This window comes from Corvus moneduloides, chromosome 4, assembly GCF_009650955.1.
Source record: "Corvus moneduloides isolate bCorMon1 chromosome 4, bCorMon1.pri, whole genome shotgun sequence".
Lineage (NCBI taxonomy): Eukaryota > Metazoa > Chordata > Aves > Passeriformes > Corvidae > Corvus > Corvus moneduloides.
The window spans coordinates 24,117,373-24,185,661 of NC_045479.1; the positions used below are offsets into that span (position 1 = coordinate 24,117,373).

Consider the following 68,289-nt stretch of genomic DNA (forward strand, 5'->3'; position numbering starts at 1 on the left):
TGAGATCAGCACCAGGCTCTGGGTCAGAGGCACACACCACTATGATGCTGTGGCAGCAGGGCTTTTCCTCCTCTGTGGGTGCTGGATATGGGCAGCATCAGACACTACAGGGGGTACCCCAGAAGCTTATGGAGGTAAAGATTCATCTGGAGTGAATACAAACAGCAAAGTAAAGCCCCTCCAGATTACAGCCACCAGACAAAAAACACCCCAGCATGCCATTTTCCTTCCTGCCCATGCTGGTAAAGTGACTCTGACACACATCTCAGTCTGCCCAAGCACACAGCTGCTGCTGCACTGGATGGGCCTTTGAAAGAAGGTGTTTCTCAACACATCCCTGTCTTGACTGTGGTTACCGCCTGGGAAAATGCTGGGAGGGAATATGCCCAAAGATACCATGACCGGTGAGTAATTTGACATGTAGGTGCTGGAATTCAGGTCTGGAAGAGGCCCTGCAGTGAGGATTAAGGATGGCAAGGCTGGAGAGAGCATGTGATGGTCTTGTCTTCCCCCTCAGCAACTCCATGGGACCAAGATTTCCTTTTCTAATGGCACAGCTCCATTTTAGAGGATTTGGAAACTATACCCAAGTGGCAAATGAGAAAACCCCCTTTGCTCCTGCTTTCCCCATGGTACTTTTCAGCTCTCCTTTGGGAGCTCCCAGCAGGCCAGAGCTGCAGCAAGGGGGGATAAGAGGAGCATGTGAGATGGGGAGGCAGCAGGCCCAGAGAAGCATGGAGGTGGGTCAGTTTAACCTGAGCCTGGTGTAGTGAGGAGAAACACAGAGTAAGTGTCTGCAAAATTGCGAACTGGGCACTGGAGAGGGGTGACAGGTGATAGCTGGGGGTGCTGTGTGTGCAGAGAGAAATGCAGCTCACTTTTCTCCAGGCTTTTTTCCCCCTCATGTTGTGATAATTATATTTGCAAAAGCAAATTAACACTCTGAAGTGTGAAGAGCAAAATTCAGCCTTGCGAAGGAGGGAAGGAGCAAGAAGAGGTCATCTGCCTCTCCTTGACCGCAGCAACAGCTCCGTGTATCCCCAAAGCACCCAGCCATTCCTTTGGGGTACACACTGCTTCCAGCATGTTCCCAGAATCCTTCCACCCCTGTTGTTGCATCATTCACAGAAATGTGTTCCTTTTGACTTCACCTTCACCTTTGTTTTGTCCAGTTCTGCACACTGGAAAGAAAAAAAAATCCTCTGGCTTATCTGGTTTCCAAGCCAAACGGTGATTACCTGTTGGCTCATGTGTCCATCGCTGGGAGAGCTGGCAGTTACTGACCCCCTGCACTCCAGAGGATGCAGGCTAACCCAAGCTCAAACAGTGAAAAGAGCTAGAGAAATGAAGGCAGACAACATTCTCATTTTCTGTTTGCTGTTGCTCCTGAGGGGAAGACACCAGAAAACACCCAGCCAGGCAGCATTTCTTCCACAAAGAAGGGTTTGCTGTCATACTCGGAGCAGGTGATCCAGAACAGAAGCATGCAGTGACATCAGGATTCTCAGTGCCCTGAGCTGCTTACATGTGATTACTGTTAAAAACCTCCTCTGCCTTGCTGCAGAGTTGCCTCTGAAACCACTTCTTCTTCTGTTTTTTACTGACTGCATGGTGGAGCTTTTTATGAAACTTATGTTGAAACATACTCAGTTGCTGCCAAACCAAATTTTTGCTTCACCTTTCTGACAAGCCACCGCTGACTTGGTATTACTTATATTTCTGTTGTTCTTAGAGGCAGTGGTGGAAGCTCTGATACAACAAGTGGTCTAAAACTCTACCACAAAATATAACTCCATGCTAAGGAGTTTGCAGGCTGGAGAGGCATCAGATGCAGGTACATGTGGTATGAACTGGGCCTGTCAGGAGGCTGGCTGCAGCAGACACCCTTTGCCTCCATTTGTCTTCCCAGCTGCAGAAAGACTGGATTTTTCATGCTGCCCAGAATTGTTCCGTAGTAGGAGATGAAGATGAAACTCAATCTCTTTGCCTTTAAGATCGCAAATTGAAAAATAGCCAAATGCTACTTGCATTTCAGCAAATAATCCAAGGAGCAGGGCTGCCAGAAACCCCTAAATGAGAGCAAACAGTCCTTATCTGGCAAAGTTTTATGTTACTTAACACCAGTGCAAGTTTAAAGGCATTTGTTTGTTTCTGTTGCACACAAGGCATCTTTTCTGGGCGGATCCTGCTATGAGGGTTAGTCCCTGAGTATTTGTACCAGCACTTGTTCATCTTCCCACTTGCTCAACTACAGCCTGATTGCTGGAAATGGTGATTGCCAGTGACTGTAATTTTCTTCAGATACAAGGCCTCAGAGCACTCAAGGAGGAGATAAATATCATTGTCTTATGCTGTTTGCCTTGTGACCGACAGAAATGTCACTTTGTTGTTTCCCTCCCTGCCACCAGCAGTGCAAAGTGAACAAGGGCATCGGATTTCAAGACTGGTTGGCTCAAAGGAGGACTTTGCAGAGTCTAGCTCCAAAGGGCATTAAAAGGACGTTAATTCCAAAGGGGGTGGAAAGACGTGACCTTTTGGTGATCTTCTGGAGAAAGGGCGACAGTGGAAGTTTGGCTCTGCCACCATTACCTCTGCTCTGTAACTCAGTGCAAAGGAGTTAACCACAGGTCAATGACTTGCACACAGAGAGACCAAGAATCGCTTATCAGCATTAACAACAGGGTGAAGACAGCTTACCCAATAGCAGCTGAGCACAGCTCCTTGGGTGCAAACCAGGTTCACCCAGAATTGATGGAGAAGGGCCTTTCCATCCCCTGCCTTTGGCTGGCAGGTTGGAGCTACGAGCTCTGCTGGGTTTGTAAAGCCCTATGTGTGCCTGACACCCTGCCTGGAGGCTCTTGCCCACACCACCCACTTTTGGCACTGCCTAAGAGGAAGGAAATAGGGCACGTCACAAATCGTGGCCACCAAAATGTAAGAAAAAACCCATATAGACCAATATTTTGTTTCAAAGCCTGGCACCTGGCAAGGCAGAAGCATGGAGTGGGGAGGTGCAAATCCTCACAGGACTGAGAGCACCACCTTGGCTTCAGCTGCAAACACGAAAGTGTCTCAGTTAGTAAACAGGCTCAGCTGTGGCTGGCTGGTGTTTTATCTTGCTGCTTCCATCAGAATTCATTTGCATGCAGACGTTTGGATTTTTAGACCATTTAAGGTTAACTCATTGCAATATGTTAATCGGCTGTTTTCCCCGGAGGAGCAGGCGGCAGGGGTTAGGGAGAGTGGAGAGCAGAAGTTGCTCTTGCCAGCGGCAGGATGAACATCCCTGCTACATTCATGCCTGGGGTTGCTGCATGCCCAGGACATCCCTGCAGTGTGCTCAGCTACTTCCTGGCCTCACCAGCCCCACACATCAACCTGACCTCAATCCCTCTCTCTTGCCCGGGGGAGGGGCTGGAAGCATCCCATGCCATGCCAGAAGTGGTGTTTGGACGCTATGCAGCCCACAGGCACACATGAACATTCTCTTCCTTCCTCTCTTCCCTCCCCTCTTGAGCCTCATCACGGAGCTCATCTGAATTGTTTTGCTGTAAAATCCCTTCCTTGCTGCTGGGTTGGGTTGAAATTGGCCAGTGGATTCAAACTGTATCGTGGGCGGCTGATAGACAGGCAGATAGACAACATGATTGTGAGAGATCCATTTCTGTAAGAAATCGGGCTAAAAATGACTCCTTATCCCAAGGGAGCTTGTCCAGCATGCCTCAAACCGAAGTATGCAAAGCAGAGAGAAAACGCGCCACAGCAGCAATGGTTAGGGTGCTAATTCAAGATCCATGCTCAATTTTCTACCCTAGCATAACCTCTCTGTTGGTCCTCCAGCAAATCACATAACTTTTCTAATCCTCTATTTCTTTTATGTAAAACAGTGCCAGAGGTTTGGGGGTTTTACCTTTAGGAGAAGGAATGATGACTGGGTAAATTAGAAATCATGAGGTGCTTGGATACTACATCTAAGACTACAGACTCACTCTGGTGCCATCAAAGCACGTAATACCATTAGTAAAAACATATAAAACCTCCAACTTCTGTGCCTGGACCCACAAACCCAGAACCACATGGCTCTGGAAACCAGGTCCCGCTTGAGAAGAGGTACAGATGCAGCTGCACTGGTGTGAAGGAGACACCAGCATGCTGTTGCATCTGGCAGCGTACTAGCACATACTGAAACAACAGCCTTCTGCATCATTCTGCTCTGGGGTTAGCTCAGGAAAGAAGAGCAAAATCTTGTCTTTCCTCACTCAAAGATTCAGAGGCAAAGCTAAAATCCCACATTCCCCTTCACATTGTTGCATAGTGTGGCAGAGGGGCAGACACCTCAGGGAGGCTGCAGGAGCCTGTCTCTCTAGTTAGGAGTACCGAGCGTGGCAAACGCTGCCACAAGACTGAGGAGCTGTGGTATTGCAGATGCCTCTCTGTGCACAGGATGTTATCCTACCTCTAGGTTTGTGGTCTGATGCTCTTGAACACTAGCAATCTCTGAGTGAGCCCGTAGCCTTCAGTTCTATCACATTAACATGGAAAAGTGTTAGCTGTCCTCACATCACCCCAGGGGTAATATTTGAAGCAAAGGGATAATGTTTTATGAGCAAAGGAGGTCTGAAATAGTGATGTTTTCTTCCTGCTAGTGCCAACCATCCCTTCTGTGATGGGTGTTTGCTGGCTGGGGGAAATGAATTGGTGATGGCTGCCCATCCCTAATAGGATTTATACTCTCAGAGCTGAAATCACCCACACATGCAAGGCTAATGCCATCATTTGCCAGCCACCTCAAAAAAAAAAAAAAAAAAAAGGCAGTCATGGACTCAATGCAAGTTGAATCATGGCTGTCAAATTCTCGCTGGGGATGTAGGAGCTGAGGACTCCCTTCAAGCCCAGTTCTCTGCTAGGGACCCATGACTGTCTTGAAGAGCATAGTCTTGTCAGAGAGCGACTTCATCCTGAATCGACAGAGATGGGGATGTTGTCTTCCCAGAGTGTTCCCACCAATATGATACTGCTGTCATCGAGGTGGAGCCTGTTAGCGTCCTCAAGGATTTATGCTGATGCAGTATCGTGTCTGCCACAAAACGACCTCCCTCATGTCGTGAGAACTTCCCTTGCTGTATCGTTGTCTTCCTCCTCTGTCCTCATTCCTTTCCCTCAATACTTCTACAATACTCTAGAGGCACTTCTGAATCCAGCTGACCTCTGTCTGTCTTTACTCATCCTTCTAGCTGAGTTTGCATCGGGGAAAATTCCCCTTCAATTATGCTGTCTCTTCGCCTGAGCTCTGACACGTTCTCTATCTTGGTCTTAAAACTCAGAATTAAGGCGACCCTTTCCCATGGAAACCCTCTCTGGTGCTGGCCGGGCAGGAGTTCAGAGCATAGGGCAGACTCTTGTGCATCCCTATTGGGATGCCACAAATGCTGCTCAGAAGAGGCAGTGGCAACTTGACAGAGCCATTTCTCACCTTCTCCCCAGCTCGCTGCCCAGCTCGCCCATATGACAAATGGCAAGTTGGGGACATGTTGGCGCCGAGGCTTTGTTTTTAATGTGCTGTTTTTCCAAATTCTCATGAAATGTCGAGGAAGGGTGTACTCTGGTTCTGCTTCCTTTTGACCTTTCGCTCGCTCTTGGCCGCAAGGGATGAGGTCCCACGGTTGTGTTTCGGCATGTTTGGAGCGGTGCCGTTCAGCCAGGGGAGAGGGGGTGGTGGTGTTATGGTTGGGCTTGGCTTTGTTTTCCTTTCCAAAGATGCGTCCAATGTGGAAAAAGGCAGGGAAAAGTTGAATTGAGAAAAGGCAGCTTCTGCGGTTAGGGTGCACGACCGGGAGTCAGCAGACGCAGGTTCTATTTCTGGCACCGCAGCAAAACTTCCTGATGTCGCTGGGCAAGGCAGCTCACGCATCCCCACCTCGCCTCGCCTCCCTCCCGCCAAACAACGAGTGCTCCCGCCCTCGCTCGCCCCCCGGGGCGCGGGGAGAGGTGCTGAGGGGGCGGCTGTGCCGCGGGGCTGCGGGCGACACGGCGGCTCTGCTTCGGCCCCTCAGCATCCTCGGGGGGCACCGCCTGGCCGGGCACTCGCTACCGCAGCCCGCTCGATACCCCACCCGCGGCCCGACGCGCCCCGCCGGCCCCCCATCCGCGGGCTCCTTTGTGCGGGGAGGCGGGGGGCGGCCGGGCTGTGCCCCGGGGGGCGGGCGGCCCGCGGCGGCGGACCGGGGGGGCGGGCGGGCGCGCCGGGGGAGGAGACAGGCGGTGAGGGCGGCACAAAAGGGGCTGCAGCAGCCCTGCCCGCTGCTGCCGGCGAGGCTCGGCTCGCCGTGGCTCTGCAGCGCATCCTTTCCCGCGGCCGGGAGGAGGTGCCGGGCCGCTCCGCGGCGGAGAAGAGGAAGGCGGCGGGGGGCTGCGGGCTCCGGGCTCGCCTCTCGCCTCGCCGCGGCCGGCGCCGAGCCATGCCGGGGGGCGGCGGGCGGGCCGGGGGCGAGCGGCAGCCTCGCCCCGCCGGGGGCCCGGCGGGCACCGACACTGCGCCGGCCGGGGGTGAGTGAGCGAGCGGGAGCGCGGCCGGGGCGGCGGGCAGAGCACGCCCTGGGGGAGCCGCCCTGGGGCCGCGGGCAGCGGCGGCGGGACCCCCATCGCTCCCTCCCCCCCGCCGCTGTCGCCACCTGCAAGTTGTGCCTCGGCCCGGGGGTGCGGCGTCATCCCCTGCGAGAGCTGCCGGAGAGGCTTTCCCCGCCGAGCCCCCACCTTCGCGCTCCTTGTTTATTTATATTAGTGCTATTTTTTTATCTCCCCCCCCCCCCCCCCCCCCACGCCCCCCCATAATCCCGGCATCCCCTGCTAGGGAACATCGGCTGTGGGGAGGAGGGAGATGATGCTGCCAGCCCCCTGCCCGCAGCGGAGGGCTCGCCGGGGATGGAGGCACCCTCCCTCCGGCCGGGGCACTGCAGCGAAGGCCCATCTGCTGCCCGGGCTTGGCTTGCGAGGAGGGCACGGGCTGGGAATGCGTGCCAAGCCTGCAGCAAGCGAGAAGGAGTAACAGGAGTGCGTGCGTGGGAGGGAAAACATCCATACAAATATATGTGTATCATCAAACGTCCCCTCTGCCCTGCTCTGTCTCCATGTCAGATGGCTGCAGTTCCCCCGTTCGGGGCTGGCCGCAGAGGGACGCGGGCACCCGAGTTCTCCCCGCTCGTGCAGGGCTCTGGGGTTGTTCGTGGACTGGAATAGCTGTACGTCCTGCCGGAGTGACACAGGCCGGTGTAGCTCAGTCCTTGCGAGAGTTTTGCTCCCTGGGCGAGCATGACAAGGTTGATGGGGAGCACGGCATCTGCTGCAGCTCTAGACTTCCTCAGACAGCTCAGTAAGGGAGGGAGCGCGGCGCGGGATGGAGAGAAGCCTCTCTCAGTGCCTCAGCTTGTGGTTTTCCTTCGGGGATTTCCACATGCTGCGTTTCCTCGAGCCGCGCCTGAGTCGCAGGGTAACCCTGCCTGTTTCCCAGAAATGAAGCTGGGGTCTTGCACTTCTTCTTTGCACCCTAGGGCAGAGCTTGGGTCAGGAGTGTGCCTCCCCCGTCTCCAGCACGTAGTGTGGGTGCTGAGCACCTCTCCTCCCATAGAACGACCATCCAGATAATTTCTAATCTCTTCTTGAGTGGGAAGTTCAAGCCTGTGAAAAGACTCGGTGGCACCCCTGCTAACAAATACGGCTTGAGTCACCAGGAACCCCCAAGCCTGTGCAAACTGAATTTCAAATTCCTGCCTACTCTTGTCCCTGTATCCCTCACCTTAGCAGGGTGTGAGTCAGCAGGAAGTCTTCAGGTTCCATCCCCAAAGGGTGTCTCTTGTGCTCTATGGGTCCCACCTGCAGCAGTGCTGTTCGAGTCCTTCGGGTGCCTGTGATTTAGGAAGCACTTGCAAGTTCCTGTTGCTGCAGCCTGGTTGCTGCCAGCTTCTCAGAGGAGAGCAGAAATCAAGCAGGACCTACTGTTCATTGCTTGACCCTCAGGCAATGGGGAGACATCCCTGAGGGGAGGGAGGACTGTGGGTGTCCCTACACTCCAGCAAACCCCCAGTTTTTAAAGGCCCCCTAAAGGCAGCTGTAGCACCTGTGCTTGTTTCAGCCCCAGTAGCAGTGCTGGGAACACGTCCTCCAAGCTGGAGTGGGAGAAGAGCAGTTCTTCGAGCTATTCCTGGGGAGGGAGTCTCCAGCCCCCTTGCAGCATTATAAAACAAGCATTGAATGAAAGCCATTGCAAACTGCAGAAGAGGAGTGAAGCTGTGGCTCTTCTATTGCATGTCATAAAAGTCCCTCAAAGATTTATAGCTCCTCTATACCCTCTGGTGATTTTGCAGTAGTGGTAAGACATCGACTGCAAGGTATAGCATTCCTCCCTACAAGAACTCAGTTATACCTGCATAGCTTGTTTATTAATGCCCTGGATATGGCAATTATATCCTTAGGAGAGGGGATGGATTCTGACTAGCTGCACGTGTGTTTTCTTGCCCAGTTCCTAATTTGTTAGCCCAGCTGCTTGCCTTTTGGCTAGTATACCTTTGGTCCTAGGTGCTGCTGAGGCTCACCTCCATTGGAGGTGCCCAGAGTGGGGAGGGCTGTTCCCAAAGCAGGTTTGGGGGCTGAGCTGCCTGCCTGCTTTCCTCCCTCCTTGAAAATGCTGGTAAGTTTGGAAAAAGAGTTGCCTGTGTGACACACAAGGGTTATCCTTAGCAAGAAGGTCAAGAAGAGTGGGTAGAAAATAGTGAGTGTACTTGCAGGAATGTTGGCTTCAGTGGATGCTCACAACTCTGAACTTACCCGGAGTACTTGTGCCCACTGTGAGACAAGGATAGCTGGTCTGGAGGCTTGCTGGGGCTGCACGGTGAGCACAGAGCCCATTGAACCTCAGCCAGGCACATGGCAGGCACAGACACACTCGGTGTGTTTGCCTGAGGAGCGTACCTGTGAGGTTTGTGTGCTTGTGGGCTTCCCATGTGCCTTATGTTTACCTTTCTCCTCCTTCTCCCACGCGCAACTGGCTAAGTGCAGTGTGACGCTGGGGCCTGCCAGGTTGGTGTAACATGCTGGCTGCATGTCTTGAGGGGTGCTTGTGTGACAAACGGGGGTGGTTGTTTGCTGGGTGCGTGTAGCGAGGCACACGGGTTCCGCTGGATGCGCTTACCATGGAACACAGGCACTTCTGTGGAGTTTATGCCTGCAATAAATGTGGAGCATGTAAGCAGCCATGGGTACAGCGGTTGTTCAGGGCAGTGCACATAGATGTTGTTGTGCACGTTCAGTATGTGAAGGGTACCTTAGGACAGACAAGTTTCTCTCTGTCCCTCCCTTGCTTTGACCTGTCAGCAAGCAGAGATGAACTCTTGTCTCGTGGCAGGGTTTCTAGCTGAGTTTTCAGCTTGCTGTGTCTGAGCTTCCTCCTCTCTTGAGAGCAGCATCTTTAAGGTGCACCTGCTATCACAAATTGCCACCTCTACACCCTCCAGCCTCTGCATTGGATCATAAAGGTGGAGGAAGGAAGTGGGGGAGTTTGGTGATGGATAGATGGGGCAAGCTGGGCCAGCATTCATTCCTAAAAGCCAATTAGGTTTTAGGTGGGGTTAGTTGCTCTGAAATGAGCCCTTTGTACATTGTTGGAATCTGTGACCCAATCAGTGGGATGTAGCTGGAGGAGGTGGTGCTAACGAAGACTGGTACAGCTGTCAGTAACTCTGGCAGAGAGGAAGGCGGAGGGCGTACTGACTGGCACAAGAGATGCCTTCATGACTTTAGGTCAGTGGAAGGTGCCTCAAAGGGCTGGTTCATGTTATCAGCCCTGACTACAGAAGCAGAAAAGTGTGGGTAGTTGTGCCCACATGTTTTCTGCCACTGTCACCCATCAGTTCTGCACAAAAAGTCAGGCTGCACTTCACTAGCACAAAATGCCATCAGGACATTGTAGTGGGGATCTGAAATTTGGGGAAGGGAGGCACATGGGGCAGTGCAATCTAAGGGGACATGGGGGGTGTCTTAGGAATGCCTGCTGTTCCCCATCCTGGATGTTCTTGGAAAGGTGGTGAGGTATCTGCATTGCACATGTGGACTGTGCTGTTGGGTCAGTGATGCAGGCTGGCCTTGAGGAGCCATAACACAGCTGCATGGAGGGGCCAAGGCTGGCACTGCGGGTGCCTTTGGGTCAGGTTTGGGGCGCTTTGATAGCATTAGGTGAGCGTCTTGCAAGGACTGGGCTGTGCCACAGCAGCAGTGCTGGGTGGGGTGCCAGGACCCGCTGCTTATCCCGGGGGTCAGGGCAGAGTTGCTGTCACAGAGCTGGTGAGTTCCCCCTTCTCCAGGGTAAGGTGAAGAGAAATGCTGTGTGCTGGAGCAGTGGTGTAGGATTTACAGAAGCACTCTGTGCCTGCTTCCCTGTGGAATAAACTCCAGCTGCATATCTCAGGAAGGCAGAAACATGATTTCTTTACCTTATTTTTTGACTTCTTTGTGTACCTTGACATGCAGACCCTTTACTTCCCAAAGCTCTTCTTAAAGTACAACAGGTACCTCCTGCTCTTCAGACCCCTGAACACCTGTATCAGGGTGGGTGTATTTTTGTGCTCAGAAACTTGCCCGGTAGAGCTGATATGTGAAAGGGAGTGCAGCACTGCATTTCAAGCTTTCATCAGGCAGGCTGAGGGAAGAAGCAGCATGAAGGGAGCTGGCTGCCTTACAAAAAACAAGGGCTTGTTCTAGAATTGTGATTTTGGAAGTGATTATTCCCTGCTTTAGGACAGCAAAAGTTATGTGAGCTGCTCGCTATTGGGGCCTTGGCCTTTTGTACCAAGATAACCTCCCTAGCTGAATAGGCAGCTTGATGACCTCTGCTAAGGTTCCTTGTTTCCCCACCTAGGGGAGTGCCCATGTCTGTGTCTAAATAGGCTTTTTCCAAAACATCAGCTGTGGCTGTGGGGTATGACCACACTGAGCTTTGCCAGCAGTCTTTTTCAGCTTGTAATGCACAAATTGCAAGCAGGAGGAAAGGTGAGGAGAGGTGGATGTGGCTGACTGGAAGGGAGAAAAGCAGAGAGGGCTTCTCCTCTTTCTGAGGATCATCTGTTTCTTTCGTTTTGACAGAATTTCTCTCCAAGGACCTTGAAGCAACCTATTAAGCTTCTTTTAATTAGGTAAGCCCTTACCCAGAGTAGAAAAGTCTCTCACATTTCCCACACAGGGAAACTGAGGCATGGAGCAAGGCTGTGCCGTGCCCAGGGGCAAACACAGGGGCTCGTCAGGAGAGCAGCAACCAAAGTGCCACGCTTCCTGTACTCGCTTTGCTGCTGGCTTTCTCAGAAATCTGGGAGAACAGCTGGGTGTGGGTGCTGAGCCAGGGGTTATCAATAACTTTCTAGTCATTGCTTGGGTTCTGCAGCTCTTGTCACCACAGATATCGCCTCCTTCTTGATCTGCTGCCTAATCTATAATCCCAGCTCCCTGCTGCCCTTCCCTCAGTGTCGTTTTCCCCTCGGTGTATAAATCCATACAGGCTGGGCTAGGGCTAGCAGGCAGAATCAAACTCCAAATCAAACATGCTCTCTTCAAGGCTTTGGGGTAATTTTTATCCTGGGCTATTGCTGCGTGTCTCTCGCATGATGGCAAAGCTGCAGCAAGCAGATTTGGAGCACACCTGAAAGACTAATGCAAATCAGCCCCGCTGCATAGCGGCTTCGCAGCTGTGAAACCTGTGATCTAAGTGCAGCTATCTGCTACGCCGGCTCTATCTGCCTTGGGATCCCCTGTTCTGGCGTGCAGATACTGGAACTGAACAGAAAGCCAGGGAGAGAGCATGGAAAAGAGTCTTGAAAGGGAGTCTCTCTCCTAGATGCTGAGCCCTTTAAGAAAGAAGGGGAAGGTAAGCTAGAGCCCTGAGATTTTAAGTGGGTTGTGCTGAGGCTGAAGAGGGCTACGCTAGTGCTTTCAGTTCCTCTAACACAAATACCTCTAGCTGGGCAGCAGGGAAAAGGAGGAGGATGGAGGCCTGTGCACGCTGAGCATGTTGGGCACGGACAGATCTTGGAGGCTGCAGCAGCTAGGAAAGGTAGGGTTTTGGAAGACTGATTTGTCTGTGTAGGGGCTGAGCGTGCATGGTGCTCACTGTGTGTGAGGAAGTTGTGTGTGAGGAAGTTGTGTTTTCATGGAGCTTGTAGCGTGAGGGCTGGCTCTGAGGCAGAGCAAAGGGCAGGGTAAATGAGGAGAGCGATGCCCTGGAGTGATCAGTGTGAGCTGCACTCCGTTGCTTAATGACCCCATTTCCAAGGGAAACTTTGGAAGCCCTGATATTCAGGGAAGCAGGATCTCCCGAAGGCAGAAGATTGGGGCAGCAGAGCAGACCGTGTTTCTTTCTGCTTTTAGCTCAGCCTTCCCTGTGCATTATTTGTGCTAGCAAAACTGTTCCTTCTTTACCGCTCCAGAGTTTTTTTTTTTGTTCCCTTTTCTCCTTCCCACCTGCTCCAGCAGTCCTTTCTTCCCTGCCTTGCTGTGCCAGTGCTGTCCAGCTGCAGCTTTTGCCAGCTAATCCGATCTATGGAGGCAAGACTGACTGAGCAGCCTTGCTTGAAAGGGACATGATTTTCTACATTTGCTCGTGGGGCCATGTGAGGTCTCTGGAGAAGAGGTGGGTTAAAGGAGCTGCTGTTTCCCCATCAGCCCTGTGTCCCCAAATACCTCCTGTTGTGCCGTGGCTCGGTGCAGGCCTGGCTGTGAGCAAGTGGCCGATGTGCTCTCAGATATGTGCTATTGGCACAAAGCCTCTGTGGCCTCAGAATCCCTATCTAGCAGCAACTTCTGGAGGAAGGGTTGACCACACCTGCATTCAGCTTGGCCGGGGGGGACGATGGGATAGCTTTTGCATAATTTAGCAGTCTCTTGAATTATTTATAGTGCAGTTGTGCTCTGGAACAGAGTCTTCTCGCTTCCCGTGAGCACTGGGGGGGAGGGGGGGGGGGAGGGAAGGGGAGTTTGTCAGGCATCCAGAGTCTATCACTTAGTGATGAGGATGTCCTGTGGGCTTCCTTTCTTCCCGTGTTTGTTTACACATGGCTCTGTGCAGCTGAACTGCCTTGAAAATGCAGTTCTGGTTTCTGCATCACTCAGGTGTGTGATACTGCTGAGCATCTCCCTGGCTTGGGACTGTAGGAGAGGTTCCTGAGTTCAGAGCCTTGTCTTTGTACTCGAGAGGCTGTGTCAAGCTGGAGACAGTGAATCTGGTGCTTGGATTTGGTCCCTGACTCAATTTCAGTGCTGTGTTGTGGGTTGGGGGCAGGGATCTTCTGCACTGTTCTCTAAAATATTTAGATGCATGAAAGCATTTTTTTTCTTTCAAAGGCTCATCTTGTCTCGCCAAAGTGTTTTTTAGATTTGTCATGACATGTCCATTGGACTTTACATAAGATCATCAGGACCTGAGCACTGGATAGATCTGGTGGTTGAGTAGCAAACCGTGCAGCTGAAATTCTCATCACTTCTCAGTGATCAAACCCTGAAGAGAAACCAATGGAGGGCAGAGGGAGTCTGGGGTAGTTTGTCACAGGCTCTTGCAGCAGTGGAACATCATGAAGATGAGCTGGGTAGCCCAGCTATGTATGAGCCTAATGCCCTTTGTCCCTGTGCCTCACTGCATCACGTTGCTGTACCACACAGGTGGGCCATCCTGCTTCTGCCCTGCTTGTCCTGTTGACTTCAGCGTGACCACAGCTCCCCTCTGCACTACACATCCTTCATGTTCAATACCAATTTTCATAATGTGCTTACACATTCGTTCTATCTTTCTCCTTTCCTTCCTTTTTGACCTCTTTGTGGCAGCTGACTTCTCAGAAATACAGTTCAATGTAAATGTTTGTGTTACTGAAGACCTGAAAGGGGAGGAAAATGGCTGAGGGTGGAGAAGGAAAGAAACCTGGCCTGTAATCAAGTGATTGTGGTAGTAAACTGCTCTGTCTGTTGTACAGTTGAGCAGAAATGCTCAGCTTCCCTGTTTTTATTTGCAGTTTCCACTTACGGCTTTTGTATTTGGGGCAGAGTTGAACAGACAATCACTGTATATTCCCTGGACAAGCTGTGCTGTCCCACCTTGTCCTGGCCTGCTTCTTGGGCTCTTCAGCCTGAAAAAACCCCATTCTTTCATCAAATGGTTTTGCCTCTTGTCAGGGGCATCAGCAACTGGTTAAAAACAAAATTCCTCCTCATTCTGCTCAAGAAATAATGCAACCTAAAGCAAGAAGGGGACCACTTGTCTTCACAAAGTCTGTGTGATGTGTGGGATGGCATTTGATGTCAGTGATGAACACAGACTTTCTCCCTCTTTCCCCACAGACCTGGCTCCCAGTTGTTTCTGCTCAGATAATTCTAAAGATCAGGGTACTGTTTTGCTTAGTGAAAGGGAATGTTTGCGCAGAAGTAGTAAACATATTGTTGAGACCCAGGCCTGCTGCAATGCCTGTAAACAAGGTCCAGTTGTCTGTGGGAGGCAGAAGAGAGATTTATGTGACCCTGAGTTAAGTGCATTAGGAGGCTTTTGATTTCATTCTGGGAAACTGCCCCTTTTCATGGCACCATATGCCTGTTACCGGCATAGAGCCGTGACTGCGGAATTGATTCCTGGGGATTTAATCTGAGGGGCTGTGATGCTGCAGTTAGAAGGATAACATAAGCAGGGGGTTTTCTCTGCAAGCCAGAGCCCCTGAGCTCATGCCCTTTGTCCACCCCAGAGGTGGGAGTCTGGGCTGACTTACTCCTGCCTTGGGGCAAGGCATTGAAGAGCTCTCTGCCTATCAGCACTTTCTTTCTGAAAATAATAACAAAGTGAAGTGGCAGCAGGGGATCCAGGCAGCACTGTGTTGAGGTCTTGCCTAAGTCTTGAAAGAGGAAATGAAGAACAAAGGCAGAAGAGACAAATAAATAAGGGTCTGTTCATGGTCCAAGAAAAATTCCCATGGGCTTGTGTAACATTCTCAGAAAGATGTGACTACTCCCTGGGCTGGAGTTAGTTTTTGAGAAATGAAAGGAAAGGGGGGGAAAAAAGGCTGGAGAATGAGCAGCGGGGGGTTGGGGAAGGGGAGGAGAGGAGGGAGAGACACCCTGGAGAAACCTCTCAGCATGGAGTCAGGTTTCTCCGGCTGTTCCTGGTGAAGAGGGGTTAATGCTCTTTGCATGGGATTGGCTGGTCACCAGATATTCAGAGTAGAGGGGGATCTGGGGGCTGCCAAGCAGGACCCCTGTGGCCTGAAAAGGAGGGGAGGAGGGGAAGGAAGAGGCTCTTCCAAACAGTAATAGATCGGCTACTGTGGGAAAGTGAGCACACTGCCAAACCCCAAGTAGTTGGTGATGGATGGGGGAGGGAAGAGGGTGGGGATGGAGGGCCAGCTCTTCTCCTGGCCGCTAGGATCTTGCTGCTATTCCATGGCCTTGCTTTGTTTATTGTCTTCCTGGGGCTTAATTATGCCCCTCCTCAATCCATCTTGGAGAGCTTTTATCCTGGGCGTGCACAAACAACTGCCACCCGCTTCAAAAATAGCTGGAGTTAACGTGGTTTCTCCTGCCTGCGTGGGTCTGTGCACTTCACCCATCACCATGGCATCAAGTGTTTCTTGCCTCCTTCCTCTTTTAAGTGCCTTGCTCCAGGCCCACAGGGCACCCACTTCACCTTCCTCTGAGCTGTACAACCTGCATCTCCCTGTTGCTTGGGCTGTCACGCAGTCCCAGGGATTCTCCTGCTTCCTTTGCACAGGGTTTGTGTGCCTCATCTGGCGTGTCTGCCACGTGCTCTTCACCCATGGACCCGCAGGCCTGAGGATAATCTGGACTGTTCATCTTGGAGCTGTTCTCAGGATTTGTGGCTTGTATTCCACTTGCTTGGCCTACATGGAGTGCCTGCCAGGATCTGCACTGGAAGCAGTTACCTGCTGCTGCTGGTTCTTCCAGTTGCCTCCTTGAGATGTGCTCCTTCTCTGATGCTGCTGGGAAGAATTAGTGAGCTTATGGTGGTTGAAAGGGCACCTTGTTGGAGATTTGGTTAGATGAACAGTGCCTACAGTCCTGTAATTTTGAGTGTCTGAGGATGTATCTACATCTACATGTTCTGATCAGAAGTGAACTGGTGAAATAATTTGAAAGTTTCTGCTGGTCAGCTGCTTGTTCCCATGCCTAGGCATTTTCTTCAACTTTATTTTTAACCCAGTTAGATCTGCTGCTGATACGGCTGTAAAAGCAGACTTTCATGTGATTGACAACTTGAGTTCATACAACTGACAACTGAGGGATGGGTAAGCTGTGATGGTGGTGAGGGAGGGGGGAGAACCTCTGACACAACAGCCTGTGTTGTCACATGCCTTACTTGAAATCTCTAGAAGCATGATTTGATTTTGTCCTGGGACAACATGCTTTTGACCTGTCACTCTCTGCAAGGCATCAAGACAAGCAGGGAGATCTTGCATATTTCTTTGATTACCCCACGGTCTGTCTGAAGATGTAAGTTGCTTTTTTGTGTAGTGTTGTCCCTTTTCCCTTTCCTATTCCTCATGATGGAGCATTCCTTCCCTGTAAGATACCAAAATCAATAAGCAGAAGTCCTAACCAGCTCCGTTTTGCAGTGACTGACTGCTGTGCTGCTGGAGCAGCAGCAGTCCCGTGTTTGTCTGGGAGAAGGGCCTCGCATCCTGGGTGAGTGCAATGAGCAATGCCTCAGCTCACCCTCTGATGTCCAGAGAGGCCCAACCTTGGAGCCAAGTGGTGACGCAATCTCCAGGGCCATCACACAGACTTCGTGGAACCAGATGTTTTGAGGAGGCAATAAGCAGGGTTGAGGAAGAGTATCCTTCCAGGATATCACGCAGAAGCGAGGGAGAGAGCTGCCGCTTCTCCTTTAGCGGAAAGAGCACTTAGACTAGTGACGCTGAGAAATTAAAGGTGCGCCTTCTGAGAGCCTGTGAAGGATTAGAGTGTGCAGAAGCATCTCTGAAGCTGTGGAAATTCCTATGGTGAGACTGGATTTAACTGGAGAGAGGAGATTAGCTACAAGGGAGCCCAGCATATCTGAAGGATACTGAGAAGAATATTTGATAGATTCCAGTGGAGTTGGAAATCCAGTTTAGTTTCCTTTAGCATGCAGTACTGCACCCTTGTGACGTTCAAGTACTTCTTGGATAAAATTAAATTGGTGTCTTTAGGCCATTACTGGATTTCACTAGAGTTTTCTAGTCTTCTCTGAGATCTTCTTTTAAACTGGGGGTTGGGGAATTATATAATTATGCTGCTATTAGTAATATGGTAGCTACAGTAAGAGCAGTCTGTTTGAGTGGAAGGTTTTATAATGGACTCTGAAGGTCTTCAGGTGCTGGTCTGTTCTGCTGACTTCTGGAAGATGAGTCTTGAGACAAAATCCTGTCAACAAAGACCACTTTATCTCCAGGTGCCATGTGTTCTGTAGGGAGGGTTAAGAGCTGCTTTGTCTGACAGTGTGCAGCTGTGTTGCTGCGACTAGAGGTGTGGCATCTAAAATAACCAAGGCTTAGTCCACTGAAGAGCAGGACAAGACACTTGAGAGAACAGTGAAACAGTGAAAGCCCGTGGAAGGTGTGGAGTCTGGAGGTACTGTGCTTGCAGAGGTGAAGATGTGAGCAGCCACAGCGCTGAAAAAGCTGGAGGCTTTGTGTTGCATTCATCTTAGTTTCTGTGTACAGCAGATAGTAGCTGCTGCTGTGGGGCACTTGGGTCTCCTAGAAGAATGCACAAAAGGGACACCTGGTTTGTTTGGGTTTTGACTGTAGATGCTGCAGGTCTGTTGAGACTTAGCAAGGTCTTGCACACAATCTGGAGGCTTGTGGTTAACATGTACATCCTGTGCCTGTCTTCCTGGGAAGGGGAAGGTAGTGCCTTTCTTTGTGCTGTGCTGTCACCCTTCCCTGGCCAACCTCACCTTAGTTTTGTGTAGATTCAGCCTTTAGCTATCTTTTTTCCTCAATCCGGTTTTCTTTCTGACTTGATGAGACCTGTTACTGGTGCGTGGATGGCAGCTCTGGGAGGCAAATGGAAGTTATGGTGGCGTGCTCTTCAGTGGTTACCTTACCACTCTTCTTACCTCCCTGCAGAAATGGAGGGAAGGTGCTTGGGACAGAGCCTTGCTCTCCCTCAACCTGACCTTGCTTGGAGAGTGACTCTGCTGGATGGCTCAGTCCAGCTGTTTGGGCTGGCAGCAAGTCAGTGGCACCTTGTGGTCAGATGCCTTGAGGCTGCAAAGGAAACACGGAGTGTGAGGTATTGCTGTTTTGCATTAGTGCTGTGGGCAGCAGCTCTTGATGAAGGACACGGAAGAATGTTGTATTCTGTCCTTGGAACTTGAAGGGAAGCCGATATGGACCTGCTTACATTCAAAGCACCTTGTGCTGTGACTACCAGAGCTTCTTGCTGATGTCCTTGTAGCTTGCAGTCCCCAAAAACACCGTGGCATCCTTCATGTGAGAGAGATGCTGAGCCCTCGCTGCCTTCTGGTACGTCCTGCTTCTCTCAGATTTTCCTGCAATGTAGGATAATCTTCTTTTCCTACCCTTAAGCAAAGCGCAGTCCTGCTGTCCCTGAGCTTGTTTTAATTGTTGACAAATACTAAGTTTTATGGTTTCTCCTCCTGTGGATGTTTGCAGGACAAAAGTAACTTGAGATTTTTAGAGAGTTTAGAGGTACTGTGGCTCTGATGCCTGCTGTGGTTCCTGCGCTTGGGGATGCCAGGTAGAACCTAGTGGAGCCTGTTCCATTTGTCTCTAGCTGGAGCAATGAGAGAGTTGGGCCCTCAGTGTGGAGTGGGGGATGGAAGTCATACTGGGTTTTAATCTGCCATGCGAAAGCAATTCTAATTTGAATTGTTGCTTTGTGTTGAAGTGTCTGAGTGATCTGCAAATATGTTTCTGCATGGGTGTTAAGGGATAACTTTAAGCAGAGGAGATGAGCATTTTGGTATCAGGGGAGAACCAGAAGCTTCTGCTCTGACTTGTTCTCCACAGCTGCTTTTTCCCTGTAACCATGGGAGAGGTCTAAGGAGTCTTGAGTCCCATGCCCTAACAAGACAGGGTAGCCTGTATCCAGCAGCCTGTTGTGTGGCCTCTTGCCAGTGTTCTCCAGAAGAGAACATTGAGGCTGGTGAACTGCCAGCTCTTATCAGTGCATATCTTGCTCTCTGGCTTCTTGAAAAATAGGTATATTATTTCAGGATGGTATAAATCAACTGGTCACTAAAATGGTAAGAGGTGCCTGGGGATAACTCATGTGCATAACACTTCTGGCTTTCCTCCTTTTCTGAAAGCCCTTCCCCTGCATGGTAGAGACAGAACTTCAAGCAAGGAAATATCAAAGGGATCCCTTACAAAAAGAAGCTTCCAGCTTGTCTTTACAGGACTGAGTGTTGCTAAAGTGGTTTATAACTATGCGTTCCCTAAAGAGCTTGTCTTAATGGAGCTGACTGTCCATACCACTTCAGGCTTTTTCTTCTACTTGAACATTAAAGCTTTTCTTGCTGCTGTTTTAAACCTGACAGCAACTTGATCACTCTCCTGGAGATAAAGCTGACTTTTTCTTGCCTTCCTCAGTCAAAATTGTCAGAAGGGAAATACCTCTTCTTGCTGTTTTCTGTGTTCCTGGTCACTGATGGCTGCTTTGTGTTGGAGCAGCTGGTCTCTTCTGTGACAAACTTAGATGTCTCCCTCAGGCAAGGTACCTCCTTTCCCATTTCCACCACATGTTAATGTTTTGGATAGGGAGAGTGGGTAATCCTCCCTTGCTGGCCTTTGTCTCCAACTAGCTGCCACCAGACATGTCTTTCACTGCAGGCTGATCAGAGGATATGGGAACAGATACATGACTGATGGTATTTAGCATCTTGGCTCACCCAGGGGTGCGTGAGTGTTCTCCACACCCTGGCAGAAGAATCCCTGGCATGTGAGAATGAAGGTGGTTCCCAGGGAAGAGATTTTGAAAAGGACACACCTTTCTTCTTTGCTTCCCCTCTTCCAGGAGGGGTTAGGAAATGGGTTTGTGTTCCCACTCCCTAACAAAGCCAGCTGAGCAGTGAAAATTGCCTCCTGGGCCATGTCAGCAGCAGAACAGCAGAGGGTACTGCAGGGCCAGCTTGCCGGGGAGGGCTGTGCACACCAGCCCTGCGCAGGAACGGTGGCAGAGCTCGTTGTGCCCGTGGGTGAAGAGCTGCAGAGCCACATGCTGAGCCTGACAGATACTGATGTATGCAAATGTCAAGTGAGGAAAATATGCAATGCTTCCTAAAACCATGTGTCCTCCTATGTTGACACGGCACACTACATCTCAGAAAGTGGAGCAGTTTGTTGCACGTCAAGAGTTACGGCTTTTTGTCTGGGGAATTTACCGTGGCATGCAGAGCATCGAGGCCATCTGAGACAAAGATGATGTGCCTTTGTGTGATTCCTTCAGCACTTGCCTTCAGCCCTGGGCTGGCCCAGAGGAAGCTGGCTGCCCTGCATTTGTGTGTCCTGTAGGAGCTAGAGTGAAACCAGCATTTCCTGGCAGCTGGTGATTTGGAGCAGCTCAGTTGTTCATTTTGCCCAGGTTTCAGTGTCTTAGAGAGCAGCCTGGTGTCTGGAAGTATTGCCTTGGAGAAGTCACCAGGCACCCGACTGGAGAAAGCTATACCCATTTACCAGTGAGGGACACTTTCTCCTGACAGCCAGTTCCTGCTAATTTAGTGGGGGTTTGGCTTCCTTGTGCTCTTCTCTTCCCCACACTTCAAGACAGAGTAAAAACTGGTGATGTGCAAGGAAAAGGCGCTGAGTATTCTTCTACCTTACAAATGATCTTGCTGCTTCTGCAAGACATTAACAGAGCCTTAAGGAAGAAAATATATCATGGATACAATGAGATGCTCATGGGGTTTTCTGCAGTCTCTTGTTTTGCCCCATGGAGAAAGCTTGACAGCAAGCCCCCAGATGATCCTTTATGACTTTTAACAGAATATCCAGCCCCATCATGCCTGGGCCCACCACAAAGGTGACCTCCCACTAGCTGGGCTGTGACCAGGCGTGTGAAGTCGGGCTGTGGAGCTGTGGTGGATGGGTGCTGGAGTTGAGGGTCTGCCCTAGCGTAGCCCCCTGAGGAGAGCCACCATTTCCTCCCTTTCCACCTGCCCAACAAGATGGTCTCCCAGTGGCACCCAGAGCCAGCACCGTGCCCTGCTGCCGACTTGTGTCGTGGCAAAGTATATCAAAACACCTACTAAACATTAACCAATAGAATCAAGCTCTCTCTCCTTTTTCCTTGTTTATTTTTCTTTCAATATTTTCCCCTCCCATGGCCATGCTGTAATTTTTCCACCAGCTTCAGGCTTGCAGTCCTTCAGTCAGAGCTTAATCTGGGGCTCCTTGGCCTGCCACCCGAGCGCTGGGGACAATGTCAGTGGATGGTGACTTCTACTAAAAAAAGTGACTGCCAAGTGTCCGGAAATGCTATTGCTGAGCTGTAAGGTACAACTGTGGACAACCCCTCTCCCAGAGTCCATGTCAGAGCCATCTGTGGAGAGCCAGATATGTTTTCCTTTGGGTGGTTGCCATCTGTCTAAATGCTTTATGGCTTTTCACATTAGTATGAAATTCTCCTTAAGTTAATCAGTAAACATGCCTTGCTGTACTTTACCTAATGCCCTGTGAAGTGGTGAGAGCAGGTTGGGTTCTTCTTCCTTCTGCCCCCATGTGTCAGCCTTGAGGAGCCCTTGGGACAGCCATGTGTGGGGCAGCTCCCCCGTGAGCCCCAGGAGCAGGGACTGCCTCCGGGGAAGGTGTTGCTGGCACCACCGTGTGCCAGGTGGAAGCTTTTAAGTGATGGTGCCTCTCAGGAACTTTGGCCCTGGAAGGGAGACTGCACCAGGGAGAGAGCCACCAAAATGGAGCACGTAGGGGGGGTGAAGTGGTATGTGTCGCATGCATGGGGATCTCTGCCTCTTTGTCTGTGACTGCAGGAAGGGTGTTATGCTCTGGGACAGCCTCTGCCTTGAAAAGGACTTTAGGATGACCTTTTTCCCATACCTATTTTCGCCCCAACTTGCCTTTCCCTACACAGCAGATGGCGAACGTCTTTTCTACTTTTCCTTGGTGGAGTATTGTGTGAGATTAGGGGGTTGTTTTTTTTTTTCTTTTTTTTTTTTTTTTTTTTTTTTGGTCCTTTTTCTGAATTGTATTCTTCAGTCACTCCTCTGCCTGACAGCAGCTCTGTGTTCCCTGCCTGGGCTGGAGGAGGGGAGGAGGAAGGCGATATTTCATGTTGTTTGGAGGGAAGGGCTCTGCACCACTGGCTTCTTCCTGGCCTGACATGGATCCATCATGATGGCACAGTATTACCGGCAGAGACAGCTAGGCATTTATTTTTGTCAGCTTGATCCAGATGCAGAAAAACCTCAGCATCTGGTCCACAGAAAATGAAAAGCAAAAGGCAACATATGGAGATATAGAGGACTTGAGAATCACAGGTGGGAGAAGAATAAATGTGACAGGATCTTAATTTTATTGTTGTTTTCCTGTCCCCCATGTGAACTTGGGTAGTATTTCCTGAGAACAAGGGTGGTTTTTTAGGGTGTGTGTTGAACAAACACTGAAAGGATTTGGAGAGTGTAGGCTGCCTCTGGTAGTCTGACTAATGATCTTGGTCCTTTAAAACTGCCTCTCTTGCACCGGTCATGTTTCAGCCATGCCCCCCGCCCCCCCCCCCCCCAGTTCTCTCACCCTTCCTGCTCTTGGCTCTCTTCATTTTCTCCCACCTCTCTGGTGATGCACCTCTGAGGAGGTTTACATTCATTTAATTCCCATCAGTGAATAGGGACAAATCTGCCAAGTGTGGTGAGTTCACTAGATCATGAATTCCTGTTATTCTGGATTTCCTGTCTTTCTACCCTGTTGCCAGTGCCTTTCTTGTCTTTGTGGATTTATGAGACTGATCTAGCAGAAGTTCAGCTTGGTGTAACCCAGCTGAAGCAAAAGGCTCACTGAAGATGGCAGGGGGTGGGGGTGTAGTTCTTGGGAGTCAAGTCTCTAAATGAATGCTGAATTTGAACCAGCATTCCTGCCTTCCCCAGCCTGTTTTTCTAATGGTGGTAAACTTTTGCACCTCAGTAACTATTGAATGTGACTTTCCTTTTCGTGGCTCTTCCACAGGATGAAGATGAGACGCCATAAACTCTTTCTGACTCTCTGCATGGCTGGTCTCTGCCTCATCTCCTTCTTGCACTTCCTCAAGGCCCTTTCCTATGTCACCTTCCCCAGGGAGCTGGCTTCGCTTAGTCCCAACCTCGTCTCCAGCTTCTTCTGGAACAATGCCCCCGTCACGCCTCAGGTCAGCCCTGAGCCAGGGGGTGCAGAGTTCCTCCGCACGCCCCTGTACTCCCACTCCCCCTTGCTCCAGCCCCTGCCTCCCAGCAGAGCCAGCGAAGAGCTGCACAAGGTTGAGTTCGTCCTGCCAGAAGACTCAATGGAATACTTTGTCCGTACCAAAGCCGGTGGCGTTTGCTTTAAGCCAGGCACCAAGGTGTTGGAGAAGCCACCCGTGGGAGGTCGGCAGGAGGAGCGAGCGGATGGCGCAGCCTCGGGGCGGCCGGCTCGGAAGCCGCTGAGCGCCAGCGGAACCAAGCGGCGCAAGTGGGTGGAGTGTGTGTGTCTGCCGGGCTGGCACGGCCCCAGCTGCGGGGTCCCCACCGTGGTCCAGTACTCCAACCTGCCCACCAAGGACCGCCTCGTGCCGCGGGAGATCCCCCGGCGGGTCATCAATGCTATCAACGTCAACCATGAGTTTGACCTGCTGGATGTCCGCTTCCATGAGCTGGGAGACGTGGTGGATGCTTTCGTGGTGTGCGAGTCCAACTTCACAGCCTACGGAGAGCCGCGGCCCCTCAAGTTCCGCGAGATGCTCCTCAACGGCTCCTTCGACTACATCCGCCACAAGGTGCTCTACGTCTTCCTGGACCACTTTCCCCCTGGCGGCCGCCAGGACGGCTGGATTGCTGACGATTACCTGCGTACCTTCCTCACCCGGGACGGCATCTCCCGCCTGCGCAACCTGCGCCCAGACGACGTCTTCATCATTGATGATGCTGATGAGATCCCAGCCCGCGATGGCGTGCTCTTCCTCAAGCTCTACGATGGCTGGACGGAGCCCTTCGCCTTTCACATGCGCAAGTCGCTCTATGGCTTCTTCTGGAAGCAGCCGGGCACCTTGGAGGTGGTCTCAGGCTGCACCATGGGGATGCTCCAGGCTGTCTATGCTAACGATGGGATACGTTTGCGACGCCGTGAGTACTACACCATGCCTGGGTTTCGGCAGTATGAGAACAGCACAGGACACATCCTGGTGCAGTGGTCGCTGGGCAGCCCCCTCCACTTTGCTGGCTGGCACTGCTCCTGGTGTTTCACCCCAGAGGGGATCTACTTCAAACTGGTGTCAGCCCAGAATGGGGACTTCCCCCGCTGGGGTGACTACGAGGATAAACGAGACCTCAATTATATCCGGGAGCTGATCCGGACTGGTGGCTGGTTTGATGGTACTATGCAGGAGTATCCTCCTGCCGACCCCAAGGAGCAGATGTATGCTCCCAAGTACCTGCTCAAGAACTACCAGCGGTTCCGCTACTTGCTGGAGAACCCCTACCGAAAGGCGGAGGGTACTGGGTGAGGCCACCAAGGCTCAGGCTTGGGTGGGAAATCAGAACTTCACAACAAAGGGAAAGAGTTGAGTGTTTTCATCTGTTCCTTTTCTTCTTTTGTTTCCTTTGTTTATGGGCAGGGTGTGCTATTTTTCTGGGGTCTCTGCCCTCCCTCACTTCCTGTTCTTCTTCCCTTCATCCCAGGGTGATGCCTGGGAACCCAAATTCCTCAGTCACATGAAGGGAGGCCTGAACAGGAGGAAGAGGTGCTGGGGACCTGTTCTGTAGTAGCATAAAGACTTTCTTGTATCTTCTGAACCTCTCCTGCTGGCTGGAGAGAATCTCTGCAGCCAGCTGGCAGATTTTCCCCTGGGGGAGGCTGGGAGGGTCCCATGGGGAGAGAGGGCAGCTGTTCCCATCCACCCTCATCCTCTGTGGATTGGAGCAAGCATAGATGCAAGCCTGGGCTATTCAGTGAGTGTGTGAGTCAGCAGGCACAAACTCTTCTGAGTGGTTGCTTGTGCAGATGTGTGTCATTGGCATTTTTTGGATGAGTGAATGTGCAAAAGCATCTCAGTATGCTGTTTTTTGTGGGGTTTTTTGTATACCTCTATATTCAAAGGGTATTTTGGGGAAATCCTTTGCTTCCAAGGTATCCTCCCCAAGATGCAGTCCCCTGCACAGGCATAATGCATCTGTCCTGGGCTGGATCTTGCCCCAGTACTCCACCAATCCTGGAGCAGGCAGATAGGAAGCAGAGGAGAAAGCTGGGTTTTGAGGGTTTTTTCTGCTCATTTTCCTCCCCTGCCCTTGCAACACTGCATGGACTTGTCCTGCAGAAGCCAAAGCATCTTCCCTGCAGTATGTGCTTCTGTTGGAGCTGGGATAGGCTGCAGGGCACTCAGATGGTGGGAGTGTATGTCTGCAAGTGCATGGTTGCTTGTGTGCATGAGTGCTCACATGCATGGGTTTGGTGTGCACCTGGGTGTTTGCTACCAGTATTTGGGGGGGGGGGGAGGGGGGAGAGGACCTAGTGGGGTTTGGCTGTGTGTGCTTGCAGAAGCTGTGATCTCAGTCTTGACATGGATGACTTGTTGGGAAATTCATAGGAGAGGACCAGGGAGAGCATTGGCTCTGCACAGCAGTGCTACACATGTGGGACAGCTGCATGCCTCACTGGCTGCCTCTAGAGCCCCATAGGCTGTGCCTGCAGCAGGGCTGCTGCTTACATGTGCTGACTATTCCTTCTGACCATGGGGTAATAAAAGGGAGAAGAGGAAGGGCAAAGTCCTGATTGTTGGGGAAAAACAAAGCCTGTCAAGGCATAGGATCCATCTGTCTGCCCTTAGGGTGTGAGTGAGCTCATGAAGAAACAGGCCATGGGCAGTTTCTCCCTGGGGCCGAGAGACTGTTTGGGGACCACCGTGCAATCCAGAGAGTGTGTGCAGCCCACATTTGCAGCCTGGGCCGTGTGGACAAGACCATGGAGAGGAGAGGCAATTAGAGGAGGGCACTAGTTGCAGCTGGTTGGGCTGGTGTCTGTGCAGTTTGCCAGGCAAGAGCAGTGAGGATTTGCTGTTGCATTGGATTGATTCAGCTCACTGAGGAGGCAGATTCTTGTCTCCAGCCTTACCACCACCCTTCCTAAGCAGATGGCTTGACAGGGTGCCCAGAGCCTGGGTCGTAGTGGGCAGAGGGTGAAAAACATAATGAACTTGCTCTCTTAGCCTTGCAGTGGAAAGACTGACTCATGTTCCAAGCAGAAATCATGTGGAGGAGGAGAAAGAGGAAAGCGTTGGCACAAAGAAGTGTGGCCCTTCTGGCCAGCTGTTCTAAAGCAGGAAGGTTTTCATGGCCCTTAACTCCATCAGGGCTCCATGGTCCCGTGTTGTCCAGCACGTGCCACCCTTTTGCTTCATTCCTACCTACGTCTCTCTCTCTTTTTCCCTCCTAGTCCCCTCTCTAGAGAAGAGAAAATTGTCAATGAAAATAACTTCGTTGCCTAATAAGGCTGAGGCTGAAACAGAATTGAAGATGAATGTCCTTTTCTAATCAAATTGAGATGCAGTTCACCTTAGCTCCTTCCACATCTTGTGTGCCATAATGCCTGCTTGGAACAACTGAAGGAACCTCTTTTTTGTTATTATTTTTATTGTTTTTTGTTTTTTAAATCACTGTTCTCAGTTCTGTTGTGTCTTCCCCACAGGCGGAGAAGCCCCTTTGGGAACTGGGTGGACAGACAAACTTTGCTAGGCAGAATGCTCTTCTCCCAAAGGGAAGTTGTAGCTTTTTTAAGTGCAGACTTCTTGATGTAGCAGAATGAACTCCTGTCACAGTCATGGGGTCCTGGTGCTGAGCAACTGTGTGGAGGTCTTGGGTGTAGAGAGATTATAGAGAAATGGGGTCCCAGCTGAGAAAGGAGCCTGTATTAAGCAAGATGAAAGCCACAGCACTGAGGATGCAGCACAAGGGGAAGATGCTTTTCCCAGGGACAGCTGGAGGAGAGCAGGTGTGTTAGCTCATGCAATTCAGCAGCAGACAAGTATGGAAGGAAGAAGCCATTTCTCTTTTTTACTCTGGGGAGGGAGCCTGAGGTCTGCTCTTTGACCTTTTGGCTTTGCCTTGTCTCAGTGATGATAATCCAAGGCCAGTGCCAGGCTTTGCTGGAGACAGAACAGAAAGATGAGCCAGTCTTTGCGTGGGTACTTTGGCAGCACCAGATCCCCACTTCAGCAGGAGCTAAAGTTGATGTTTGCTGGGGCTGCACCTCATTATCTCCCACAGTGGGAGCAGCCTCTCCTCTGATACCAGCCCTTCCCCATGCATGACCATCCTTGGGGATTTTAGTGCACAGCAGTGATGTTTTCAATTGAGGTATGGCCCTTGTCTCTCGGGAGTTTGGTAAGTCTATGGCTGCAGTATCTGCTTCTCAGTTCCTGAAGTACAGCCCGTTGCCTTCTCTCCTCCATTATTTGCTCCACCATTCTCTTCTTCTCCCTCTGATTTGCCTCTCCCTTCTGCTCCCTTGGGCTGGAGAAGAAAGTGTTGCTGGAATAGGAATGCTGGGGCTCTTCTGCAGAACTTCTGCCCTGCCTGCCTCCTGGACTTACTCACTTCCTTATTCTTAGGAAATTAAATTTAAACCAGACTTCTGTTGTAGTGGGAGGAAGGGGCTTTACAGATGAAATGCATTCTTTACTGTTTCTTTTTCTCAAGAATTGTTTAAATATTTTTTTGACTTAAGGCCAAACCAGTCAATGTTTCTGTCTAATTTGTCTGGCTAACCCTGTGTTGATTATCCCTAGGGAGCTAGAGTGCTTGTCATTAAAAATCTTCCTTCTTGTCCCTGGAGGGAACAGACACTACTAAGCTGGCTTTCACACAGTGATTTTCCAAGGTGGTGGCTTACCCTCTGCTCAGCCTTGCCTGTGCTGCCTGCTGGGACCTCTGCAGCCAGCTCCGAGTGGGGCAGCCACCCCTCCAGGCAGCTGCCACGAGAGGGAAGTCAAAAGTATGTTGGGTGTGTGAGGTGGTGAGAGAGGCAAAGCAGGAGGCAGGTTTGTGTTAGATCCTTGTTTCCCAGTGCTGGACTCTGAGGTGAGCACTGAGGCTCCTTCATCTTATCTGAACCAGCTGCTGAGATTTGAGAAGGCAAAGACCAAGAACCTTGTCCTGGCTGGAACTGGGATCAGACTACCAGAGCCTGGTGTCTGTGGGTTGTAGCAGCCCACAGACAGTGGCCAGTGAATCCTGCTCTCTCTCGGGCCAAACTGTCCAATGGATGGAGGGAATGCATTACCATACTTTTCCTGCAGCCCTCTTCAGCCTTGTGCTTTTTCATTCCCAAAACCTTTTTTACCTTCAGATTGGTAAAAAGGAGGGCCAGGAAGAAGTGAAGCAGTGTGTGGCACACGCAAGCATTGCACTTCTGTCTGTCTTGTTGTCTTTCTTTGTGCTTCCCACCTAGAAAGAGATTGTGTGCCCATGCATGGCTTTGGACTGGAAAGCGCCTTTTCCTCCTTTGCCCCCAGTGAAAGGGGGACATGGGCTTTGGTGGACCTGCAGCAGGTGAGCTTGCTAAAGCAGAGGGAGTAGGGCAGGTTAGACACCTTTGCCTGTCTGGGGGGTAATGCCACGCCCAAGTGACAGAAAGGACACGGTGACTTTGTGCCTGTGGTTGGTACGGAGGGTGACATGCTCCAGCCTGCTCCTGCTGTTGCTTTGTCTGATCCCTGTGTCCTGCTGAAGTGTTTGCTGTTGTGCTGCCCAGGCTAGCCTGCTGTGTGTCTCTGTGACAGGTAAACAAGGAAACCGAGTTGGAATGTGGGAGAGTGTCAGAGCAGAATGGGTGTTCATTCCCCTCTGCCTGCCTTGCTGTTTCCTCATGGGGATGGTGTCTCTTCCCCTCCTCAGTATCCCTGGGGCTCTCTCCCTGTGTCCCAGCTCCTGCCGGCAGTCTCTGTGGCTGCTATGCCTCTGCACTGTGAAGACACATGCCCAGAGTCACTCCTGGTTCCATTAGTGAACACTGGTGGTGAAGAGGGAAGGGATGGCTCGTCCTGGCCTCACTGACCTCTAACCTTGGCGAGAAAGGAGCAAAGTGAGTGGGGGAATGGATCCTGTATCCCTCCATCATTGTGTTCTCCCTACCCTCCCTAAACCTCTCCTTTCTGATTTCTGAGACATTGGACAAAGTCACTCTTGTTATGGAAAGGGAAGGGGAGCTGGAGGGTAAGGGGGTGGCACGAGGAGCTCAGATCCAGCATCAAGAAAGAAGAACTGTTTCTAATGCAATACACTGACATTTTAAAGTTTTGGGGACTACAGGTAATGGATTAAGAAGGGATCTGAAATACTCTAAGACTAAGAATTTGAACCACTGTTTTTTCCTGCCTGTGCGGATGATGATGCAGCATCATCCTGGAGGTGGTCCAGCAGCACTTCTGAGCCTGGGGTCCACCTGGACCTACTGCTGGTGTTGCTCCTGGAGTGGCTCCAGGACACCCTGCTTTGGAGAAAGAATGCGTGGACTTGCCAAAAACTAAAAAGAAAAAAAAAATAAGAGCATCTGCAAAGCTCCTTTCAACTCTGTAATTTATAAACAGTAAGTAATAATGAACTTTTTTTAAGGATAAATCAAATGTACATTCTGAAATCATTTTCTCTGTAAATGGTTGGATTTCATTTCACCCTTAAAGGGATGCTTAAAAGGAGGAGATAATAATAAAAATAAAAAAAAAATTTAAAAGTATGAAAGGAAACCAAGGCATGTGTGTGGCAGTGTTTATTTCTGATCGCCTGGCCAGGGGCTGCTGGAAAATGGAGTGAGGGAGCTTCCTATCTTGGTGTAGGACACTGTTCCCAAGAAGGGATATTGAAAGGGGAGCCTAGCTGATATGGGGACTGATTCCTGATTTTACAGGCCCATGTCAGACCTAATCTGCGTGTTAGGTGAGTATGAACATGTAAAGGCACATGAGTGGGGAATGATGGCTGCTGAGTGGGTCTCAGAAGAGCTGGTGGCTGTGGGAACCAGCATCATCTCATGAAATGGTCCCTTGACATCATCTTTGCTCCTTTGGCTGCATCCATTTTTCCAAGTAAAGCCCTGGGAACCCTGGAGCCCCAAATTAAACCTCCCCTCTGCAGCAATGCCTCTCTGGTGGCTGACTTTTGGCACAGTGTGTGAGAGAACATGACCTCCTTGTTTTGGTTTATTTTTAAACCTGTCTACTGTAGTTTTGGCTGTTCCTGTTACTTGGTATCAAAGCCTGGTCCTGCTCTGATTCCTCCTAACCATCTGGCCTCTGCAGTGCTTTTGGCAAGGGCCTTTTGCAAGCTCATGTACCATCTACAGCTATTTAATTTTTTTACCTTTTAAGTTTCTTATGCTGCAGGTTCATTCCTGATTCCATTTAGAGATAGTGACTGTAAGTATCCTAAGTTATTTTCCTCAGTGAATTCCCTTGTCTTTCTTTCATCCATACTAGTCTAATGTTTTCAATTCTCCTCTTGTGGAAGGGTCTCATCAAACTAGAGGCTTGCATTGTGCATTGCTGAATGCAATTCTGCTGCTTCAGTCTGTGGAACAAAGGACGTGAAAGAAACCTGCCACTTAAAATTAACAATTAAAATTTTAGCGGTCTTAGTGATCACTGTATTTTTGTGCCTCAACAGGGGATAATATAAAAATAGTTGATGGACCAGCATGCTTGAACTTTCAGTTTTTCAAGAGGGGGAGTGTAAGTCTATAAGCATAGACCAAGAAATGAGAGTTGACAAGGTCAAAGGTTCTCCCACGTTGTTTTTCTTGCCTCTAACACAAAACCTTTACTGACATATTATTTTAAAAGGTAATGTAAATGGCATTTCTTTTGTTTCTTGTGAGGTTTTAAAAGACCTTTTTTTCCTGGAAAGCACGAGCTTCTGCTAAGTGCCTTTGTGAGCGAGAGGGGTTAAGTCTTGGACAAAACAGTCTAGGGTGGAGACCTTCATTTGCAGGAGCAGTGAGGAGCATGTGGCCATACCACAAGCCCCGTATACCAGCTCAGAGGGTCCCTCAACACACCATATCCATCCTAGGTATGGATACAGAGCTTTAAGCACCATATTGAACCAGGAGCCTGCGAGCCATCTGATGCCAAGCACTCCTGCATGTTTTGCAGAATTTCAGTACCCCAGCAGGTGTTGGATGCGGTGATGCAGGATGGAGGAGCTCTGGCGTGCCCTGCCTGGAAGTCAGTGGTTTCTCCCAAGCTCTTTCTCTTTGCCATGGATGCCTGGTGCTCATCCTGGGCACTGTACAACACTGCTCAGTGGGGAGGCTGTTAGGGACCCTCTGTCTCTGGCTCACGGAGGGGTTGGCTCCAGCTGATTCCTGGTTGCTGCCTATCGGTTGGCTGTTAAAGGGATGGACATGCTGTTTCCAAACACCAGCGTGCTTGGAAACAAAGTGACTTCATTATAAACTTAAGACACCTTTCGGAAAGCTGGAAAGGGGATACCAGACCCCATTTTGCCAGCTGTTTGTTTTTGTTGCTGGGATACGTTCATTCCCTGTGTACGGACACGTTTTAATGTACTGCTTAGCAGGGCCAGTCAATTTTTAATTATTAGTCCAATTTTATATTATGCTTCTAAATCTCACTGCTTTAGCAGCTCAGCTGGGGCAGCAGCGAGGTCTCAGCTGGCTGGCAGGCAGCCTGTGGAGCAGCCAGGGAGAGTCACCCCAGCCCTGGAGAGCGTCACCAGCAAATGGCTTCATGCTCACGTGCCCACAGCTGCAGGCACTGGCTGCCCTGCTTTCCACAGCACCGCCACAGAGAGGATTTGGCCACAGCCATGGCAGAAGGGAGGCATGTTCTTGCTTCCTGGCAGTGGTACGTGTTCCTGTGGCTCCTGGACATGCTCTGTCAAACTTTCACCTGGGAGCAAGCTTTGCAGGGCTTTGCTCTGTTGCTGCAAAACTGTCCCATCTGGAGAAGGGGCTCCAAATCACTGAAGTGAGAGGCTGACATATGGAATATAATCCATGGGTGCTTGGTTGAGGAGCCTGGCTTGGGGCCAGGCTGCTGCAAGCTCTGCCCTTGTAGCTGCAGCAGGGACAAGCACATCAGCAAAAAGGTAAAGGATCAGCCCACTTCAGCTAATGTTTGGGACGTTACTGTAAGCATCTCTGAGATCCCCAGGCATGAACCTTTACTTGGAACTAAGGAGAATCTGGCAATCCCAACATTTTCAGCATTTCTGTGTGTGCTTATTTTTTTTAAGCAAAGTGAGAAATGGAGATAGTCCTTACTGTCTTTTAAAATATATTATAGCTGTGTAAGAATACGAATCTTTCAAGGCCATATCTGTCCTCACCCTGCCAAACAAAACACAATGTAAAACTCCATTGTTTTGCTCTTACGTTTCGTGTGCCTTATGGCTTGAACCATGGATCCTCTTGGCTGAAGTCCACCCCAGTAATGATTTAATTTGGGAACACACTTCACCTTTCTAAAAATAAGGAAAACTAAGAAGAGCAAATAAGCTGTGCTGAATAAAGATGTAAAATGACTTCTCCAGGATCTCAAATTAAAGAAAATATGTTATCCAAGGAATGTACAAAATCAAATAACGTAAGCCTGCCTTTATGCAGCAAACTCTTTCCTGGCATTTTAGCCCTGTTCTACAGTCTGGACTTCTTCCAAAGAGAGAGAAACAAATCATCAGTTATATCATTTCCCCCCCCCCCGACACTTACTAAGAGCCAGGCATACACACAAAAATAAAAGAATGTAGAAAACATCTGCCCAGTTCTTTTTGCTTTGCAGTGTTTTTAAAGCATTTGTCTCAAACTGTTACCCAGAAGTGAATGTCAGACTAGGGCAAAACCAAAACCAGGCAAATGGGACAGAAATCTATCTAAGGGCCCGTGACTTAATGGGGCAAGGTGTGCAATAGGTGCCTTTGGTTAGAGAAAGAAGAGAAGCAGCAGGATACAGCAGCCATGCCCTTCTCGGGTGCTCTACATGTACATGGGACCAAACCACACCTGAGCTGGAGTCCATATAACCCTTACACAAACCAAAATCCCACTTTCACGCCGGAAGGGCCCTCATCCCAGCGCACAGCACACAAAGGAGCACGAGAAAGCCCAAGGTCAGCATGTGCAGCTCAGCCCAGGCAGGTGGTACCACCAGTTGTAAGCCCCCTGCTCTCTGCAGACACTTCCCTTGCAGAAAACAGGAGCTGTTGTAGTGATGCAAGATTGCAAGGACAACAGCACTCAAAAAAGCAGGGTCTCTGAACGGCCCTGTAAACCTCTTGCAGCATGCAGCTGGTGCAAAGTGAAAAATGGGGTGGGGGAGGCCAGGGGATGGAATCTTACTAGTCAGGGAGTAATGAGTCCCCAGCAAACCCAGCCATGGGGAAATTTGGTTGAAGAAACACGAGTCGTGCGGAGAGTGAAGGTGGGCACAGACCAGTTGTAAAAGTACTACAGAAGCAATTTCAGTGTGTTGGGTAATAAAACTGAGCCTCCTCAGTGTCCTCCTCACGGGGACAGCAGCTCTGCTTCACACAGGAGACCACTCGCTGCTGACAGTGTTTGCAGCCGCCTGCACTGCAGAGATGGAAGGTTGGGGATCTGAAAAGCCCCATTTCAGCCGCAGCAAGGCTGGGACCTTTCCTTTCTTCCCCCTGTCAAAAACATACTCTGAGCATGGCTTCCCGTGCTGTCCCTACTAAAATGTGGGTCTCGGCTCTAAATCAGGAATGCTCCTTGAAAGGTGGCTGCATATCAATGGTCTCTCCTCCCTCACCACCTGTCTTCCTTCCCACATGCACTCAACATCAAAGCTGCTGGGGCTTCAGGGAATGAAGCCACCTGTGCCACCCTTGGCCCTCGGCTCCTCCTGCCTTGTCACAGCTGGAGAGCAGAAGTACAAATGCCATTAATCCTTGCAACTGCTCGAGAAAAATAAAGAAATAGGGCTGCAATTAAACAGAGCTGTTGAACAGGGCTGAGACTGCCAAAAGGCCTCCTGCAAGGTCCATTTGCTAGAAGATAATAAGGATATTAAGCTCAAGCTCAGGTAGCATTGGTGGGTCACTATCCATCTTCCCTCTCGCATTTTAGAACTGCTTTCTGGCTCCTCTAAGAGACCCGCCTTCTGCTTCCAAGCACAGTTTGTTTCCCATCCCTGCAGAGCCCCTCCAGGATGCCTTTTGCAGCTCCAAGGGTCACATTCACCTCCCTGCTGTCCCGGGAGGGTTTGCTGGCTGGTGACAGGCAGCACAGGGATGTCTCTCTGGCTGGGAATGGTCCTGCCCTTGCAACACGGGTGGTGGGGAGCCTTGGGCATGGCACTTGGCTGCAAGCCGGGCTCAGGGGCAGCCATTTGCTGCTTTTGGTAGCCATCAAAGCCTGTGGCAGTGGCTGCTTGCGTGGGAGGACTGGCTGCAAGCATGAGAAGACCGGCAGAGGAGTGGCAGCTCTGGAGACTCCTAAGGAGACGGGGGACAGCAGGGGATGTCTTAGTCTTATTCCGGGTAACAGCATGGGTTATTGTGCCCTGTCACACTTGCTGCCTTTGATATTTCAAGCTCACTTGGTCATTTCGAGTAACAAAGGTTGTTATTGTTCTCCAGGAGCACAGCAGAGGTGTACTCCCTCCTCTCTGCCTGCACCTTGCCCAGTCAGGGCAAGTAAATTCCCTCTCTTACAGTGACACAGGTTGGAGTCACAGGGGAAACCCCATTCCCAGTGAGTCCATGGGCAAAGAAGCCACCAGGCAACAGGGTTCTGCAGGCATTGGGGCACTGGGGCAGGCATCCCCTCAGGGCAGCACAAGTCTCTGGGGGTGCTGGGTGGGTCCCAGCAGCTGCGTGCAGCAGGTCAACAGAGTTTGGGAAACCCTGGAGACGGGGGGATCCTGCTTCACTGTCTCAAGGTAGAGTTCAAGTGTACAGCCCCCAACATGTCACCAGAGGTCCGGCACTCACACGGCAGCTGGGGTGGTGTTGGTCATGTGCTGCTCAGCCCTGACACTCTCCCTCCTCTTTGCAAGAGAGAAGGGGCTGGTTGAAGCCCCTGCCCACACATGGGCAGCCCACGTTGGGCAGTGGGCACTGCGAGTGACGTCCCTGCCAGGGCTGGGGCACTTTGGAAGCACTGCACAGTGTGGGTGGAGGAGCTCACAACACGCACACGCAGCTGCTGGCCAGGGGCCCGGGAGCTGGCAGCCAGCCTGGGGGGGAAAGAACAGAGAGAAACACCAAAACAGGCACAACCCAAGGGGGCCAGGCTGGGGAGGGGGCGCTTATGGAGGCGGCAGTCCTTGGTTGCCATGGCAGGAGGGCAGCAGGGAAGTCCATCGCTGCTCAGCCTGACCCGGCAGATCCCATTGGTAGTGCACCAGGGGTTTGCCACATGGGGCTGCTCAAGTTTTGATCCAGACTTGAGAGTTTTGGGGACTGGGCTTGTCAGCACACCTGCCCAGGTGTGACAGAGCCCTCTTGTGAGAAGGGAAGTATTTCTGAGAATTAGCAACCCAAGGAGGAGGCAGGAAGCCGGGAGGAAGGTTCAAAGATTGATTTTCATTCTGGCATCAGGTTAAGTGTAGGGAAAACAAATGCTACCTCTGAGGTCTTGGATAGCCCAGTATATGAACTGATGAGCTGGAAACAAAGATGAGCAATATACCAGACATTTTTTAAAGATGATTCAAAGCTATTGACTCTTGAGGAGATCAAAAAGGACTGAGGAAAATGCAAATGTGGCAAATTGGCAACACCACATATTTGACAAGCATCAACTGGGTATGTGCAAGGTCAGAAGAGAGAAAACTAATTGCACATAAGAATTAAAAAGCTCCAGATGTTCTTCAGAAGCCAAGAAAGAACATGGATGTCACACAACCCGTGGCTCTGAGAGTAGCTGCAGGTTAAAAAAAAAACCACACAAAATATTAGCATGCAGGAGGAAGAAGGAGAGAATAATATGGAAAATATGATAATGCTATTATGTAAATCACTAGCACGGCCTCTCTGGGAATACTGTCTGCAGTTCAAGTAAGCCCTTCTCAGAAAGGGCTGATTAGGGGCATGGCAAATTTGCTCACAGAGAGATCAAGACGATTGGGGTTGTTTATCGCAGAAAGGAAATGAACAAGAGGAGATTGGCACAGAGTGAGCCAGTCCGGAGCTTCTGTTTTTCTTCCTGTTCAGTTCTATCACTGTCATATCTGGTGTCGCTGAGAAGTGTGCGAAGTGACGTGGCTCTCCTCTGTCACACACCATTTGCTCTTTCTCTCACCCTCCCCTCCTGGGGATGCACAGCACATTATGTTGTATATTTAGGTAGGACCTGGAGAGGAGGGGATGGCTAAGGAGAAAAATATATGCCCCAGGGTAGACATATAGTAGAGAAGGTGAGAACGGAAAAGTGGGATTTGCACCTGGAAAGAGGGGCAAAAGGTTCTGGCTTTGGGTGTCTCCTTCCATCAGCTCAAGCAGACCCCAGAGAGGCTGCCAGCTACTGCCCTTCTCCTGGAGCCTTGAGGCTTCCAGACCAGGCCCTGGTCTCTTGGGGGTTCCTTGGAGGCAAAGATAAGGAGCTTGAATTTGATAAGTTAGTCTGTAAAAAGCATCCCAGAAGTCCCTTGAGATCAGCATCGACCCACTTCCCTCTGCCAGGGGAGGTTCGGGTTGGACATTAGGAGGAATTTCTTCACAGAAAGGGTGATTGGGCATTGGGATGGGCTGCCCAGGGAGGTGGTGGAGTCACCGTCCCTGGAGGCGTTTAAGGGAAGACTGGACGTGGCACTCAGTGCCATGGCCTGGCTGCCAAGGTGGTGTTCGGTCAGAGGCTGCACTCCACGATCTCAGAGGGCTTTTTTAACCTGATTCCGTTTTTTAATCCGTGATTCCGTGACGTGGCGCAGCGCACACACGTTCTGTCCCGGGGCCGGCAGCCCAGCGCGCTGTGCCACAGCACACCGAGCCGCGGCTGCCAGCGGGACCTTCCCGGGAGCCGGGAGCTTCCCGGGAGCCGGGAGCTTCCCGGGAGCCGGGAGCATCCCGGGAGCCGGGAGCATCCCGGGCTCCGGCCTGGGACGGGCGCGGGCAGTTCCCCTCCCGGCCGCCAGGGGGCGCCAGCGCCGCGCCGCCGCCGCCTCAGGCGCGCGCGGCTCGCTGCCCGCGGCGCCGGCGCTGCGATTGGCGGGCTCGGGGGCGCGGCCCCGGAAGCGGAAGCGCGGCGGCGCTGGGTGACCCCGGGAGCGGCGCCGGAGCGGCCCCGCGCGCAGCCCGGTGAGTGCGGGGCGGGCGCGCTCCTCCCGCGGGGCTGCAGCGGCCCCCGCGCCCCGCCCGGGCCGTTACCCCGCGCCGTTGGACCGGCGGCCCCGGCACCGAGCGGGGCCCGCCACGGAGCGGCAGGAGGCGGCCGGTGGGTCCCTCGGGAAGAGCTGACCCGGATCCCGCCCTCGGTCACTCCTCTGCAGGTCGCCCGCCCGCCCGCGCCGCACACTTGTTCCCCATGGCCCCGTGGTCCCGGGAGGCGGTGCTGACTCTGTACCGGGCTCTGCTGCGTCGCGGCCGCGGCCTGCGCTACACCGACCGGGACTTCTACCTCGCCTCCATCCGCCGCGAGTTCCGCCGGAACCAGGGGCTGCAGCGGCTGGAGGACAAGGAAAGGCAGCTGGAGAAGGGGCAGGCTTTCCTGCAGAGCAGGCTCGGGGGCCTGGTTTAGAGATTCCCTGTAGCTCCCACTGGTCCCACTTACCTCCCTCTTCTTTCCAAAATCCCCTCGCCAGCCAGAAGAGATGATTAACACTCACTACCCACCACTTTCTTGAAGAAGTCCTGAAGGTGCTTCCACAGGCACACAAGGAGGGCTCTCCTGTTCTCTTCACAAATGCATTAGGTCACAGGTAGGTCATTTCCAATGATATAACCGCGTTCTTCTTGCTGCTGTTACAGTGAGCTCTGCAAAAATGTAGGGATTTTTCTGCTTGGGGATGACAAGTGAATATATTCTTGGTTCATCCAGGCAGGAACGTCCCCCCTGGCTTGGCTTTAGAAAAAACAAAGGGCAGTTTTAAACCACCCCAATCAGGCAGGCAGGCTGGCTCAGAATCTTGGACACTGACTCAGAAAACAGACCTCAAGCCACAGTGAAAGAGTTCCTTGGTGTTTTCATGTAGGTTCACTGGGGATCCACCTATGGGTGCAGTGGTGGTAAGGTCTATTTTACAGGATCACAGAATCATTTAGGTTGGAAAAGACCTATGAGATCATTGAGTCCTATCTTTGACTGATGACCACCTTGTAACTAGACCGTGGCACTGAGTATCACATCCAGGTTAAACACCCCCAGGGATGGTGACTCCGTTACCTCCCCGGGCAGCCTATTCCAATGTCTAATCACCCTTTCTATGAGGAAATTCCTCCTGATGTCCAGCCTGAGCCTTCCCCAGCACAGCTTGAGGCCACGTTGGCCAGAGAGACTCTTTAAATTTAAATCTCAAGGTCAGGTTAAATGGAAATTGGAGGACACAAAAGTACACATGTAAGAAAATACTCATATCAATGTTCTACATGATTTGTCGTAGAGTCAAACCCACCAGCCTCGAGGGCAGGAATAAACATCAAATGAAGGCAAGGGAGCTGTTACCTTTATGATGTGTTGTGATCTCTACTCTTGATTCTTGGGTGTCTTTGAAGTATCTGGGATTGGACACAGTTCAGAATTTAATCTGGGAGTGGAAGCTCTGAGACTGCCTGTCAGTTCTTGGGGAAGATTCTGCTTTGTTCCAGACAAACAGTTGGCCAACCATGTAGTGCCTTGTCTGTGAGCAAAATTACACTTGTTACATTAGAAATTAGAAAGTAAATTGGCTGTGCTTCGGTTGAGAAGCACAAATTAAAAGAAGAATAGCTGGATGGTTATAGGGTTTTGCTTAATATGCAGGATTTCATTGCAAAATATTGCGGAAGTAAATTCTACTTTCTTTCATGAAACCTATTCAATTATTAGAAAGCTCACATCAAATTTGGATGTGTTCGTTGCTTGGTCAGTCCTGTCCTGGCACTTCTGAGAATAGGCAGCTCTTTGAGGGAACATAATCAAAGAGGCTGCAGGGTCAGGTGCTCCCTTCCTGTGGTAAGACCCCGGGAGCAGGGGGTGTGAGGTGTGGGAGAAGGGGGTGAGCCGGCAGGGCCGGGCGTTCTGGGCCGCGCGCGTAACGCTCCCGCTCCTTGCAGGTAAGATGGCAGGCGCTGGGCAGCGCAAGGGGAAGAAGGATGACAACGGCATCGGCACAGCCATCGACTTCGTGCTGTCCAACGCGCGGCTGGTGCTGGGCGTGGGGGGCGCCGCCATGCTGGGCATCGCCACGCTGGCCGTCAAGCGGGTGAGCGCCGGGGCCACGGGGAGGGGCGAGGGGCCAGCGAAAGGAGCCGGGGTACTGACGATGGCCTGCATAAAACGCGAGCCCTCGGTCACTCAAACTGTTCTTGGTTTAGATGTACGACCGGGCAATCAGTGCTCCCAGCAGCCCCACTCGCTTGAGCCAGTCGGGAAAGAGAAGCTGGGAAGAGCCAAACTGGCTGGGCTCCTCTTCACGCCTGCTGACCCAGGACATGAAGACCAGCCTCAGCCGCTCCCTGCAGACCCTTCCCACTGATCCTTCAGCTGCAGACACAGGTAAGAGGCACGGTCATACTCCTGCATCACAGACTCATCCAGGCCTATAAACCCTGTATTTGTTTAAAAGAATGCAGGGAAGAAAATACTCTGTCTGGCCAGGATTTTTATGTTTTTCTTTTAAGTAGGTCCACTGGTAACTTCAAGAATCAGAACTGGCATTGGGAACTAGTCAATAATAGTCATCTATTTGCACTCTTTGTTCCTCTCATGACTTCTTGGTGCTAAGCTTTATTCTCTTTCATTTTTTCCCTTTAAATCTGAATACCTAATCTTCCCTCATAGAAAGCTATTCCCTTGCTTTCAAGTACTTTGTTGCCTTTCATACCAGTTTGCTTGCATCTTTTTAAGGGGGGGAGTATTCAAGCTGTGAATGTATTAGCAATTTATATCAGTATTTCCTATATTATTCCTACCATTTTCCAAGTAATTTCTGGATTGATGTTTCCTTGTTTAGTGCTGCTTATCAGTGAGTTTGTCTTCATTAGCCTATAGAAAGTGTCCTGTAGTTTTCTTTCTGAGTGGGATAATCAGTAATTTAGAATCCAACCATGCTTTGTTATGTGTGTTTGTTATGTGTTCTTTTTTCTCAATGGTTTTACTTTCTATCCCTGGTCACTCAATTCAAGAGATTTACACTTGGAGATTTAAACTAAAAATCAGAATCAAGCTATTAACTTGATTTCCAGATTATTTTAAAGGAAGTTATATTTGGATGGCAATAGGTTTTCTACTGAGGAAACATTAAAAAGCTAGACAGCTGTCTTAAATGGGGTCTAGATCATTTGATTGGAGTCCCCAAGCATATGGACTGAGTAATAAAAACATTGATGATGGTGTCTTAAATTCTTCAATTAGAAGTAAATTAAAACTCAATATGGAAAAATAATTTTTTTCATAAATAGGCAGTGAAATCCAGCTCCCTGTGATTTTGTGCATTATTTCCTTTACACGAAAAAAGCTCAAATCTGTCCAAAAGAACCCAGTGGGACAAGTGACAGCAGCTGCTGAGGCTGGGCTGGATGGGTCTGTGTGCAGCTTGGTCAGCCATTCCTCACATGCTGTGTGGCCAAATGCCCATTGCCAAACAAATCTGCAACAGCCAATTGCTTTAATGGGGCCACTGACTTGGGGGTTTCTCCTGCACCCCTTAGGGATTACAGCCCTTCCAAAGATCTCTTAGATCTGTAATTCCTCTTTCATTCTCGTTGTTGACTTCTGAAATTCTTGGTCCATGTTAAGAGAAATCTGGAACGGATGGGAAGCATTGACTTATTTCTTTGGGAAACCAGTCAAAAAAAAAGGGGCTCAGAGAATCTGTGCAGGTCAGACTTTTTTAGTAACTCAGATGGCGATGTGAATCTTGTGTTGTTGCATGGTGCCTCAGAGTGGGCACTCTGGTCTTTGTCCAGTGAAGGTTTAAGGGGATATCACTGGAGCTATGATGGCCTGAGCTGGGACAGCCCCGGGATCTGTCATCTCATCATCCTAATAACTGTGCTGATCAGACTCCCAAAAACTATTTCATTTCCAGGTGGCACAATCTTCCCTGATCTCATATGCTAGCCAGGACTGGGTTTCTCTGGTAATTTGTAATAATCTGTTTCAATGTTAAAAACTCAAAGAGATCGTGCTGGTTGTTCAAAAGTGTTTTATTCACTGGTCTGGCATCACACGGGAAGCTTTTGAACTTTTTGGTAACAGCACTGAATTTTTGATGGAATTGAGCTGAGATACTGCCCACGTAGCCATTAAAATTACATCCTTGTACACAATGTTAGACTGGCTAAATTTCAAATCTAGTAACTTGTTTTAATCCATTCTGATGCTCGTAGTAGTATGTTCTGAAGTTCCTCAGCACGTCCCTTTGGAGCGGTACCTGCGTAAAGCCTGCAAAATGTCTGCCGAGAGCTTTTTGGGACCTAGGAGACCGCAGTTCCGCGTTGCAGATTCCATTCTGCGGAACACTTCACAGCGAAATCAGCTGCAACCTCAACAGTTTTCCTTCTGTCTTGCAGACTGTTTTCGACCCACAAAGCCCAAGCCATCTGCCAAGAGGAGTCAGGTGGAGCTGAAGAAGGCCCGCCTTCGTCTGTCCCTGCAGGAGAAGCTGTTCACGTACTACCGGCGGCGGGTGGCGATCCCGGCGGACGAGCAGGCTCGGGCCAAGCAGGCGGCCGTGGATATCTGCACGGAGCTGCGCAGCTTCCTGCGCGCCAAGCTGCCGGACATGCCCCTGCGGGACATGTACCTCAGTGGCAGCCTCTACGATGACCTGCAGGTAACGCCTGGCGACATCATGGCTCCTTATTCAGGAGGCTGACCAGGCAGGGGCATTTCAGGCTTCCCTGTTGGCACTGCTGGCTCAGCACAACAATAAGGCCCCTGGTGTTGCCTTTCCCACTGTGGAGCCAAGCCTTGATTTCTGCAGTGCTGTTTGAACAGGCGTGACCAGGCTGCTCTGTCATTGTCTGCAAAGCCTTTGCTTTTTGCTGTTTTATTTCTCCAAAATATCTCAGTCCTTCTTTCCTTCCCTGCTGTCTCTCCTTTTAGCTGTGTTTTTCTTGCTGTTTCTCTGGTAGATGTCTGTTTTCTCTCCATCCCTCTATATCCATCCAAATACATGATATTCCCTTAGAAGTCCTGTATATTCATGTAAGTCTTTCCTACTCTTTATTTTATTTTAATGCATGACAGACCTGGATTGGACAGCAGTCCCTGCTGCAATATCTCCCTGATGGCAAGATGCCCATGGCTATAGTGAGTGATTCAGAGGCACACTTCTTTGTTTGAGTCACAGCTCTGGAATGCAGCAGGGAGTGTCCAGTGAAATTTAGACCTGGGGTCTTAATCACACTGGTGAAAAGGGATCTTTAATGACCTTTTCCAAACAATGTAGCAGACCAGGTGAGGGCAGTGTACCTAGCTGTAGCATGGGATTATTAAACCATGGCAACGGAAGCTTGTCTAGAAACTTAATACTCTGTCTCCTATTTAAATTGTCATGTGGTGTTGCCGTGCCCTAGGCCAACTGCATCTCACAACCAAGGAGCACTTAGAGCAATATGAGGCAGAATGATTCATCTGTATGCAGTCCATGTCAGGTCTCTAAATAGTACATCCCACATAAGCACTAGCTTTGGCTATACCTTGGAATTATCCCACTGATGGTTGGAAATAGTCCTTCAGAGTGCCTTTTAACAAAGGAAGGCTGGGAATCCCACGCAGAGAGGCGAGTGAGACAGCTGAATCCTTATTCCAGGTTCCTTCGGACAGAAGGCTATCTAAAGGTGGTGAATAAAATGAATGTGGAGAGAGAAAGTTTGTTCTTACCAACTTTTCTCTCTTGTGAAAGGTAGTGACAGCTGACCACATTCAGCTCATTGTACCTCTGATGCTGGAGCAGAACCTGTGGTCGTGTATCCCCGGGGAGGACACTATCATGAACATTCCTGGCTTCTACTTGGTGCGTCGAGAAAACCCAGAGTACTTTCCTCGTGGGAGCAGCTACTGGGACCGCTGTGTGGTGGGAGGTTACCTTTCTCCCAAAACTGTAGCAGACACCTTTGAGAAAGTCGTAGCTGGCTCCATCAACTGGCCAGCAATTGGGAGTCTCTTGGACTATGTGATCCGTCCAGCAGCTCCCCCAGCAGATTTGACACTGGAAGTCCAGTATGATGCAGATCGGCATCTTTTTATTGACTTTCTACCATCCCTGACACTGGGTGACATCGTCCTCGTTGCCAAACCTCACCGCTTGGCCCAGAATGACAACTTGTGGCGACTGAGCCTGCGGCCAGCGGAAACGGCTCGCCTCCGTGCCCTGGACCAGGGCGATTCTGGCTGCCGCTGCTTGTGCCTCAAGATCTTCAAAGCGGTGTGCAAGTTAAACCCAGCTCTGGGACACCTCACTGCCAGCCAGCTCACCAATGTCATCCTGCACCTCTCCCAGGAGGAGTCCGACTGGTCCCAGGACATGCTGGCTGATCGCTTCTTGCAGGCACTGAAGGGGCTGATTGGCTACTTGGAGGCAGGTGTCCTCCCTAGTGCCCTGAACCCCAAGGTGAACTTGTTTTCAGAGCTCACCCCCGAAGAAGTGGATGAGTTGGGCTACACTCTCTACAGCTCTCTGTCAGAGCCAGAGGTCTTGCTGCAGACGTAATGGGGCCTTACCTACAGAAATGTTGATAGGGTTTAGCCAATGCAGACTTTGATTACTACAAATTATGTCTCCTCCACTTCTCCCTATCTCCCTCTCTCTCTCTCTTCACCAGTCCCCCTTTTGGTTCATTAGTAATTCCTGCTGTGGAGTTGGTGCTCCCACTGAATTTCTTGGTGCTACTGGTCCATTTCCACCGTCTCTGCCCCAACAGGTACCCATTGGCTAGGGAAGAGAGGCTAAAACTGCAGCTCTGAGATCACGTAAATTCTGCTGAGTTTAAGTGTCTACCAAAAAAGTAAACCAAACTATGCATTTCTTTCTTCTGTAGTCCACTTACTGCAGCAAGCCCATTTTGGTCTGAAGAAGGTGGAACTGGGCTGGTAAATCCAGTGATGATTTTAGCAGACTTGCACTGAGGTTGTTTATTTTTCTCCAGCCTGACTTTGCCCCGTTTCTTTTTCTCTGCTGTCCCACACTGTCTCACTTTCCTTTCTTTTATGTCCCTTTGGCCCAGTCATGCAGGGCAGACTGAGTGAGATATTTTGGATAGGGTTCTTTTTGTATTTCTAAGTGGATAATGATTACCCTGGCAATATTTAGGGCTATAGAGCTTGAAATTGGAGAATTCCCACAGCTCCTGCTCCTACGGAGCCTTCTCATACTTTGCAAGCTGGGTTCAGGATTAAGGGCCAAGATTTGTCCGGTCTACTGCAACACAACCTCCTGTATGGGCAATTCTTGTTGAAGCTGTCACAGGAGAGGAAAGAACCTTTGTGGTCTGGCTGTGTGATGAGGCTGAAGGAGCAGAGCTTGCTGTTCCTGCATAGCCAGATCTACTGGGAATGGCCTCGGGAGTGGAGAACAAGGCAGCTCTTTAGTCTCTGGCCTAGAGGAAGAGAGGGTGATTACAGGGGAGGGGTGGGAGACATGCATGGGAATAGGGATTGTTTTTTTTCATCCTTTCCCCAAGAGCTTATGGCTGTTCTGGTTTACTGGAGGTGGAAACAAGACTGCATGCCTCAAAGGGCTTTGGAACAAGCACACACAAGCCAGATTCTCACCAGCTCTAAGGCTGTAAAGGTGATAGAACTGAACGGGTGTCATGAGCAAGGGTCTGTCCCATACACTGGTGTTAGGGTACATACACAGAGCTGGTATTTAGGAATATATTAGCTTTGCCATCTGCTCTGTGTGTTTTAGTCTCCTCCCCAGAACTGAGGCTGTCCATCCCCTTCCTCATTCCCATGTGCTGACTCTCCAGTGCTCCCAGTTTACAAATACTCTTAATAAACTGGTGAGGGCACACCTTCCCATTCTGTCTGGTTGGACCTGTTGGCAGTGCAGTTCTGCCCGCTCCTGTCTATGGCTGCTCTCAGGCTGTAGACTCTTCATACTCTGCATTAAGCCATCTGCTGTCTTCAAGAAGTGGGAGAGAAGGTGTCCCCCTGAGTCTGGGACCATGTGTGTATCTCAAAAGACCAGCATAGATATTGTTACAGAAACGTATTTGCCTTTTCCCAGCTTTTTCAGCTTTTTTTCCCCCTTGCTGTCCAGCCTCCTTAGCCAGTGGAGAGGAGTACTGCAGCAGCAGGGTTTGGAGGGAGCAGGAATCCTTCTCCTTTTCTCCTCCCTTCCTCTCAGGACTTCCCCCATCTTTGACAGAGAAGTTTCAAGGTGAATTTCAGGAGTGGAGCCACCAAGGGAAGTCTTTCACCCTGGGTTTTTTTAGAGGCAGTGCTGGTGAGATGGGGGAGGGAGCATCTTTCTTGGACAATCCGTCCATTTTAGCTAATGTGTCAGATAGCATTCTGTATACAGTGATAACGCAACGTTGCATTTTAAATTATTTAATCCTTAGGGCACTGGTATTTTCTAGACTCCCAGATGTGTACTTTGAAGTTTGTGTGTGTATATAAAGTCTGTAGTCTATCAAAGGTTAACAGGAATCCCGTTTGTGTGACTTTGTGTTTTGTAAGTTTTGCAGCAGTGAGTGTTGGTCAACTGTTGATTGCTCTTCACTCTGGTTCCCAGATTTTTTTCCCCTCTTCCTTCCCTTGCCCCCCACTGCCTTTCTGATGGCTAACCTATTACAGCTTTCCTACCCTAAAAGCAGACAAAGGAGACTCAAAGCCTGTAGGCTATTGGGGGAAGTTCCCCTTGTTTTTAATTACTTGAAGGTCAACAAAAATATTAAAATAACTGGGTTGTCAGGAGTTCCCCCAAAGCTCATTTCTTCAGTATGCTATCACCCTTCACTTGGTGCTGACTCCAGTACCGTGGTCTTCACATTGTAACAGCAATGTGGTTGGAAATGATTAAAACTCTAGATATAAAAAAGGTGAGATAGAAACAGGAGGAAGCCACTGTCTGAGCTGATTTGAGAACAGTTGTCACACACATATCTGTATATGTATATATATATATAATTTTTTACATGAATGCTTTTACTTCTTCCTGGCAACCTAATGAATTAATATTTTATGGCCATTTTTTGCTGCTATTGAGCTCAATTTGTGTATCAAATGGAGACTGAAGCTGCCTTTTTGCCTTTTCTGTAGACTCTGCTCCACTTCACTTGCATCAACCATCTCCATCATTTCTTCCCTTCAGTTTTGCCCTCCTCTGGGCTAGCCACAAGCCTGTTCTCAGGAGGCAAATGATCACTTCCTACAGGCAGCCACCACAGCAGGCAATAGCTGCCCTGGCAGTGGCAGTCCTGACAAAGGCCAAAGATGTGATGGGTCACAGGGACACTGCAGCTGGGAGTATTTTAAGAGCAGGGTCAGGTATAAGGGGCAATAGAAGCAGGGAAGAAGGTGTAGGATTAAGTATGCAGGAAACCTCCAGTAATGCTGCTGACTCTGTGGGTCGAACAGAATGTTGCAGAGTCTTTCAAACTGGCACCTTTCAGTATTAAATGCAGTACACATGTTGACGTACAGCCTGGAGGGCTGCCTTACCTATAGGTAGGCTCCTTCCTGGTCAAGCCTGTAGCACAGAGCAGGAGAACCTAAAGCTGAATGTGAAAAGGGCAGCTCCCAGCCACTTTCCTGGCAGAGCGGCTCAGAGACAGATTGATTGTTATGAGGCCCAGGGTGTGCATTGGGCTGCTGGCTGCCTCAGCTCCAAGAATGTCTCCGTGTGTTCTGCTGTAGCTTAGCTCACACAAGCTTCCCATGAGATTGTCGTCTTATTCCCTGTAACTACAGGGTGAGGACCAACTTGCTCAGCTGTGGGTTTCACTGCTGCTGAGCTCCACTGCTAATCGTTCAAGTCAGATGGATTTCTTTTCCCATGTTTAAAAGCAATTACGGAAACAGGAGACCGCTTTCTGCCCCCTGGCAAGCTGCCATCAGGGCCCTCATTCTTAGCATGTGGGCACGCAGTGAGAAGTGAAGAGATGATGCCCCATCTCTCCCAGGCCTGGAGGCTGTGGATTTGCAAAGGGGAAAGTCCAAGTGCATGATCTGTGACAGAGTGTGTGGAATTCTGGAATAAAATGACTTTCCACAGAAACCTGGTTGTCTCTGGCATGTTTATAAACAAAGGAACATCTCTCTGCTTTCACCTCGGTGCATCACCTTCATGCTGATATAACTCTGCACCACACCAGTGCTTGGGGACTGACATGCCCCTTGCTGATTCACTTGCTTTCCCTTTGCAGCTCTGGGCACTCAGCACTTTGCAGCTTGTCTCGAGGGAGTAATCAGTTCGGTGCGGCAGCGTCCTGGTTCCTGGCAGCTTTCACATCAGTCACAAGATGATGCGTAATTGTGGCGCTGAGCCTTCCATCCTCTCTCCGATAGTCCGCGTGCCCGGACAGGCACCTGCTTTTCATGTGGCTCCCCAGACTTCAGAGGCTTCCGTGCCTCTGGAATATTAAACTTTCCTGTGCAAGCTCCCCCACCCTTGTTCAGTCACACCTTGGTTTTTGTGTGCCAGGCCTCTCCCCTGCCAAATGCACTCCTCTCTTATCCAGGCATCAGCCCTGAGGCAGCGAGGAACCTGCTTTGCCAGGGGCCCATGTCTGGTGTGCTGAAGTTCTTTGCAGTAAGACCCAGTTTTATGTGCCTGCTTGGGAAGGTGGAGTGGAAATGCTGGTTGTCAAATAAAGTGTAAAGTCGTGCTGCTTTTGATGGGTCCCAGGCTCCTTAATTCTTGGAAGACATGCTACAGTGGCAACATTGTCCTATAAGACTTATCTTAATGAGGACTCTCTAATTAGCTGTTTTGGAGGGTATTTTATGATACAAAGGGAGTCTACATCTCCAACAACTTCTTTTTTTCTAATGTCCCTTGCCTGCGTTGCTTTTGTTTTTTTTCCTTTTATCTGTCCTGTGGTAGAAACAGATCAGATGAGATCAAGCACGTTTCATGCCATACAGAGTCTTACAGGAACAGCTAAAATAAGCTGCTCTGTGAAATCTGTGACAGGTATTACCCCCTCAAGTTAAAGCCCCTGGAAAGCCTAGAGCCTGCAATACATGGTTAATATATGCAGTGGTTTGCACCTTTGCATAAAAGCTGTCCTGGCACGAACAGGGAGGAGAGATCAAAAGATAAGTGTCTGTTTAATGTAAAGAAGAAATAATTGAGGGGAGTGATAATTATTTCAAGTATGGAAAAAGTTGCTACAAAGAAGAAGAGCACAAATAGTTCTCCAGGCTGCAAAGACTCAGAACCTCTTTTGTTCTTAGCCTAAGGAACAAACAGCTTAGGAGGAAGGTGAATTTTGGAAAAAGCAAAAGCCCACTTTGTTATATAACCACAGTCCTGTCCTGCATATTAATGTAGCTGAGTTTACATTTTACTTATTTATTTTTGCATCTCTTAATTTTAAAAATAAATACATAAATTCTAGCCTATTTTGTAGCTAATCTTAAACTGGGGAAGAAAGGATGACTGAAACCCAAATTTGAGATTATCATGCTACTGTTGAACTGCATTATTAATGTAGTAATTTTTTCTTCCCAAAGACTTAGTTGCATCCATGGTTTTTAAGGTTTATTTTAATATTCTAATCTTCAGAAAAGCTGCAGACAGCTGCTGCTTTTTAAATTTAGTCTCACAGAAAAAAAAAAAAGAGCCTCTTCCAAATTTTAGTTTCACAGAAGAAAAGAGCGGCCTTTTTCAAACAAGGAATTTCTCTTCCAGATAAGATAAAATATGTTTGCTCACTACCTGGACTATTCAGTGGCTCCAGCATGGCTCACTGAATCGGACTGGATGTTGAAATGCTGGGCTTTGCCCACAGATGCAGCAAGCAAGAAATGGGAGATTCTACCTCCTACCAGTGAAACCCAGTATTGGCTTCCAGCCCTAGGAGAACTGCTGTGGTCCAGACATTTGGGGAACTGTTTGAGATATCTGGATTTTATCTTTTTAATCCTTGTCAGGTTGAGTTACTATCTGAGTTTATGATCTGAGGGATTCAAAGAATATCCTCCCACTCTGTTGTATTTTTTTTTTCCTCTCTCTCTCGTTTTTTAATTTAAGATTCAACACCTTCTTAGAATAGCTCTTATTTAACAATGTGTCCCCTACACAATCAAGGATAAAATTTTTACTAGCATTCTCTGAGAAGGACAGCATTATTCACATGTCAAGGACCCAGAAATGTGGTGGTGAGCAGGCTATTATTCCTTTCTTTACAGTATGTGATCCTGTGGAATAATCTTGCAAACAGTAAGGCAAAAGAGGGTGGTAAGACCAGTGGGTAAGGCAGGGAAGATCTGAAATCATTCTGTAGACAGGAAATGTTCTTGTCATTTTACAAACAGCAAAGAGAGTGGGACACAGAGTTTGGCTCAAGGAACTCAAACTTCTCATGATTTTAGGCTTTCCTAAGTATTCATGCAGAAGTCAGCTCTGAACAAAATCACATTAAACACAGTAAAAGATGGATTTTTATTTTGTGCCCTGGTTCAATTTCCCTGGCTCCTGTGGCTAAGTAGCTCTTTGATCTGTCTATTAACACTCAGTGCTGAGCTTCTCAGGGGAAATAAATATATATATATAAATTCTAACCACATTCTTCATGAAAAGCCTTCTCCATACAAATAATGGGCAAAAGTTGCTTACTTGTGTTTTTGTTTTGTTTAGGATTTTCTTTTGTAAGGCAACAATTCCCTGGCTTCAGTGCAATTCCACCCTTCCCCTTCCTCTCTCTGTGGCAGAATTGTCACTGTTCTACAAAAGCACAGGGGCGATACTGTCCCATAAGACATCCCACTACAATGATCCTGGTCCTGTACAACCCTCTTGTCTCATTCTGCTCAGCATTGCAAAGCATTGCACACCTCAGAGGCAACAGACACGAGGGCATAGATGGCAAATGATGGACTGTGTAGGCTCTTTCCCACAACAGGCATTACTTCAAAACTCGTAGTGCCCTGGCAGGCTCCTTACCTCCCTTGAAAGGCAAGAAGCAATTGTTCCTGGAAGCAGTATTGCAGAATGACATTTTTGCCTTCAGATTCTTGAATTTATTTAGCACAGGGGGCCTTGGAGACAGTAAGTACCACCACTTACATGGATAATAAGATGTGAATCATGTTCAGCTGCTGCTTGTTTGCAGCAGCAGCGAGGCACTCTCAGAGGGCCTGAGGTGCGCTGGAGCCAAGGCAGTACAAGGCACAGCAGTTCCAGAGGCTGCAGAGCTGCAGCTCCCACGGTGCTTGTTAGAGAGCATGCTGGCAGGGGCCCAGCTCCCTGGCATTCACAGGGAAGGTGGTTTTTGCTGAGGCAAGGACATGACCAAGGCACAAACCTTCTCTTTTCTGAATCACTACCTGTGGTCATGAGAGAGACAGTAGTAGAAAGCATCCAGCCTTTTTTTGAACAAGGAGCAATGAACTTGTGTTTTGGGTTAGGAACCTTTCTCCTTTTGGGGATTTTTTTAAATTTTTATTTTATTTTGTAGGTTTTTTTTCTTTTTCTATGTAAAACAAGAAAATGAATAAAGAATGATGCATCTTCAGTCCATCACTCTGCACTGCAAAGGAGGATGTTTGGTATCATCAGCAGACTGGTGACTCCCAAGCTTTGTGCCCTGGGACAGACTTACCTTTTTGTGAGCCTGCCCTGCCTACGGGAGACCTGTATTTCTGGTAAGTGCTCAGCATCCAAATGTGCCTTACTGAGACTGCATGACTGAGGTGAATGGCTCAAATGTTACCTTCCTGACTAGCACCAGCACTGCCTCAGACCCAGAGGAGATGTCTCCTCTTGAAGCCAGGACAAGGCCTCAACAAAGTCTCACCCTCTGAATGCCAAAAGAGCAGGCCAGCTGTACCTTCCCAGCAGGGCTGGGCTGCTGTGGCTGGCTCCTGACAGAGCTGGGTTTAGTCTCAGACCAGTTCTCTCAGCAGTCACAGAAACCTCCTCCTGTTAAGAGAACTGCAAACCTCCCTCACCCAGCACCACGGCAATGGCAGTAAGAGGGCGGGTGGGTTGAGAAGCCATAGCACCTACTCAATATGATACTTTGGCTGCAAAGTCTTCTTTGGGGACTATTATCCAGCCTGCCCATGGCCAGTCCACTCACTTGAGGAAGCTCTGCTGGGGCCACCTGTCAGACCATGTACAAGTGCAGGGAGCAGAACAGGCTCAAAGTCTTCTGAAATAATCTTCTTTCTGACATAATTTGCCAAATCCCCAAACACAGAGACCTTAGGAGGGAAAATGACATTCCTTCAGGAAAAAGCTATAAACTCAATGGTATGACAATTACGTCAGTATCCACCAGGAATTTTTATTTCCTTCTTTGTAAACAAGTAGATATTAAAACAGTACAAAGTCTGCTGGTAAATCACTGAGCAGTTGCTGCCTATGGAGAGTGGAAAATTATTACTGAATAATGGCTGCAGCGTTCCTCCCCAGGGACTGGGCAGCTACAGCCTCAACAGTGACTTATCCTCAAATGAGTTTCAGAGCTTCATCTGAACTACTTGTTGTGTCAGTGTTCTTGCTGAAGCTGCCTGCCAGCACCAGAATCAGAGATCTCACACATGCCCAAAAGATCCCTAGAACTCTGTTTTATTTCACTCATAGGGTACACCTGTGCACAGTCTCTCTTCCTGGCCTCATCAAAACACTCTGAAGTGACATGAAGTGAGAAACAAACCCCCCAGAGGAGCACACAGAGCACAGCCTGGTATTACCCTTTCACTGTGCACCCCCCTCACTGAACAGAGAGGCTGAAATAAGCTCAAACAACCTTCCCACCTGCTTCAGCCAAAGCCGATGGTTTAGGAGCCAGGTTCAGGAGTGCAGTGGAATTGCTGCTGGGCTGCTGCAGCAAGGGGTCCTCATGCTGACCGGTCTAAGGGGCACTGAGACACTGAAAGTGTCTGATGTTTTATAAAAATGGCCATAAATGTTTTATCTAAAGACACTGAAGTGATGATGATGGGCTGTTAACTCACCCACCGGTGTCTGGGCTGAGATGCTGCAGTCTCATAATCCGTGCCTACTTATCAGGCCTCAGCTCTTGCTAACTTCACACTGCTAAAAAGAAGCAGTGTGCATTGTCACTCTCCTCTTCATCCTTTTGCACAGAATGGCACAAGACACCTGGCACATGTGATGCCAGCAGATGCTGGTAATGTACAGGTACATACATTTTGATACACATGGAGCACACATTCTGCAGGGGGATCACATCAACTACAGGCCCATGAAGAACAACAGCTGACATGAAATACATTTCTGTTCTTTCATTGCTTGGATAACTGGAAGGCTTTTGTTTGTGTCCTAAACTGAGCCCACATGTGCTAATGAACATGAAGGATTATTCCTGACCCCCAAATCCTTTCATCCTAATAAAACAAGGCTGGACAATGAGACAACTAAAAATATCCCCCAATGGTCTGAACAAAAGTCAGCACCCCCTCCTCTCCCTCCTTCACGCATATTTTTTGCTAAACATCATTTTCAGCCAGTTGTAGCTTTGCTTAGGAAAATCATGCTTGGGCAAGTTACAGCTCACCTCCCTCTTACCAGACTTGCACGATGCTTTTACTTGTGGCAGCTGGCCACAGCCTGGCTGATTCTGAGTAACTAAGCCTCTGGAGACACGTATTTTGTGAGCTATCAGCATGTGCTTGGCATGCCCACATTTGTTCAGTAAGAAAAATGTAGGTGGACAACCAGGGTTGTTTCCATAACTGTCTGAAATAATTGAACTGGAAGCTGCAAATGTAAATTGCAGATTTAATCCTCTTTTTTATTAGTCTCATTTCTAATGTCAGGGATATTTACATAGCAGGATGGAAACAGAAGACAGTGAGGGGGTGGGTAAGTAATGAATGATTTATTAGAGATTCCATTTGGTGTACTAGTCCAAAACAAACGAGGCAGAGCATATGTATAACTTACTTTCTGTTTGTATGTAATAAAAGATGGATGCTAATGCATCCCAGCCTGATCTTTAATCATATAGATTTGCTTTTCGGTCTAGTTTTAAAATGGAACATCTATAAAGCAATCCCTAAAGAGCTTACAATGAGAATCTCACAGAAAACTTCTTTCAGATACCTGTTTGTACCATGTGAGAGAAGCAAGCAAGCACTGTGAATTAGTGTGTGCCATAGAGGTTGTAGGTAATTCTCCCTCAAAATTGCTCAAAATGTCTCTGCTTTGCCTCATTCCTCCCTTGTGTTTTCCTCAGCACTCTGTCTCCAGGAAAAAATCCTGCTGGTCTCTGGACACGCTTTGTTAATTGAAGTGCAGGGTAAGGCTTCCTGGAAGGTTCAAAGGACTCAAGTTATCCCTCACAAGAATCCCCTTGGGGACTTGCCCTCACACTCACCCTTCTGCACAGCAGGCAATGCTGTCTCCTCCCCAGCCACCCCAGCAGAGCCCAGGGCCAGCAGAAAGCCCATCTGCTCCTTCCTGGGGGCACTGAGGCTCAGTGGGGGCCCAAAGCTGCCTGCCCAGTGCCACCATGGCCATCACGCACTCTCCCAATGCAGCGTCAGCCCATCTTCCCCCGACCCTTCCCCTTTTCCCAGCGCTCCAGAGAAGAGCAAACATCTCTGTTACTTGTGCTGGTTCCCCTCCTGGCCCCAGCAATACCCACTCCTCCCACCCTCCTTGCTCCCCTGCTACAGAGGCCCACGAGTTTCCCTGCCACTGACAGTCCCTGAGAGCATCCTATGCAGCCGGTCTAGACTGTGTGAGGGGATGTTACTATGGAAACATTTACGTCCTCCCGGTCTTTGGTGTGCTTACTAAGAGCATTCAGCATGTTTGTCTCCTGTATTCTTGCTGGTGGAAGAAGAAAATCTCTTTTCCTTTGCAATGTTTACTTTGAAAAGAAAAAAAAGGAAGAAATTATTTAAGCACATATCTTGACTTTCCATCTTAAGGAAGGGGGAGGGTGAGTGGAGGAGTATTAGTTTTCCACCTCCTGGTGATGCTGTTTGGCTGGAGGTGGCTCTCTGCAGTGCTGGATTTATCAGGGCACTTCACAGCTTCCCAGCCAGGCCTTTGGCCTCTATCCTGCAGCGAGCTCTGGAAGAGCAGCTCCTTTCTCCTGCAGCTGGCCCCTCGCTTCTGTGTCAGGATGGATCTTACTGATCCCAGGAGCTCCCTTTGCCCAGGTATCCAGGGCAGGAAAACAACATCCACGGTGATAAAGCTGTTAACATGACAGCAGGATGTCACTCACCATGCCCACAAATTGGTGTTCCCTCAGAAGCCACCTTTTTGTGCTGTAAATTAAATTTTCTTCAGAGCTGCTCAGTCTCTGAGCCACAAATATATTATGTAATATTGGAAAAGAATTCTTTTTTAGACACTTTTGAGTTAGTAGAAAGTAGCTAGTAGTCCTCTGCTTAGAAAATACTTATAATTTTTTTTTGTACAAAAATTCCCAAAAATTGTTATTTGTGCTTAAAGAACTGTCTTGCACCTTGGTCAAAAACTCTAGCCACAGTGGAGACATCTCTGACATAATATCTGCAAAAGAAGAAAGATAATTTATGAAGGAACTGGGGTTGTAGTTCATGAAATGATTTAACAACAGTTATTCTGCAGTCCTGCAGGAAACAGGGAAAAATATGCTTTTCTCTTAATGGCTGGCTTCTGGTTACTTGATTTCATGTTCTGGATTGGAGATTGTTACAGAAAATCTGTCTGGAACTTGTAATATGAACAAATTTCCACCTCCGTTCACACACAAAAGGGAAAGCAGGCAGCTAGGAAACAGGCAGATCTGGGTTAAGTTCCTCATTGCATACTTCATTTTTGCTTACGTGATTCTTGCGCACACATTCCCAGAGTCCTTTCAGAGAAATCTATAATTATCTTTCCATGAGGAAGGGTTGGGTGTACACATATTGGGTGCATTTCTGTTTATTTAGCTGCTATTATGGTCGTAAAATTGCCCTTTTCTTTTCACTTAAAGGAGGGGAAAGCAGGCACAGCAGTGGATGTGAGAGTTCTCCCTTAGCCAGTGAGGACATGGAAGTGCTGTCCACCCATCCACACAGCCAATCACCCACTTGGCTTCTTTAAAACCGGCTGCATCCTCTCAATTGTCCTTTGAAGCTAGATCTGCCTCCGCTGTAGTATTTATCAGAACAGTTATCTCAGACTGCTCAACTGCTACTTTTTTTGGCATCGGAGGCGGAGGACATTTTTCTGTGTCTCCTCTATTTTAATGAGTCATTTCAAATTCCATGCTACGAAAGAAAGAAAGAAAGAAAGAAAGAAAGAAAGAAAGAAAGAAAGAAAGAACCAATACCAACCAAAATAAAATAGCAACAAACCAACATGGAAGGAAAATTGCCCTTTTTAATTCAGCAGCCAGTGTTCATGTTACTGATGTGAAGTAACATACTCTGCTTTGTAGCGACAATGCTAAGACCAGACTGCTAAAAGCAGAAATTGGGTCACACTTCATCCTCGCAAATTATCAGTCAAGTTGTTTAAGACATTCCAGGCAGTTAGACCTGAGCAAATGTGGTGAAGGCTATGGTTTTACACAAATACGACTGAGGCCTGAACTGCAAAATAGTGGAGCCTTTCGCACAAGTAGCTGAGAGCAAGCTGAGCTGCAGAATGATGATGTTGGAATAAGCAAGGTTCCACCACAGCTCTCAGAGCTGATGGTGCTGTGAGGCTGGCAATGTGGAAAATCAACCTTTTGAAGCTGGATAACTCTGACACAGTGAGGGAGGACACAGGTATCGAAACTCCGAGCTCACCGGAGCTGTCCAGTGCTTGTGTGACCAAACTGAAATGATGGTGAAGGAACTGAAGCCAGCGGAAAACTGTTGGCCCATGTGAGTTTCTGGCTGTGAGCTGTCTCAGTGGGGGCCAGGCCAGCTGGTGGAACTGTTTAGCAGGAACAGGGTGGGGGAAGAGGTCTGACTTCTTTCCTAGAAGCAAGTTGAGTTGGATCAGATAAAACGCGAAACCGCACTTTGAAAGCTATCCAAGGTGACACTGCTCTTTATGGCCGCAAGGCTCTATAGGTGATCCATTAATGCTCCCATCACTCGAATGATATCTGCACAGAGAACAGAGAAGCAACTGCCTCAGCATGAAACTGCATGGCAGGAGAGGACATTCTCATTCCTCAGCTGTGGAATAACCAACTTCATTTTCAGCCCTTGCATGGGTTGAAGGCACTAGTTAGACTGATGCTCCCGGCTGCCCGGCGGCGCGGCTCTACAGCCGGGCTCCTCAGAAGCCTCTCTGCGGCCGTGCGGCGCCGTGGCCGCTGTGAGGCCGGCAGGCTGCGGGCAGACGCCCTCCTGCCCGCACACACACAGCCCCGGAGAGCCCGTAATCTCCGCGCTGCATGTGTGGGGAGGGCAGGGATGGAAAGCAGCGGGTTATCTAAGGGAGCAGGAGGCCAAGGCGGGCTGCCGCCGCCTCAGGGGCGCCATGCCAGCACTTCAGCCTGGAGCGCAGCCGCCAGCCCCCGCCTGAGCTCAGCAGGGCTTTGTGTGGGGAACAAAAGGGGCCGTTGGAAATCTATGTGGGGAGCACACACTGCTTCGAGAGGGGCATGTCAGGGAAAACGCAAGGCTGCCGTGGGCGGGCACCATTTCCCTGCCCGGCTGCTCCTTCTCGACCTACTCCCGCCTTCCCTCCCCATCCTCCTGCCCCGTCCAGCCGCCATTTCCCTGCCCCTTCTCCTTCTTCTCCTCCCCCCCGCCCTTCCCCTCAGCATTGGTCTCCTCCGGGCCCTGGCCAATGACAGCTCACGGGGAACGTGAACGACTCGCCCGTAGCCAATGAGCGCCGCCCTTCCCACGTGGCGAGCTGCGTGACGTCTTCCTCGCGAGCTCCGCGTCTCTGTTGGCGGGTAGAATTTCCCCCAACGCTCCCCGCGGGGGGGAGGCGGGGGCAGCGTCCTCAGTACCGCCGGTCACGTGGCACGGCCGCGCCCGACGGGGGGAGCGGTCGGCGCGCATGTATACATCATATAGTCCCTCCGTGACAGCCCCGGCGTGGAGCTGCGGTGTCTTGTCGGCGGCTCCTGTGTTTAACTCGTAGCAGAACGGTAAGAGAGAAGCGCAGAAAGGCAGGCGACAGGCCGGTAGGTGCTGGTGACGGGCAGGTGACGCTCGGCGGAAGGATACCTCACGTCCGCACCTTGTTTGGTAAGGCGGCTCATATATAAAGGCAGAGCACCGGCGCTGCCACCTCATTGTTTCCTGTGGCCGGGAGCTGAGGTCGTGTCGTTGTCCGTGTCAGTGTGCGCAGCACCTCCCGCGCGGCGCGGATACGAGCAGCCCCCCTCCCCCGGCCGCCATGGCTCTTTAAGGCGGCAGGGCCAGCGGCGGCATCGGCCAGTGCAGCAGGCGCAGCAGCAGCGGCGGCGGCCTCAGCACATCCCCGGCATCTGCAACCATGGCGTGAGTATCGTGTGTGAGGGACGGCTGCTCCCTCTCTTGTGTATTAAAAGGCGTTCTGTTACTCTCTTTAAATGGGCTTTTGGGGTGGGGTTATCGCGCGTGGTGGTAACTGGTATCTTACGGGGAGCGGGGTGAGATACCTAGGTACACAAAATAATATATAAAGAAACTAGTTAAGCCGAAATTGTAGAGAGGTGGGGAGATCCTTGTACGGCTCGGTATCTTCGGGTGCGGCGAGTGTCAGAAACAGCAGGAAATGCCTTTTCAAAAGCGTTTACGAGGAACGTCTGTACTTTCTGTAATTCGAGAAACACTGATTTGGAAAAACCTAGGATTTTATAATTTAATTTTTTTTGCTCTTCGGGTTTTCATGGGAGTAAAGAAACATTCTTAGGGAGGGTTTCTTTGCCCGCGCGAGGGGAAGTGCTGGTGTACTTACAGGAAAATGGGGCATTAGAGGTTTTAGGGTTTTGGGTATAGGGACCACATGGTATAATCACGGATAGATGAACGGGCGTTGATAATAATGATCTGGCAGCAGTACCAGTGTTAAATAATGCAGTGGCACAGCGTTAAGTTTGCCCTGGCCATCGGGCGCACAGCCCTCCCTGTGTGGTGCTGGAGCGGCGGTGGAAACGTGGCAGGACACAAAATGGCGGCGGGACTGCCAAATGGCGGCGGGTGGGCGGGACCGGCCCTGCCCGGGCCTGAGGGAGGCGGGGGACGCTCAGCAGCACAGAAATAAAGAAGTGAGATAATCTGTAAAGTTTTGTCATACTTCCTGAGGGACCGTTGCTTTAAAAGGTTATGTTGCTCAGATCAGATGCTGATGAGTTTAAGTTCTGTTCGCAGGTTTTTCACGGCACTGCACAGCAGCATTGCTGTAGTCGACGAAAAGACCGTGTGCTTATCTACATCCTTCGACGTCAAAGCGTTAAAAGCTGACGAAAATGAGCTTCTTGAACAACGAGATGCTGTTGGGGGATTCAATATCCCCCTTCAGCCAGCCGTGTTCGGTGGCTGAGGAAAGTCTGGGACTCCTAGATGACTACCTGGAGGTGGCCGAGCCCCTCAGTTCGCATGGGTTCTCCAGCGACAAGGCTAAGGCAGTCTCCTCCAATTGGCTTGCTGTGGACAGTTTAGGCAACACCATAGATAGCAGCCAGGGTAAGGTATTACTTATTTCTGTAAAGGGCATCGATTATATAATACCTCAGTAACATTCCAGTTGAAAATAAATTGCTAGCTTTTCATAAATCTGAACGCAATCTTACGTGTTACCTCCACTTGGAAAGCATGTGTACTATGCTGCTTACACAACACATAGTTGCTGGTTATGGTAAAGTGCTGCTTGTGGTGGCCTTGCAGTAACAGAGAGTTGCCAATGGTACTGTGTTTTGGCATAGGTAACAGTAAGGAAGCATGATTGTATGTTGCCAGTGCCCCTGGATTGTTCTGGTCTTAAAGTAAGAGGGTTGGAATGTCTCAATGGTTGCTTACATTGTACCCTACAGTTTTTAGGAGCTCAGGGAAAGAGTATTTTTTCTCTTAAAATTTACTCATTTTGTGCTAATACATGAAAGAGGAAAGTGATGAACTGCTAGATGATTTTCAAAAGCTTGAGTTGCGTTGAGTGTGGTGGTTTATTTGATGCCTTTTCTTCATGGCATTGTACTGAAGTGGCAATTTATTTTTTTTAATGTGCAGAGGATGCCTTCTCTGGCATGGAGTGGATGGTGGAGAAGATGGATCTGAAGGAATTTGATTTTGATGCCCTGTTAGGTATGGAACATCTGGAAGCCACCGTCTCACCAGACGAGCTGATGGCCACGTTGGAAGACACGTGTGATCTATTTAACGCTACCATCCAGGAATTTCACAACAAAGAACTTCCACTGATAAATAATGTAATCACTCATGTCCCCGAATCCCCAGTTGGAGCTGATTCAATGGCCCCATTGGCTTCCCTTTGGTCTTTTCCCCTCTCCCCAGGGTCTCTGACTTCCACTCCAGACCACTCATTTAGTTTAGAACTAGGTAGTGAAGTGGATGTTCTGGAAGGAGAAAGAAAGCGGGAGTGCCCCACTGTTGTGGTGGTGATCACCAAGTCTGAGAAAGAGGAGGAGAACCACTCTGATGATAGTGGAATATGCATGAGCCCGGACTCCTACCTGGGAACCCCCCAACACAGCCCCACCAATTCAGTTGGATCCCCCAATGGCAACCAGTTCCCTGCAGATGCCGCCTGTGGCTCTGTGCGGTCCAAACCATACGATCACCCTGCAGAGAAGGTAGTGTCAGCAAAGGTGAAAGGAGAAAAGAAAATAGATAAGAAACTAAAAAAGATGGAGCAGAATAAGACAGCTGCCACACGTTACCGGCAGAAGAAGAGGGCTGAACAGGAGGCACTGTCTGGGGAGTGCAGAGAGCTGGAGCAGAAGAACCAGGCCCTGAAGGAAAAAGCAGATTCCCTTAGTAAGGAAATTCAGTACTTAAAAGATCTGATAGAAGAGGTCCGCAAGGCCAAGGGCAAGAGAACTAGAGTCCCTGAGTAGGGTAGTCAGCAGTGTTGTGTGCATGTATATAAGCTTCCTGCTAAAGCTGTGTATTGCTGTCTAATAAATAATTTTGTAGTAAATGTGCAATGATGGTGTGTGATGAGTGGTACCTGTAAAACCAGCGTGGCCTGAACCTCCTGTGGATGTAAGTCCAAGCACGACAAGGTGGTGTGTGGCCAGAGAGTGTAGTGTGACACTAGTGCTGCTTGTGGGTGGTGAATGCACTGCAAGCGCCCAAAGTGCTCTGAACTGGAGCGTTCTGTATAAAGTGTCCGAGTTGACCTGTCCCGCTCTAATTTATGTGTGTTCTAAAATGAGAAGGGATCACGCCTGAGGTGCCTCAGGGTTTTCCGCTAATTTGTAAGCCCCCTGAAACAATTGAAGTTGAAGAGTTGATGGAAGACAAAACGTCAGTAATGCGGTGGGAGATGTTTTTATTTTCAGACTTAAACATTGTCTCTGAAGGGAGGGAGGGGGTCCTGGGACAAAAGTGGATGCTGGTGAAAGAAATGGACAGCTTGGCTAGGAGACAAGCCCGGAGCAAGCACCAGTGTTAACTGCACTTGGGTTCCTCATGTGCCTGTGGGTCTTCTAAAGTGCCCAAACCATGAGCAGGAGCTGTCAGACTGGTGTGAACTGGGCCAGAGGGGTGGGGTTACTGTAGCGCTTTTACTGATGGGTCACATTCCTGTACCCAAGTGTGAAAGTCTTGGCTTCTTCAGCCAGCCACTAATGAGTCAAATTTTAAGCTCTAAATACAAATTTGACTTTCTTCTACCAAGGCTACAGGCATCAATGTGTGCTCAATTTTTTTTTTTTTTTGCCACTGCTACCCCCATCTAACAGCACTTAATCGCTTTGGCATTTGGACATGCACGTCCTTTCCGAGGAGTTGATTCCTTCTCACTTGCACTGGCACGGCTCCCTGAGCTGCTGAGCTCAGGTGCCTGGACATCCCAGCGTGGCTGGCTCACACATGCGGTGCAGTGGCATCAGGGCTCCAGCCAGTGCTGGAGTGGAGAGGGAAAAGGTTCTTAAAGGAACCTTCAAGAAAGGTTTCTCCACTTGCAGCTTGACATTTCAGCTCCTTATGCTCTCAAGTCAGGGCTACAGTCCTCCATCCTTGCTCCTTGCCCAAGCCATTACCTGACGTGGGATAACAGCTGTGTGGGGTGCCCTGGTGTGTGAAGGCTACTCCAGTGGATGGATGGCACAGGTGGCTGTTGGCAGCAGGAGCCGATTGCTGCCATGGAGGGCTGGGTTGGCCAGGCCCTCAGTGGCACCTGTCTGTGCCTACAGCTGTGCCTGGGTGGCTGAATGCCATTTAAATTACAGCAAGAAGGCTCCTTGTCCGGAGTTAGGGCTCATGCCACACTGAGAGTGGGGTGGATAACTAAGGCCTTCCCCTTGGTTTCATGAGACAAGGGGTGTGAGTAGTCTCAAATCTCCTGGGTAAGGGTGCTGGTGACCATGTACTGTGTGAATGGGATGCACTGCAAACTGGAGGCAGCAAGCAGGGACAAGGGACTCTCTTGTGGTTTAGGAGGCAGACCAATGTACTAGGTTTCCTTCAAATCAGCTGCACCAGCCAGGTTGGGGATGGGGATAATTGGAGAAAAGCCCCAAGATTTTGGTCAAATCTACACTTGAGGTGACATTGTGCTTGGTCTCAGTTGAGCCACAGAAAACATAGTAACTGCTATGAGTCTATGAGCTGGTGGCTTCCTTGTGCAGCAGAAAACCCTCCACTCCTCCTCATACCGATCCCCCTTTCCCATCACAGGGCAACCACCTCCTCTTCCCTTAGAGCCTTAGCAATTTCTGCTTACACCTGGCAGTAGCTAGGGCTGAGGGAGCAAGCAGCACGTGTGTTTTGCTGCCCTTACTCAGTTCTCCCAAAGCCTGGAAACATTGTCAGCACATTTATCCCTTCCCCACCCCATGGCAGGGTTGTCTGTGAGCCACTCATGGCTAAAACAAATTTTTCTTCGTGTCCATGCTCTGCAGGCAGATGAGGCAGTGTCTGAGCTGGCCAGTAAGTACATGATTCTGGTTCCTACAACCCTGCAGAGAGTATGCAGGTCCAATTTACCAAATTACACTCACTCCAGGGAAGGAAGATCAGAGCTGGAGCAGGCGAGAAGGAATGCGTGACGCATCCATGCCGCTTTGCTCTCTGCAGCCGTGTGTGTGCTTTACAGAACACCTTGTAGGAGAATCAGAAACCTGCCCTTAAAGAGCAGTCAGCACTCACTGCTTGCCGAGGCTCCGAGCTTGTGGCTTTGCAGAGGCAGCCCATATGGCAATCTCATGCAACGCCTGCTGAAATGACGCCGTGTTTCCATACTTAGTAACTTAGTTAAGATTATACAGGGGCTGGAGATCAGGGCTGACTCTTCCTCTGCATTTTTTATCTAGACTTTTCCTCCAGGCTTCAGTTAGGCACAGCAAGCATCACACCACTCTGCAGTCCAGCAGCTTGTCCAGCCTGCAGCAGGAGCCAAGGAGCACCCAGGACGCCGTCACAAACTCCAGCCTACAAGGGTAAAAAGTCTGATAGCCTCCTGCCTAGTAACTGATTTTACATTTTGCAAACTGCAGGAGCTCTCTCCTTTTTCTCACAGCCTCACAGAACAAATGTGCTTCCACTGAATCCTTGCAGCTTGCATAGAGCATGATACCATGTCCAGAATTAGATTGTAGTGCATGAAATGCAGGCTTTACCTACCGCCAGAGGAGCCTAGTTCTTCTACAACCTTGGAAACAGCAGAATTCCCCCAATCTGCATTAGATAACAGCTATTTAAATCTGAAGTTGGCACGGCTGATGGGATTTCTGCCTCAGTTATTTCTCCTCTGAATTAAGGGCAGTGAAGTAGACTTCACACACACAGTATGCGTGACCCTCAGGCTCCTATCCCTCAGCCAATTTTGTGCTTCGTGGTAAATAGGAGTCCAATGTTCCCCCACATAACCAAACAACCTCTTGCAGTTCACTGCTTGCAAAGCCTCTTCTCACAAGCTTGTTTCTGCTGTTACCACAATATTTATGACTCCCTTCCTCTTCACCCTGCCTTTAGAGAGACCCAGGTGCATGCCCTTCTCTTTCAAAATGAAAAGGGGAAACCATCACTGCTGACAACTTCTTCACATGCCTGTGTGGAGAATCAGATGCACCTTTGCAGCATGCTTACAAAAATAAATCCACAGCTGCAGTGTTGGGGAATGAAGAAAGAATGATGATAAAATCTTTCAAATAGCTTTTGCCCTGGCAGAAAGCCCAGAAATAGCTGCAAGGACAGGCTGTCCTTTGGGAGATGAATGCTCCTCCAGTGCTCCCGAGCTGGACTATAGAAAGAGAATGTGGCTGATTCTGATGGAAACAGTTTCACACAGTGGTAGTCCATTCATAGCCTTTTTTGGGGGGTGGGAAATCTATACATTTTTGGCCAGAAGAATACCAGTTTTCTTTATCTTCCCATAGACATAGGCCTTCAGAAAAAAACAGGTTCTCTATTGTCCTTCTGTAGGCATAATTTCCATCTTGGGCATACTAATTTTTTCTCAGTATGGTCCAAGTAGCTTCTGGGGATATCCTACCTTCCTCTGTCCTGCTGTATTCACAGTCTTGCCATGCAGTCCTGCACATAAAATCCTGTTACACTTCATTTCCAGTGCAAGGGACATCTCTGGGTCTTACCATGAGCATCCCTTGCTGGGCCAGAAGTGTTTGCCTTTGCTGACTTTCCCATTGAAATGCTTCAAGCCCTGAGAATTAACAGAGGAATTCAGTCCCCTGACCTAGGCAATACTGTTTTGGCTGCTCAAGTATCCCAGGTATGCTGCCTTTGCATTATTTTCGGTGCACTCATGCAGTGTCATAAGTGAATGAAGTCACTGAATGAAGGAAGCTGGCTGCACCCACAAGCTCCAATTTCCCTATTACAGAGGTGCATGTCCTCCAAGTGATGGCCAGCCGCCTCTCATTTCTCCTTCAGCTGCTCTCTTCCTCTTTTTTGCACGCACACACCCTTTTAAGGAATGGCAGGAGCAAGTTCCAGGCACAGCAGATGCATCAGCTTAATTTATATAGGGCAGAGAATCTCCCAGTGCTGAAACTCCTCTACATCTCCATTGCAGTGTGCAGGAAGGTGGAGAAAGAGCCCTGGTCTTTGCCTCCCATTAAAGGAGATAAATGATCTTGCTGGCATGCAAACAGTGCAGCTCAGGACAGACCAGCTTGGCTACAGTACTGCTTAGCCCTGCCAACAGCTTATTCCTTCAGAAAAAGGTGCATCTAACCCTGTAGACAGCTGCAGAGCAACCTTCATGATTTTTATGTCCCCTGCCCCCACCAGTTAGTGGCTGGCTCTGTTAATCCTATTTAAAATAACTACAGATAGACATGCAAACCTTTAATCCTACTCCAACCTACCAGCCCTTCAGCCTGCCTTGGCTGGAGTTCCACGTTTTGAGCTGTAAGCAGACAGCAGGCAACCTGCCTTCTTTCACACTCCTCATTTCAGCTCGAATTGATGGGTCTTTATGTCTCAAAATGAGAAACTTCCTTTTGCTGTAACTTTTCTGAGTTATTCAGGGCCCTGCTGCTGTGCCCCCTTTTTACAAAAACCACTCCCCTTCCTGAGGTGTTCAGGAGCCTGTAAGTGCTGATGCTGTGTTGATCATCATCAAGACTGAAATGTAAGGCCGTCATGAAAAAAACCTCAGATGGTAAGATTGGCTAAGGTTTTTAGGACTCTTCCCCACCCCTTGATTTTCCCCTATAGCCTTTTCAGTGTTTTCAATCTCATTTACCTGAACAAATTCGTTGGCATCCAGGTTTGTTACTGCTATGTCATTTCAGAGGCAAAAAGTTGGTGTCCTGAACAAACATGTTTTCTTGGTTTACGTTTGCAGTCCTCCCCCCCCAGTACACACATAGTGCTGTTAGTAGCTGTTGTTGCTTTCTGTGGTAAGGATGTGGAGGCTTCCTGGTACAGCAGAGGCTGTATGGGCTTACATTAGCTTGTACCCACTGGAACAAATTTCCTTTTATTTGCTTTCCATTCACATAACAAGGAAGCAAAAGGCCATTAAGACGCTTGATGAATCTTATTCACACTAAGCTAGCTCAAGGCTGAGCATCTGGGAACTATTCTAAACAGTTTCCCTGGAAAGGTTCTACCACACTAATAACACTCCAGAGCTTTTATTTGCATTCATATGAAAGCTGCCGCTGCTGCCGCCCATTCTGACTCCCTGCTGCGTGTGGGTGGAGATGCCCTGTAGGATGGCACCCTCACCATTCCCTAGCTCAGCTACCTCTATTTTCTGCTGCAGGATGCTCAGCTGGTGTCGCAGAGCTGGGAAGGGAGCCAGCAGCCTGATGAGCTCAGCGAGCACGCGGCGCTGGCCCAGCAGCACTAGGACACGTCCCTGCGCCGCCGCTCGCAGATGCGCAGGGAAGAAATGCTGTCCAGCAGGTCCAAAGGTTGTTGTGGGCTGCAGCTGTCAGCTTCCAGCATGGGAAACAGGTTGGAGGCCAACTAGGAAAAGCAGCTATGGCAGCTGCTGCTTCCCTAACCCCTTCTTGTCTATTCCATTGGGCAGAGAAGTCTGGCTGCAAAGAACAGAGATCACGGAGTCATAGTGTGGTTTGGGTTGGAAGGGACCTTAAAGATCATCTTATTCCAATCCCCCTGCCAGGGACACCTTCCTCTAGAGCAGGTTACTTGAAGCCCCCTCCTGCCTGGCCTTGAACACTTACAGGGAGGGGGCAGATTGCTCCAAGGCAGCTACCTCCTGGGGTTCCACCACGCCAAGGAGCCGGCATGCTCTGGGCATGGCTAGACAGACAGCTGGGAGTATGAGAAGGTGCCTGGCTTTAGCTTAACACCAGGCACATACAACAGGTTGATACCTGTTCTGCCCTCTCATTTGAAGATATTCCCCTCAGGGGGCAACACCTGTCCTTACCTACCCACTACTCAGGTGGCATTGCTCTTCTTTCCTAGGAGCTCCTACTCTGCCAGACAGGGGGAAAGCCAAGGCTGGAATGTGTTAGATCTTTGCCCTTGCAGATGGTATCTCTAGAGCCACCATCCACTTCTGCTTCTTTTTCCTTCCTCCCACAAAATAAAGTTGAATTTATTTAAGGATACTGTTGACCGTACAATCAAGTTCAGTTTCAAATGGCAAAATTCAGTCTGTCAGGAAGCTTTACCCTCCTTGACAACATAATGCCTCAAGAAGTATGTTGATACTAGTGTTGGCTCTAATAGTCTTTCCAGCCAGTAATGAGAGCTGCCACCCAACTTTGAAACTCCTCTGATCTGGGTTTTATTATCCTTGTGGAGAACTGCTCTGAGCCCCACTTTAAAGTTCCTCATTAACTTTGAAAGAAGAGCTTTCCTGTTTGCTTACATTTGCAAACAAACAGGCTGCGTTTTGTACAAAGAGAGTGAACCACATTACCCTCCTGCCCTTTTCTGGAGCAAGAAAGGAAGGTTTTGCTTCCCTCAGCCTGCGGGAGAAGGGCCCAGGGGCTGAACAACCACAGAAACAAGGGTACGTAGGAGGAATGGGTAGAGGAGGAGCAGGAGAGGACATGAGGGATCTCCGTAGGGTCATAGGAAATGCCAAATACTGAAGATGAAGGCTTAAAACAAAATAACGCCCCAGAAATCTATTTCTTTCTGCCAAGTTGTGGCACAGCCATCTTTTTCACACAGTTAATTATCCTCATGACAGCTCCACACAGAGTTGCTTGTGTTAGGCCAGCTTACATGCACTGCAGCAGGCACACAGAGCAGAAGTTTTAGGGAGACGCGCTGAATACACATTTTGCTCAACTATTTTTTCCAACAATAGTGCTTCCATTCTTTTAAAAAGGTTTGTTTTGTGGTTTTTTTTGTGGGTTGTTTTTTTTTTTTTGGAAGCAAGAAAAAACTAAAAAAAGGGGAACTGTTCTTTGAACTGTTCTTTGAACTGTTCTATATTTACCACTTTTGGCTGCAGATCATTGAACTTGATCCTATTACAAGAAATACCCTCCCACGTGCTATTACCCAATTTCCAGCACACACACTTCAGTATGCTCACTATTTCCCCTGTCTGGAACTCATACATTCAAGTAACCTTTCCTCCCATGCAGACAAGAGGAAAAAGAACTCAACAGAGGAGGCACAGGCTTAAGAGGACAGCACCAGGAACTGTAATCAGAGGGCAGGGAAGGGATAAGTGAATTCCTGCCTGTGCTGGCATCAAGCAGCTGCTGCTCAGGTCAGACGAGCCCCTTGTAATCACCTCCTGAGCCCAACCAAAGCTTGGAATTAGTCCTTCTCCTTAGCTGTTTTTTTCCCAAGGGAACACATTTCCCATCTTCTTAGGTAAGGCACAGGAAAAAGCAGTGCCAGAAGCTCCCCAGAAGCACATTCAGAGTGGTTTAGTGAGGAAGTTTCTGGAACAACACTCCCACCTGCTGGGCCTTCTCTTTGTTACAGCCGGGAACTTTGAGAGAAAACAACCTCCCTTCAACCCAGCACCACAAGCTCAGGCTCAGATTTTAATTTGATGCTGAGACTAACACAAGCCCTCCTGGCTACAGGACCTGGCAACACTCAGCAGTGGTGCACTCCTGGCATGGCTAAATCTCGGTGGGACACTCTGCTATAAACATCCAAAGGACAACTTTCTCCATGTGAGAGCTCTTCCTTGCAGAGAGGGAAGACTGTGAGTAGCCAAAATGGAGGAGTCATCTCCATTCCAACCTGCACTCTTTGAAGGCCTAAGCATGTCAGAGAGATGATTAAATATATG

The 68,289-nt window shown here is 49.6% G+C and overlaps 3 protein-coding genes and 2 long non-coding RNA genes across 8 annotated transcripts in view; 4 read left to right on the plus strand and 1 right to left on the minus strand.

Annotated features, from left to right (window-relative positions):
* The first annotated feature begins 6,451 nt into the window (after window positions 1-6,451).
* On the plus strand, window positions 6,452-29,953 carry MGAT3 (beta-1,4-mannosyl-glycoprotein 4-beta-N-acetylglucosaminyltransferase). Of its 2 annotated transcripts, none has more exons than XM_032105552.1 (2): window positions 6,452-6,546; window positions 23,208-29,953. In XM_032105552.1, exon 2 carries the CDS (start codon window positions 23,209-23,211, stop codon window positions 24,715-24,717), a length of 1,509 nt encoding a protein of 502 aa, XP_031961443.1. In that variant the 5' UTR covers window positions 6,452-6,546; window position 23,208; the 3' UTR covers window positions 24,718-29,953. The 2 variants fall into 2 exon arrangements, with proteins under 2 accessions (XP_031961443.1, XP_031961442.1); XM_032105551.1 differs by lacking the exon at window positions 6,452-6,546 and adding an exon at window positions 11,978-12,091.
* A 7,967-nt stretch (window positions 29,954-37,920) lies between these two features.
* Window positions 37,921-47,556, plus strand: MIEF1 (mitochondrial elongation factor 1). Of its 2 annotated transcripts, XM_032105350.1 has the most exons (5): window positions 37,921-38,103; window positions 39,437-39,585; window positions 39,698-39,878; window positions 41,897-42,159; window positions 43,234-47,556. In XM_032105350.1, exons 2-5 carry the CDS (start codon window positions 39,442-39,444, stop codon window positions 44,038-44,040), a joined length of 1,395 nt encoding a protein of 464 aa, XP_031961241.1. In that variant the 5' UTR covers window positions 37,921-38,103; window positions 39,437-39,441; the 3' UTR covers window positions 44,041-47,556. The 2 variants fall into 2 exon arrangements, with proteins under 2 accessions (XP_031961241.1, XP_031961242.1); XM_032105351.1 differs by lacking the exon at window positions 39,437-39,585.
* Window positions 47,557-55,819: 8,263 nt separating this feature from the next.
* LOC116442417 lies at window positions 55,820-57,411 on the minus strand. The gene is made up of 2 exons (XR_004239544.1): window positions 57,262-57,411; window positions 55,820-56,557 (listed from the first exon to the last, which is right to left on the minus strand). It is a non-coding gene; the product is annotated as an uncharacterized LOC116442417 (long non-coding RNA).
* Window positions 57,412-57,505: 94 nt separating this feature from the next.
* Window positions 57,506-60,559, plus strand: ATF4 (activating transcription factor 4). The gene is made up of 3 exons (XM_032105352.1): window positions 57,506-57,914; window positions 58,767-59,081; window positions 59,622-60,559. Exons 2-3 carry the CDS (start codon window positions 58,865-58,867, stop codon window positions 60,467-60,469), a joined length of 1,065 nt encoding a protein of 354 aa, XP_031961243.1. The 5' UTR covers window positions 57,506-57,914; window positions 58,767-58,864; the 3' UTR covers window positions 60,470-60,559.
* Window positions 60,560-62,852: 2,293 nt separating this feature from the next.
* LOC116443313 overlaps window positions 62,853-68,289 on the plus strand; it is an 11,260-nt gene continuing 5,823 nt past the window's right edge. Inside the window, exons 1-2 of one of the 2 annotated variants that reach the window (XR_004239812.1) lie at window positions 62,853-63,016; window positions 67,974-68,289. The exon at window positions 67,974-68,289 is cut by the window's right edge and continues 708 nt beyond it. This is a non-coding gene — a long non-coding RNA (uncharacterized LOC116443313). The remainder of the gene's footprint in view (window positions 63,017-67,973) is intronic. The other variant, XR_004239813.1, reaches the window with a different exon arrangement.

Excerpts from the sequence above, each read along its gene's own strand:
- MGAT3 (XM_032105552.1), top strand. The coding sequence starts at position 23,209 with ATGAAGATGAGACGCCATAAACTCTTTCTGACTCTCTGCATGGCTGGT.
- MIEF1 (XM_032105350.1), top strand. The coding sequence starts at position 39,442 with ATGGCAGGCGCTGGGCAGCGCAAGGGGAAGAAGGATGACAACGGCATC. Across the intron at positions 39,586-39,697 it reads CCACGCTGGCCGTCAAGCGG|ATGTACGACCGGGCAATCAG; the intron begins GTGAGCGCCGGG and ends TTCTTGGTTTAG. Across the intron at positions 42,160-43,233 it reads GCCTCTACGATGACCTGCAG|GTAGTGACAGCTGACCACAT; the intron begins GTAACGCCTGGC and ends CTCTTGTGAAAG.
- ATF4 (XM_032105352.1), top strand. The coding sequence starts at position 58,865 with ATGAGCTTCTTGAACAACGAGATGCTGTTGGGGGATTCAATATCCCCC. Across the intron at positions 59,082-59,621 it reads CACCATAGATAGCAGCCAGG|AGGATGCCTTCTCTGGCATG; the intron begins GTAAGGTATTAC and ends TTTAATGTGCAG.